Below are 72,089 nucleotides of genomic sequence, written 5' to 3'. Positions count from 1 at the left end.
AAAGGGATATTCAGGCAATGCAAAGATTGAAGAAATTATTGATGTCACCTCCAATATTGAGGAAGGTTGATTATAAGTGCAATAGACCAGTGATTCTTACTGTGGACGCTAGTCCAATTGCCATTGGATGGGCTGTGGGTCAAGATGATTCCAGTGGGAATAGATTTGCTATTTGATTTGGAGCTAAAGTTTTAAGTATTCGTGAGCGTGCATACTCGCAACTCAAAAGAGAACTTTGGAGAGTCGTTTCGGCTATGAAAGTTGAAAAGGACTATTTGATTGGGGCACTAATAGTAATTGAAACAGATTGCTGACCATTATTCGGAATGATTACTAACTGTTCAATGCCAGATATTGCAATGTTGAGATGGATTGCTTATATTAAGTCACTAAATCTAGAATTTAAGCATGTTATTGGGAAGGACAATTTAATAGCAGACATGCTATCTCGAGCAAGATACGAGAGGGAGGACGAAATGGTTGAAGACGTTGATGACGTCGGATTGAAATTTGATTCAATATCAAATCTCAACAGAGAAGATAAGCTATTTCTTGAAGAATCTTATGAAGGAGAATTATTGAATATTGGTCGTTACTTGAATACCTTGACTAAGTAGAGAAATTGGTCTACAGAAAAATTCAAAAAAATAAGAAAAAAAGCATATGGATTTTTGCTTCGAGATGGATTCTTATGGAAGAGACCGAAGAAAGGAATTGAGATGCCACAACGAGTGATAGGCATAAAGGAAGAAAAACTAAAATTATTAAAAGAGTTTCATGATAGTTTATGGGCAGGGCATAGAAGAATCTAGGCTACTTTTGCTAAACTCAAGGAATGATATTGGTGGAAAAATATGTATCGAGATGTGCTCTCATTTATAGAGTCATGTGAAATCTGTCAATCGTATTCTAATATGCGACATTGAGATGGTCTTCATCCTACGTATCCTCTGGCTTTTCATTTTAAATGGGTTGTTGATTTGGTTATTATGCCAGTTGGGTTATGGCAGATGAGATATTTGGTTTTAGCTCGTGAAGATTTATCAAATCAAGTAGAAGGAAGAGCATTGAGGACAAAATCTACAGAGGGGATTTGTAGGTTTTTGCTTGAAGATGTCATTTGCTGCTATGGATGCTTAGGAAAAATCACTGCAGATCATGGAGAATTAAATGCACAAGAAGCTCGTAAGTTCTTTGAAAGATGTAGAGTTAAACTATCACTGACTACTGCTTATAATCCAGAAGGGAATGAAAAAAGCAAATGTGGTCACCCATCGATTGTGAAAGCATTAGTTAAAGCTTGTAATGGAAAAGTTAAAGAGTAGCCACGACTTTTGTCATTTGCATTATGGGCCGATCAAACAACATATAGTTCAGTGACAAGATATATGCCAGTAGAACTTATGACAGGTCGAAAACCAATTATGTCGATTGAAGAAAAGGTACTTACTTGGAGTATGCTACCATGGGAAGATGGATTGACAAGAGAAGAACTTTTGGCTATTAGGATTCAACAATTGGAGCAAAGATCAGAAGATGTGCAGATAGCATTGGAAAGGTTAAAAAGCGCAAGGTTACAAAACAAAGCACGATTCGATAAGTAACATCGATTGAGACCTAAAGCAATCGAGGAAGGTGACTGGGTACTTATTTATGACAATAGTCTGGATAATCAACATAGTACTTTGTAGAAATTTTCAAAATGTTGGTTTGGACCATCTGTAGTAACAACTGTTCATGATAATGCGACTTACTCATTACGGGACTTAGATGGTACAAAATTGAAAATACCAATTGCAGGGAAGCGAGTAAAAATATTTAAACAAAGACATGCGAAGATGAATATGGAAGACCTTAATGAAGGTATAGAGATTCCGCAACAAGAAGATGAAAGTGATTTGGATAATGAAGGTGACGAAGACGAACTGGACAAAGAATTAGAGAATATATTCTAAATCAAACAGCAATTGGATAAATTGGTGCATACCGGAGGATGCATAGGTTCAAAGGGGGTGGATGTCGTATTATAACACGAGTATACCGTGAAAATATAAAGAAAGAGGACTTTTATTAATATTCAGTTACCTCAATTATTGGGAGCAACGACCAATTTCAGTGCAAATACTGAGAGGCCAGGGTCAGTCACCGCATTACAGTCAGCCGGGGCATACTGAAATGCTCCGTTCGATTCCAATAACGGGAGTCAACAGAAAGGAAAAAGACCAATTCAACGACGGGTGAACCTGGTTGGAAGAGCCAATTGGATCTAATTTCAAGACATCTAATCCAGGTCTTACTACGGGCCTCTTATCCAATATTAGACCTGAATTGGTCGGGCAATCCAATGCGGTCTAATTGCGGAAACATCCAGGTCTTAATACGGGCCTCTTAGCCAATATGAGACCTGAATTGGTCGGATGACTCAATGTGGTCCTGATTACGGGGTTTCGATTCTATTTCCGGCTATCCTGTTCTCTGTGCCGTTTTAGGGAACGTTGTTTTTGGTAAAAGGATCTCTTAAAGGTGAAAATGGAGGAGAGAACTCTGACGGAGGAGCCAATTCCGGATCCAAGATGGAAGATTGAAGAAATTCAGAGGCTAGGGTTTGAAAGAGGGGAGAATTAGGGTTAAAGTAGAGGATAGGTTAAGAAATGAGGGGGAGACAAGTTTTTTAAGAAGGATCGGAGAGCTAGCTTCATGCTTCGGGAAGGAGAAAAAAGACAGAGAATTGGGTTTTTTTTCTTCATTGGGTTTTGAAAAGACTGAGGCAATCGTTGCTGAAGTCAGTGTTGTACTAGTGAATCGGGATTTTTAATGAAGTGGGTTTGATTGCTCTTGACTGTTTTGTGAAATCGAAGTTACGTATTTGATTGAAGAATTAAAAAGGTATCTATAGGATTGAGTATGGAGAGTGAATGAAAATTTTTGGGTTAATCTAACAAGACAGTCAGTGGATACAAGGTCGTGAGTATAAAGCGGTATCGAAGATTAGTAGTTTGGATTGTTCGGGGTTCTCTATAACGTATAGAGACCTACCGGTTGGGCAAAAAGGACTTCGGCGAGCAGTGAAAGGGCATCCGTATAGATTTATAGTGTATTCTTACAGTCGTTTATATTCCAAAAGTCAAAAACCGATAGACTGCTTGAATATTGGCGAATCTCCATACAACCTTCTACAGCCAGATGCCCGACGCGTTCTCAAGCAGGAAAGTACGTAATATGACAACGTTTTGGGTGATTTCAAGAGTTTTGTACTAAATCTTTGGGTGAAATTTTGTGGATTTATGGTTATAGTTGTTTTTAATATGTGTCGTGAATTTGAGTTTGATCTAATGGTTGAATTCAGGGATATTGAGGTTTAAGAGGGTTAAGGTCTCAAAAAGTAGAATTTTAAGATTAGTAGGAATTTTTAAGATTTCTTGCAATCTATGGGTTGGATTGGAGTGAAACTTGTGTGAGAAGATATGAGACTTGTTTTTCTATGTGTTTGACAATTTTGAGATCAATCGAAAGGTAAAAAGAAGAGATATTGGCTCTGGAAGTTTGGCATTAAGATTGGAAAAGGAGGCGAGTCAATACCCGAGCACATTTTTGAGGATATCGTCAATTTGGTAACTCTGATCCTTATCAAATTTTTTGTGCTTGTTTTTTCTTATTTTTTTAGAAGTGTGTAAAATTTAAGTTAAGATCGATGATTTATTCATTAGTTATTGAGGTTTAAATCGAATGTAGCAATTATTAGGATTTGGTTTAGGATTTGGTTAGGATTTGGTTTGGGGTTTAGGATTTGGATTAGGGTTTGATTTAGGATTTAGGATTGAATTAGGGTTTGATTTAGGATTTAGGATTAGAATAGGATTTGGTTTAGGATTTAAGGTTTAGGATTTGGATTAGGATTTGATTTAAGATTTAAGATTTGGATTAGGATTTAGTTTAGGATTTAGGATTTGGATAGGATTTGATTTAGGATTTAGGATTTGAATTAGAGTTTGGTTTAGAATTTAGGGTTTGATTTAGGATTTGGTTAGGGATTAAGGTTTGGTTTAAGATTTAGGATTTATCTAGGATTTGATTAAGGTTGGATTAAGATTAAGATTTGGTTAGAATTTAAGGTTCTATTAGATTTTTGTTACGGTTTGACTAAGTTTTCTTTACTATTCTTTTATATTTTTTTAAGATTTCCTTGTATTTCTTTTATAACTTCAATAAAATTTAATTCAACTTGCTTAATGTTTGATTATGATTGTTAACGTTTAATTGTAAATTCTCTATAATCCTATTAGATTGTTAGGACCTTTTGTTGCAATTTTCTTTTACCTTCTAGAGCGAGGTGCTCGATGCATTGTCAAGCAAGACTTCACGTATCACGACACCACTACCTTTGATATCTGGGCTTCTTGATCAGTTGAATGAAGCTAAGATATACAAAAATAGATCTACGAAGAGCATACAATTTGGTATGCATCAAAGAAGGAGATGAATAGAAGATTGTGTTTCGAACAAGGTATAGACATTTTGAATACAACATCATGCCTTTTGGACTTACAAATGCACCAGCAACATTCCAACATCTAATGAATGATGTCCTTCCGGAGTTTTTAGATGATTTTGTTGTCTGTTACCTAAACGACATTTGAACCTATTCTAAGAATTCAGAAGAATATGAACTTCATATTCGTCAAGTATTACAAAAACTAAGTGATGCAGGACTCTATGCCAAGATAGAAAAGTGTGTATTTCACACTACTCAAGTCGACCTCTAAGGATACATCATTTCAAATGATGGACTTATGATGGATCCTAAGAAAGTTCAAACTATTATAGATTAGAAGATCTCAAAAATGGTAAGAGATGTCCAATGTTTTTTGGGGTTTGTCAACTACTATCGAATCTTCATCAAAGACTTCTCTTAAGTTGCAGCTTTATTTACACGTTTAACTTGTAAAGACAAACTTCAATAGAATCAAGAAGCATAAGTAGCATTTGAAACTTTGAAGACAACCTTTGTTTCTACACCAATCTTGTATCGCATGGATTTTTCTAAGCAATTTTTTATGGAAACAGACGCATGAGACTTTGCTTTGGGTGCTGTATTATCACAAATAAAAATAGATGATAAACTTCATCCAATAGCTTTTCATTCCAAAAAAGTTTTAGCAACCGAGATCAACTACGAGATCCATAACAAAAAATTCCTTGCAATCATGGATACGTTTCAAGAATGACGCCATTATCTAGAAGGTGCTTCTAGTCCAGTCACAGTGTATAAAGATCACAAGAACCTTAAATATTTTATGTCAGCACTTATTTTGAATTGTTGCCAAGCCCGTTGGAGTATATCTTTGTCAAATTTTGAATTCAAGATCACTTATCGACCAGGAAAATAATAAGGTTTGTCAGATGCACTTTTTAGACGATCTTATCTTATACCAAAAGAAGGAGATGCTACTTTTGATCAACAACGAACAATTCTCTTGAAGCCAGAGCATCTTCATCTTTGAACAATGAAATCAATACTAACTGTTCATTCAACTTTCATTAAGCAAGTTTAGTTAAGTATGTCTTCTGATTGTCTTATTTGTAATATGAAGAGAAATCCTTCAAAGTCTCATGATACTTCCAAGTTTGAATTCAAGAAGAATCTACTATATTTTGAAGGACGCCTATATGTTCCAGAAGGTGAAGCTTGATTACATGTTCTTCAAGCTCATCATGATTTTCCAATAGCAGGATATTTTGGATACAATAAAACTTAGGAACTAATATCCAAGGACTTTTGGTGGCCACAAATGTGGAAAACAGTCAAAGATTTTGTACAAACTTTTGATGTTTGCTCGAAATCAAAAACTCCTCGTCATCTACTTTATGGACTTCTTCAGCCATTACCCATTCCAAAACAACCATGGTCTTTTATTTCTATGGATTTCATCATGGATTTTCTAATCTCAGGTTCTTATGACTCTATATTCGTGATAATAGATCGTTTTACCAAGATGGCACATTTTGTACCATATTCAAAATCTATCACAAGTGAAGACACAACTAAGCTCTTTCTTAAAAATATCTATTACTATCATGGATTATCCAAGGATATTATATTAGATAGGGGATTTCAATTTGTATCAAGATTTTGGTAGATTCTTTTCAAGATTCTAAAAGTGGATATAAAACTATCCTTGGCATTCCATCCTCAAACTGATGGACAAATAGAGCGTGTTAATCAAGTTTTGGAGCAGTATTTAAGATGTACCATTAACTACCAACAAGATGATTGGACAACTCTTTTGCCATTGTTAGAGTTTGCTTACAATAACACGGTACATTCTTCTACAAAATAAATACCTTTCTTTATTAATTATGGTTATCATCCATGATTTGATACTTTTGACTTTCCAAAAGTTAATAATCCTATTGCAAAAGATTTGGCAATTCATTTATCAAAGCTACATACAACGATGAAGGCTTAGTTAAAAGAAGCTCAAGAACAACAAAAGGTCAATGCGGATGTCTATCGAAAGAAATTACCACCATTCCACATGGATGGTAACGTATGGTTACTTTATCGCAATATCAAGACCACTCGTCTTTGTGATAAGTTGGACTATCGAAGGCTCAGACCATTTTCTATTTCAGCACAAATCAATCCAGTTGCATATCGTTTACATCTATCGGAGTCAATGAAAATCCATCTAGTATTCCATGTATCTCTTCTTGAACCATACAAGATAGTAGACATATCAAGAAGAAGACAAGTTCCACCTCTTCATATAGAAGTAGACAATAATGAAGAGTTTGAAGTGGAAGAAGTCTTAGATTCAAGGTGACACCAAAATAAATTAGAATATCTTGTCCATTGGCATGGATATGATATTAGTACATATACATGGGAGCGAGTAAAGAATCTTGTAAATGCAAGAAAGACTGTGGAGGCTTTTTATCGACGATATCCATCAAAATCGAAATAAAAACCTTTCTTATAGAAGAAACAAGATCTAGATAAGATAACATTCTACTTTCAATCCTTGTTTGTAGCTTCTTTGTAGTTGTGATGCTCAAAAAATGGAGAACCAATAATCAGTGGATTTGACTCAAGAGCCTTTGTTTGTTGATCTATCGGACGAGATATTACGATTATCACAACCTTCAAGACGACGCAATTGAGATGAAGATCTTCAAGAACAACATGTTCTTCCTTGAATAGATGGTGAGATACAATGCATTTGGTATCACGACCTTGGAAGGGACTCTCGATGTTTGGTGATTTTACAAGAGTTAAGAACAACTCCTAATAGTGTTCCAATTATTTTATTCGAAGGAAGTTATGAAGGCCTCAACAATGATGAAATAACTAGGTGGTCTTCCTATCCTAGTATGGGACACTACCGATAGTTGAAAGGCCCTATCTATCATCTTTGAAGAGAACAAAGATCAGAGTATGTGACAAATATAATTCGCCGCATCATAGATTTCCTCAACATATGATTACCGCTCCTCATAGAACTTGTTCCTAGAAGAGGGGGTAGTGTCATGGACATATGCATAGAAGCAAATAATTACATGTATAAATAGATAGAAGTAAGTAAAAGTAAGTAAAAATAAGTTAATTCTATAGTATTTATTATGGAAGCTTCTTAGAAGCTTCATAGATACTGCTTTGACTTTATAGGTATCTTTAATTGACTTTTTGGGATTAGAAACATGGTCAACAAGTTTGCTATGTGCCACACATGTTATTAGCTTAAAGACCAAGCTAACTATGTAGCTCTTATGTAGAAAAACTTACCTTATAAGTCAAGGCATGTGTCCTATAAAGTCAATACGTATTGGAGGTTCTATAGAACGTTGCCACGTAGCCCCTAGTTAGATAATATATATAGAGATAAGAGTGAAGCCTTCTTCACTCTTGTCAACTCCTTTCTTGCTTCCAGTTTAGTTTCAAGGGTCTCTAGTTTTCTTGGCTTTTGGCAATAGCCATTCCAATTTCTTTCTTAATATATATATCAAATTATTTCTATTTTGTCATCTTTTTATGAGAGAAGTCTCACTTGTTTATTTATCTTTATCATATTTTTGTCCTTGACACCATATGCCTCACATATTGTTAGCTTGAAGACCAAGCTAACCATATGGCCTATACATAGGAAAATTTACCTTGAAAGTCAAAGAATATATCTTATAAAGTCAACAAATATTGGAGGTCTTATAGAACATTGCCACATAGCCCTTAGTTAGATAGTATATATAGAGAAAAGAGTGAAACCTTCTTCATTCTTGTCAACTTCTTCAACTCTTTTTTTGCTTCTAATATACTTTCAAGAGTTTCAAGTCTCCTTGTCTTTTGGCAATAATCCATTCTATTTTTTTTTAATATACGTACTTCTTTATTTCTATTTTGTTATGCTTTCTTTCACACAGATTTCATTAGTTTATATATCATCTTTTACTTCATGTCCTTGACAGATTGACAAGAATACACTTGTAATATCAAAGCTTTGTTTTGTCTTGATTAAGAGTAGATTATTCCCTTCTCATGATAAGACATAAGCATATTAGAAGCTGCGGATTATCCTCTTCTTAACTGATATTATTCTTAGTATTTTCTTTGTCTTTAAGTTCTTTCCTCTACTTGTCTTAAGTAGTATTAGATATTTTTTTGAATTTTATTATAATAGAGCTTCTTGAAATGAAGTATGCAATGGCACTAATGTAAGAGTAATTGAGAGAGTTGATGCTTGCCATACATCAACTTAGCTTACTACCACAAGGATCAACAAGAATGGGAGGAAGTGAGGATATAGAAATGATTAGAAATACTTCAACATCTGCACCAAATCATGTCCCTCTATCCATAGTGAAACATCCTTCAAGTGTTGGAGAACCAAGAGTTGCTTTGTCCAAGAAGTTTGATGACACAAGATCCAAATATCAAGGATTTATCAATTAAGTACAACTTTTGATTGAACTTCAATCTCGAAGCTAACCAACTCTAAGATCACAAGTTAGATTCATTGGTACACTTCTTTCAGGTTCATCACTATCGTAGTTTTTATCTTTTTTTAAATAACGAGATCCAATATTAGATAATTTAGAGGCATTTTTGGCAAAATTCTAGTCTATGTATAGAGAACATGATGCAACTGATGTAGCAACCAACAAGATCCATATTTTACAATAATGTAATCGATCTGTAACGTTATATACTTCACAATTTTGACAACTTATAACAGATATCAATAGGGATAATGTTGCACTTATTAGCCATATTTTTTATGGATTATAATATGAAGTAAAGAAATTGATGCTCAACTTACCTATTCCTCATACATTAAATCAAGCAATTGACTTTGCTATGAAATGCGACAATCAACTTTTTGAATTTCAATTTGAAAGTTGTACAAATAAACCTCAATGTTACTAAAATTTGATGGCAATACCAACATCTCTTCAATGCATACATTCAAAAGTAGATGATATACAAATTGATGTGGTACGTTTTAAACCTCTTACTCACCAAAGAAAGACTCATCGTCATTAAGAAGGATTGTGCTTATATTATGGAGAATCCAAATACATTGCTGAACATTATCCAAAGAAGCAATAAAAACTCAAAATGAAAAGCACATCTGTCAAAAAAGACAATAAGTCGAAAAATAAATTTGCCCAACTACAATAGGCACTATGCGGCTAGAATCTTGTATAATTTTTAATAAAGATCCTATCATCTCCTCAAAATCCTCTCTTTGTTTTATAATAGATGTGTATTTACGACTTAATAATTATAAAGCCTCATCTTTGATAGATTCAAGAGCCTCAACTTGTTTCTTAGATGTAAAATTTGTTAAAGTCATAAAATACTATTAGTACAAAAAACCAAAACTATTCTTGTAGAAGTCATAGATGGTCATCTATTGTCTTTTAGAGGTGTTACTCATGAAACACTTCCTATAGATGTAGCAATAAATGGTCATAGTAGTTGCATAAACTTTAATATAATTAGATTTCTCTCTAATCTAGTCATTTTATATTTATCATGGTTAAAAAAGTATACTCCTTGCATAGGTTGGTTTTCTCATATCCTTGGCTTTTCTAAAAGAATAATTAAGAGTAAAATTAATCAAATAAAAAGTCATAAGTCTAATGCAATTAAACCTATGTTTATAAATGTAAGAGCTTTCTTACATGCTGCAAAAAAAGGATCACCTTATGTCATTTACGCCACACTTGTTTTTAATGATGCAAAGACTTTAAGTGGCATTCTTAGCCAATATCAAGAATTTTAAGATATATTTGGTAAGGAGAATGCGGAAACTCTTCTATATCATCGTCCCTCTGACTACTCAATTGATTTTTAAGAAGGAACACAACTACCATTTGGACTAATCTATAGTTTATCACAAAATGAATTGGCTGAACTTAAGGAATATATTAAAGAAAATTTGGCCAAGAATTTTATACGCCAATCTAAATTACTAGCATGAGCTCCAAACTTATCTGTGAAGAAAAAAGATGGATCATTGTAGATGTATGTTGATTATTGAAGACTCAACATGATCACCATCAAGAATAGGTATCCTCTACTTTTAATATGTAATTTTTTTGATCAAGTGAATCAAGCTAAATTCTATATAAAAATAGATCTATAAAAAATATATAATCTAATATATATTAAAAAAAGAGATGAATAGAAGACTGCATTTGAAACTAAGTATAGGCATTTTGAATACAATGTCATGCCTTTTAGACTTATAAATACACCAATAGATTTTCAGCATTTAATGAATGATATTTTTTTGAGAGTTTTTAGATGATTTTGTTGTTTGTTATGTGGACGACATCTTGATCTATTCTAAGAACACAGATGAATATGAACTTCATCTTGGTTGTGTGTTATAAAAATTAAGAGATGCAGAACTCTATGCCAAGATAAAAAAGTGTGTATTCTACACTACTTAAGTCGACTTCTTAGGATACATCATTTCAAATGTTGGACTTGTGATGGATCCTAAGATAGTTCAAACTATTATGGATTAGAAGATTCCAAAAACGGTAAGAGATGTCCAGTGTTTTTTGGGCTTTGCCGACTATTATGAGATCTTCATCAAAGACTTCTCTCAAGTTGCAGCTCTACTTACATGTTTAACTTGCAAAGACAAAGTTGAGTGGAGAAGAGAAGCTAAAGTATCTTTTGAAACTCTGAAGTCAGCCTTTATTTCTACACCAATCTTATATTGCGTCAACTTTTCTAAGGCATTTTTTATGGAAATTGATGTATCAGACTTTGTTTTAGGTGTCGTATTATCACAAATGGAGATAGATGATAAATTTCATCTAATAGCTTTTCATTCTAGAAAATTTTCAGTAGCCGAGATTAACTATGAAATCCACAATAAAGAACTTCTTGTAATTATGGATTCATTTCAAGAATGGTTTCATCATAAAGAAGGTGCTTCTAATCTAATCATTGTATATATGGATCACAAGAATCTTCAGTACTTTATATCAATATATATTTTAAATCTTTACGAAGCCCGTTGGAGCATGTTTTTATCAAGATTTGATTTCAAGATCACATATCGACCCAAAAAACAACAAGGTTTATCAAACGCCCTTTCTAGATGTTTTTTATCTTGTACCAAAAGAAAGAGATGTATCTTTTTATTAATGAAAAATAATTCTCTTGAAGCTAGAGTATTTTCATCTTTGAGTAATGAAATCAATATTGAGTGTTGATTTGACCCTTGTAAAAAAATCCAATTAAGTATATCTTCTAATCTTCTTATTCAAAATATTAAGAATTCTTCTTCTAAGTCCCAAGATACTTCTAAGTTTGAGTTCAAAAACAACCTACTCTATTTTGAAGGTCGATTATATGTTCCAAAAAAAAAAGCATGATAACATGTTCTTCAAGTACGTCATGACTTTCCAACAACATGACATTTTGGATACAACAAGACTTTAGAGCTTATATCTAGAGATTTTTAGTGGCCACAAATGTGGATGGATTTGAAAGACTTTGTTCAATCATGCAATATTTGTTCAAGATCAAAAACTCCTCGTCATCGACCTTATGGACTTCTTCAACCATTACCTATTTTAGAACAACTATGGTCTTTTGTTTCTATGGATTTTATCACGGATCTTCCAATCTCAAGTTCTTATGACTCTATATTTGTGATAGTAGATTATTTTACTAAGATGGCATATTTTGTACCATGTATAAAATCTATCATAGATAAAGAAATAATTAAATTCTTTCTTGACAACATCTATCGCTATCATGGATTATCCAAGGATATTATATCCAAAAAAAGAACTTAGTTTGTATCAAGATTCTAGAAGTGGATATAAAACTATCTTCAGCATTCCATCGTCAAGTTGATGGACAAACAGAGCATGTTAATCAAGTTTTATAACAATATTTAAGATGTACCATCAACTATCAACAAGATGATTGGACAACACTTTTGCCATTGATAGAGTTTGTTTATAATAACACGATACATTCTTCTACTAAACATACACCTTTTTTTTCTAATTTTGATTATCATCCATGACTTTATACTTTTGACTTTTCAAAAGCTGATAATCTTGTGGTGGAAGATTTGGCAAATCATTTGTTTTAGCTACATGCAACAATGAAGGTGCAATTAAAAGAAGCTCAAGAACAACAAAAGATCAATACGGATATCTATCAAAAAAAACAATCATCATTCTACATGAGTGAGAAGGTATGGTTATTTCATGGCAATATTAAGACCACTCATCCTTAAGAAAAGTTGGACTATCATAGGCTTGGACCATTTCCTATTTTTGTACAAATCAATCAAGTTGTATATTATTTACACCTATTGGAGTCAATAAAAATTTATCTAATATTACACATGTCTCTTTTGAACCATACAAGATAGTAGACATATTAAGAAGAAGAAAAATTCTACCTCTTCTTATAGAAGTCGACAATAATGAAGAGTTCAAAGTGAAAGGAGTCATAATTTCATGGCGGCGCCAAAATAAATTGGAATATTTTGTCCATTGACATGGATATGATATTAATGAATACACATGGGAGCCTATAAAGAATCTTGTAAATGTAGCAAAGGTGGTGGAGGCTTTTCATCGACGACATCCATTAAAATCAAGATAAAAACCTTCCATATAAAAAAATCAAGATCTAAGCAAGATAACATTCTACTTTCAATCCTTGTTTGTAGCTTCTTTGTAGTTGTGACATTAAAGAGATGGAGAACCAAAAATCAATGGATTTGACTTAAGAACCTTTGTTTGTTGATCTGCTAGATGAGACATTGCAATTGTCACAATCTTTAAGAGGACGCAATCCAGATGAAGATCCTCAAGAACAACATATTTTTCCTTGAATTGATGGTAAGATACAATGCGTTTGGTATCACGACCATGGAAGAGAACAAAGATCTAAGTATGTGGCAAATACAATTCATTGCATCATAGATTTCTTCAATATATGATGATCACTTTTTATGGGACTTATTTCTAGAAGGGAGGATAATGTCATACACATACAAGCTAGTAATTATATGTATAAATAAATAAAAATAAGTAGAAGTAGGTAAAAATAAGTTAATTCTATAATATATTCTATAGAAGCTTTTTAGAAGCTTCATAGACGTTGCTTTGATTTTATAAAAATCTATAATTGATTTTTTGGGTTAGAAAAGTAATCAACATGTTGGCTATGTGCCACACATGTTGTTAGCTTGAAGATTAAGCTAACTATATGATCTACATGTAGAAAAATTTTCCTTGAAAGTCAAGGCATGTGTCCTATAAAGTCAATATATATTGGAGGTCTTATAGGACATTGCCACGCAGCCACTAGTTAAATAGTATATATAAAGACAAGAGTGAAGCTCTCTTCACTCTTCTCAACTCCTTTCTTTCCTTTAATTTAGTTTCAAGAGTCTCAAGTTTCCATGTCTATTGGCAATAAGCCATGTCAGTTTCTTTTTAATATACATACTTCTTTATTTCTATTTTTTTTACTCTTTCTTTGACACAAATTTTATTGATTTATACATCATCTTTTAGTTCATGTCCTTGATAAAAGATGACAATATATTGAGTGAAACAACTTATCAAAGAGATTGGATTTGAAGGACAAATTGAGAGACAAGGTAGAAGCTGCTACCATTAGTAGTGTCATTTCAAATCTAACTAAAGATTCAAAATGGAAGGAAGGTACATATCTGGATGCTTATTTTAAGATGGTTAGTAATCGATTGAAGGTAGGCAATATATAGTATCAAAATTATAGTCTTAGTGATGGCTTACTCTATTCAAAAAGTGGATTTATGTATCTAAAAATGCTATACTTCAAATGTACATACTCAAAAGAGACATAATATTCTAATATCTTGACATCTCAGATGAGAGAAGACTCTAGAATAGATCTCAAGGACATAATTTTTGGCAGATTTGGATCATAATGTTTGAGCTTTTTTACTCTCGTGCGAGTCATGTCAATATAATAAAATATGTAATGTAGCATTCCTTAGACTATTGCAGCCAATTTTACTATCTACGGCACATTAGGAGCAAGTGACTATAGATCTTATTAAGTGTTTGTTGCAAATGCTTCATAATTATATTATAGTTTTCATCGTTATAGATCAACTTTCAAAGAAACTTCACTTGGCTATGGTGCACTTAGATATTGATGCCTCAGTGCTTATATGAGTCTTCTTTGATATTGTTTATTATCACTATAGATTATCTCATGTCATCATTTCAAATCAGGATCTATACTTCACAAGAAGTTTTTGGCAAGCCTTATTCAAGCTATTAGGCATATGACTTGCGATGTCTATAGCCTTCAACTCTGAAATAGATGAGCAAATAGAAAGTATAAATCGGACCTTGGAGGATATGTTGAGGGTATTTGTGGTGATTCATTAGAATATTTGAGATGAATACTTCATTTTTTTAGAGTTTGCTTACAATGATAGTATTTAAGCAAGTATCAGTCATTCACCATTTTTTCTTTATATTGATCAATATTTGATTACACAAGCAGGTCTTTATTATTCTATTGACACCAACAACTTGAAAAAAGAGGAATTTATACAATAGCTTATAATGACCTTAGAAGAGGCATAACATTGACTCTTTATTATACAAAATTGATAAAAATAATATGTCAATAGCTATCAATAATACAAGATCTTCCAATAAGAAGATCAAGTATTACTCTCTAACATCAATTTGCCACTTGTTACATCAATCTAAATTTGTAAACTAGCACTTCGTTGGCTTGAATTTTTTTATATTTTTGCTATAATTTTTGATATTACACACCGCTTGGAGCTTTTGCCATATATTTAAGTCCATCTAGTCTTCCATATTTTATAACTAATGGAATTTTATACGAAGCCAAAGTACTTTTTGGATTGATATCAACTACCACGACTACCAGTTGTAGTTGATGACCAAGAAGAATATGAAGTGGATAATATTTTGGAGCATTACTACCTTTACTGTGGTAGTGGATGTCAACAACTTTAGTACAAGTTCTTTAGAAAAGTTATCCCATCCACGATGCAATATAAAAATTTACACAAAATCTCACCTATTTCCAATAAATAATTTGGAGATATCAATGAGAGAAAAATAAGGACATTTCATATTAGTAGAGGGAAATTAGTTATAACATGGTATAAATAAGATATTTGTATTATTGACATATAGAGATAGATAGTTAGAATCATATTTGAGAGGTTATGGAAGTTTTCTAAATTAGGATTAGGTTAGTGGACTAAGTAGGATCCATCTTGAAACATTCTTAAAAGAATTTAGGATGGTTATCTAAGTAGGATCTACTATAGAACCTTCTAAAAAAGGCTTAAGATGGGTATCAAAGTGGAGTCAATCATGGACCTTCGAGAAGGAGTTTAAGGTGGTTATCTAAGTGAGATGTATTATCTACAAATATTATAGATAGTCTACAATGGTAGAATAAAGTATAAATAGGATTGGCTAGGGCCTTTTGGAACATCTGGTCAGATATGGCTTTATATCCTTTCTCTTAATACAATTTGATTTTATATCTTTATATTTTATTTTGTTCTGTCTTAATTCTGGTTGCTCAATTTTGTCTTCCATGTTTCATTCTATTTAGTTTTGTTCAGTTTTATTCTAGTCCAGTTTGTCCTATCTTGTTATGAGGTTTTATGTTATTATGGATTAAAAGGATCTTGGATACTTGAAATACATTGGCACTATTTCAAAAGAGCCTACTAAAAAGATGTAGAAAAATAAAGATAAATGATAGGAAGGTAATTAAAGGTTGAGTCTTAATACTGCTTTTTAAAAAAGTCGCTTTTATTTACTTTGTAGGAATATAAATGCCTCAAATAAAAGTAAATAAGATAAATTATTAATATAAACATGATTAGAAAATAAATTATTAATAAATTTAAATAAAAATTACTTCAAATTACTAATTATTAATACCCAAAGCAGATCGGTTGTCAACCTTGATAGAAATAAGATCCCAAAAGACAAAACCATATACTTACAATGACTCCAAGGTTTTTTGATAGATCAAAGAGTGAAATTTGAGAACAAACTTATAAAGAGATTTTTGAGCATTGGTTTTATATCAATCAATTTAATATTCAATTTTTGGAAGATTTTCAAAGTTATTTATGTTCTTGATTGGATAAGATTTTGAAAAAACAAATTATGTTTACAAAATTGAGGGACTATTGAGTTTTGTGATATATATATGGATGAATTTTGAGCAATGAGTTGATTTTTTAGTTAGTATATTTGAAAATTTTAAGGTCAATCAAACAATTAGTTTGAAGTGTGAGAAGGTTTTTATAGGTTGAGGTCTTAGAAATTGGGATTCAAGAGTTAGTGAGTATTTTTAAGATCTTTATGAATTTGTTGATTGAATTGAAATGAATTTTTTTTGTACAAAGTCTAGACTTGACTTTCAATAATTTAGATGTATTTTAGAGGCAAATAAATAGTTCAAAAAGGAGATATTGATACTAGAAGTTTAACATTTAGATTGAAGTAGGAGGCTGACTAATATCAAAGTGGAATTTAGATTTGATTTTCTATTTAGTAAGTTTGATCTTTTTCAAATTTTATGTGCTTATTTCTAATTTAGTTGTTAAAAGGCATGTAAAATCCTAAGTAAGATCAATATTATAATTGATAGATATTGAGGTTCTAAACTATCCTAGGATTAGATTAATTTGATCAAGGTTTGATTTAGGATTTAGGAATTGGTTGGAATTTAGGTTTTATTTAGAGTTTAGAAATATTTAGGATTTAGTTAGGATTTGACTTAGCATTTAAATAAGGACTACTAGGATTTTAATCAAGACTAAATTAAGATTTGATTGGAATTTATTTAAGATATATTTAAGATTTTATTCTAATACTTCATTTGAATTTCTTTAAGATTTCTTTATGCTTTTTCCATAATTTCTTTGAGATTTCTTTGAGATTTCTTTAGTCAAAGATTTCTTTAGCTCAAAGAAATCTCAAAGTTATTTAGGATTCTTTTAGAAATAGAATCTTATTGTTATAATTTTCCTTCTACCTTCTACAACCAAGTACTTGGTACATTCTCAAACAAGGCTTCAAGTAATACAATACCATATAGCTAAAATCTTCTACAAAATCTAATAAAGGAATTATTATATTCTATTAAAATTTTATCTTATTAAATTAGAGATGTATTTTTGAAACTTCATATTTACAAAGTCTTTTTTTTATAAAATTCATGAATTTAAATTTTATTTTTAAATAAAGGCTTTTTTAAAAACATAAAATATCTTTCATAAAATAAAATAAAATTATGCATATAGAAGTCATAGATGGTTGTCATTTTTTTTTAAAGATGTTACCTATAAAACTATTCTTGTAGACGTAGCAATAAATGGTCTTAATAACTAAGTAATATTTAGTATTATTAGAGTTATTTTAACCTATCTATTTTAGGTTTATTATAGATAAAAAATATGTAATTCTTAAATATATAATTTTTCTTATAATATTAATTTTTTTATAGCTTAATTAAGAATTTTTCTAAGCAAGTGGAGAGTCATAAGTCTAATACGACCAAATCCTTATTTATAAGTATAAGAGCTTTTATACATGTTGCAAAAGAAGTCATCTTTTATATCACATTTATTTTTGTTAAAAAAAAGATTTTAAGTAGTATTTTAAGCTACTATAAAGATTATCAAGACTTTTTGAGAAGAAGAATGGTAACATTCTTCTAAAATAATCAAGATCAATCACAAGATCCACAATAAAGAGCTTCTTGCAATTATAGATTCATTTCAAGAATAGTGCTATTATTTGGAAGATGCTTCTAATCTAGTGATTTTTTATATACATAATAAGAACATAGATTATTTTATGTCAAAAAATGTTCTAAGTTATTATAAAGCTTATTTAAATATATTCTTATCTAAGTATATATTTAATTTTAATTATCAGTGAAAAAAAATAGAGCTTGTCAAATATATTTTTGAAATGTTGTTACCTTGCATCAAAGAAGGATGGACAAATTCAATAAAAAACAAAAAATCCTTTTAAAGCTAAAACAATTTCATCTTTAAGAAATTATAAATATTTAAAAAAAATTGATTATATGTAGATCAAAATATTGATTTAGATTTGTTATTTTAAACTTCTATTTATCTATGAGAGATATGTCTAGCATTTTAAAATTTTATTTTAATTTTATTAAAAGAATTATTGATTGCTATATCATTGAAAAGTATAATAAACAATGAATGTTTCTTAACTATAGGTCTTTTGTATTTTAAGACCTATAAAATACATGAGAAATTATAATTATAATTTTTTTATCATGTTTCAAGGTATAGAAATTAATTAACTTAAAATATGATGTATATTATTATTATACAAAGAAAAAAATTAAATCTTAATTTATTAGTTAAAATTATAAATAGATAATTTTTTTTTCATCTATTATTCTACTTCTAATCAAATAGAAGTTAAAATTAAAAATTGAGCTTTTAAATCTATAAAATTTTATTAATGATGGAATGTCATAAATATAATATAAAATATATTTATTTTAATATTTTTATGTTGTAATAATATTATTAATTAAAAAATTAAGTGAAAATAAAAATATATAATAGAATTTAAGAAATCAAAGATTAAGAATAATAAAAATATATAAATTACATATATATATATATATATATATATATATATATTTATATTTATATTTATATAATTAAAATGTATTATAAATTATCTTTTTTATTTATAATTTAAATTCTAATGTCATAGATATACTATACAAGAGACCAAATAAGACATTGAACAAAAGAATTTTAATAAGAAGCTAATAAGAACTTGATTAAATCACATGAATATAAGATCAACACCCAAAGAGGTGAATTAAAGCTCCAAGAAATGTTTTGTTGAGACTTAGGATTGTCTTAGCCTTGACTTTAATATATACTAAGTATTAGGTAGTTTTTTTAGAAGTATTTACATTACTTAAAGATGAAGAAACCTTAAGAAGTGTAGAATAGGTAAATAAATTTTGTGATAAGTTACTAGTTGGTTATTGACAACCTTGAGAATTAGACTTATGGTTAGGCAGTTTAGTTGGTAACAGTAGGATGTTAGTGGAACAAATGGTTAACAATTCAAAGGGTCATAACCTTTGAAATGTGCTGACCAACAGTCCATCTATTAGTAGGATAAAGAGGTTGAGAAAAGGGAGATCAGAGCCAGACTGTGAGAGTCGTAAGCCAGGTTAAGTTTGGTGCTACCTCTTTATTTTCTTTGCTTTTATTATTTACTTCTGAAGAATTGTGATTGAGAGAAGTATTGTTGAAATTGTGATTAGAATATTGTAGAATATGACTTTGGACTGACCTTTTTGGAAAAAATCTATGACCTTGAGAATTGAGATTATCAAATTGTGTTGTATTAAGTGAAGATATTGAATTCTATGTGATGAATTGAGAAACTGAATATAATAAGTAAGCTAGAGATTAATAATTGAATATATATAAACTGCAAAGAGAGTAAGTGAGAGATGAATGGATAAGAATATGGAAGTATTATTGAATTGATAGTCGTAGAATGGATTATGTCTTGAATTAAGACAGAAGTAATAAGCCTTGGTATTTTGTAGTTTGATAATTGATTTTAGATAACTAAAGTATAGTCAATTGTGACACTAACAGACCCAATTCATATAATCAGTCTTTCCCCATGTTCGAACCCACTCTATTAGTTCAATTGCTTTGGTATATTGAAGCTTGAATACAACAAGAACAACCAAAAGTTTCTTCATAAATTTTCATATTATTTGAAGATAAAGTATTCTAAAAAACTTCTTAAAAAATTTCTTTAATCGTCCTAAAACTTTTTAAAACCTTCTAAAAATTTTCTAGAATTTTTTTTAGATACTTTTGTAACCTTCTAAAATTTAATAGAATATTTCTAAAATATTTCTAAAATCTTCTAGTTAGATGTCTATAGGTATATCACCTTCTCATCTAACTCTAAGTTCTACGAGGAGCATCAATTTTATATCTAATTTCTTTATTATATACAACATTCTAGCAATAGCTTCTTAAAGAAGTCATTTTAAAATAGATTAAGATTTTCAAGGATAGTGTCAATAAAACCCATGTACCTTTTGTTACATATTAACTCGATCTTTTATTGATTTTTGCATACCTTCATTGATATTATAGGTATTGTTGTATTACTTGAAATCTTGCTTGAAAATGCATCAAGTACTTAGCTGTCGAAGGTAGAAAAAAATTGCAACAATAAGATCTTAAAAACTCTAAAAGAATCCTAAATAAATTCTAATTAAACCTTAATAATGGTAAACAAGTTTTAATCAAATCCAAAAGAAATCTTAAAGAAATTACAAAAAAAACATGAAAAAATCTAAAATAATTTCTAAAGAAATTATAAAGAAATTATAAAGAAATAATAAGTAGATCTTAAAGAAATATTAAAGAAATCCAAAAGAAATCTACAAAACATCCTAAAGAAATATAAGAAAAACCTTAAATAAATCTAAAATAAATCCTAACCAAATCCCACTTTAATTCTAATTGAAATCCTAATGGATCTTAACTAAATCCTATATCAAATCCTAACTAAATACTAAATCCTAAACCAAATCCTAATAAAAATCTAAAGTAGATTTTAACCCGAATATCTATTGATTAAATTGTTGATCTTGCTTAAAAATTTACACACCTCTCAATTTCTTAATTAAAATAAGTAAAATAAATTTGATGATAATTACACTTACTAAATAGAAGAAAAATCCTAAAATCCACTGAGGTATTGGTCGGCCTCCTATTTCAATCTAAATGTTGAATTTCTAGCACCAATGTCTCTTTCTTAAACTATTGAATTTCTTCCAAACTTCACTTAAATTGTTGGAAATCAAATCTAGTCTCTATACTAAAAAGATTCATTTCAATCCAAATAATAAATTACTAAAGATCTTAAAAATACTCATTGATCTTTAAACTCTAATTTCTAAGATCTCATCTTATAATAACCTTCACATATTTTGATCTAATTATTTAATTGACTTCAAAATTTGCACATACATTAACAACTAGCACACCAATATTCTACTCAAAATTTTCTTATACACATACTATAAAACTTAAGAAATCTCCAAATGTATTAACATAGTTTTATTTCTTCAAATCTAAACCAACTAAAAGTATTATTAACTTTGAAAATCCTTCCAAAACAAAATATTAACTCAATAGATAGAAAATTAATGTCTAAAAATCTCTTTAAATTTTTTCTCTCAATCCTTGTTGTTTGATCTATCAAAAAGCCTTAGAATCACTATAGGTGTACAATTTTGTACATCACATTCTAATTTTGACCAAGTTGACAATTGGTCTTTTTTAGGTATCAATTTTTGGCTTCTTAAAATAAATTTTACTAAAATCTATTCTTAACTTCATCTTAAAGATGTCTATATTATTTTATTTTTTAATCTACTTTATTTTGTCTTATTCATGGCCCTACAAAGTAAGTAGAAGTCTATTTTATAAAAAAATCAGCAATACTATTCTTTAGTTTTACTATTTTTTTAACAATTACCTATTTTCTCAAATAATTTGATATAATATTTTAAAATAAGATCTTCTATAATATAATATTTTTCTCTCTCTTTTTTTTATTAGCCATGTTACATCATAATACCATGCCAATAAATAACATATTTCAACTTGTCTCTTTTTAGTCTAGAGTCTTAGACTTTTTCTAACTCATATTCTATATGATTATTTATTTCAATGAAAGGCCATGTTGTAATATGTATTGTCTTGTTTGTGCATCAAGCACCTTGCTATAGAAGATGAAGTTGTGTTTTATAAATATCTAAGAAATCCTAATAGGTTTCATCCATATAAGAAGAATGTAATTTGAATTTCAATTCAAAAGTACTTAAAGTAAATAAAAAGTATTCAAAAACACTCTTTTTAGTAACTTTAATATTACATAAATTCTAAATATCTCATAACTTTCATAATAAGGTAATTTTGATTTTTCTTTGCAAGCCCTAATCTTAATCAATGAGCTTTGGTGAGTTGTAACTTCTAATCTAATTGTCAATTTGTAGAAGAGGTAGAAATTTATTTTTGTAAGATATTAGTAAAGTAGATTAATCATTCCAAGGATAGTCAATTCAATAGGATGGATGATTGAATTAATTGTGAAAAATGATTAAGTAGAGAATGATGGTTAGAAGCTGGAATTTCAGAAGTAAAGCATAAGTAAGTTGAAGAAGAGATTGTAAGGACCAAACTGTGATAGTTATGAGCTAGGATAAACTTAGTGCTACCTCTTTGTTTCTTTGTTGTTGAAGAATAATGGATAGTTTTTCAATACTGAAAAGTGAATCTGTGGAATAAATCAGAGATTGATTTATGAGTTATTGATTATGTAATTGGAGTACTGTATGATTGAATTATATGAGAAGTTATTGGAAGATTGATTATAGATGGAAGATTATGATTGTTGTTTATTGAAAGTTGTGTGTGTTTTGATAGAAGAAGTCTGTGATTATAGAAATTATTTGAATCCAGATTGGTTGGAGTGAAGTCTGTTATTTTTGATGTTGGATGGAATTTATGTATTTTGAGCAGTCTTTTGAGAATGCAAGGTTGCTCATTATTGTTATTAGTTGATAAAAGAGTATTATTACTAGAAGAAAGTATTGTAGTATTTCTTGGTGTTTTAGTAGTTTGGATTACGATTAATTGTGTGACCCTAACATATAAGCTCATGCAATAGTCTTTCCTTGTATTCGAATTCCCCTCTATGGATTTATTCAGAAAGAAATTTGTAGAATAAGTAAAACAATAATCACATTTTGGTACCATTGCCAAAGAATGACAATAGTATTGATTGTTAGGAATTAACCACCAAACGAGTAGTTTTGGATGTTACGCAAAGAGGTTATAAAATTAAAATTGGTTCGAAAGTGAAGAAAATTGTATAGTTAGATGAGAGATAGGAAGCAAATTCAGCAGTATATAATGAAAGATTATGATTATTAAGAATAAAAATATTGTAGTAAAAAAAACAAGCCACTTGAAAGAAAGACAAGAGAGAGAGCAAGCAAGAGAATTGTTGTAAAATGAGCAAGAATATAAGTTAAAAAGGAAGCATCGACAAAGTTGGATTAAGCCATGGTTGCATGCCTATCGACATATCCGAGCATACCCAAAAGCTAACTGACCTCTAATATTTCAGACATATATATAGTTAAGAAAATTACTAAGAGTGCTTGTGGAAACTTTTGTCAATAGCCTAGCATATCTCTTGAGCTTATTAATTGCAAGTGGAGGAAACACAGAAGAATTAGGTACTCCATTGGGTACCTTTTCAATAGCAGATACTGTCGATTCTATCAAAATTGGTCTTGTAGAATGGCATAAATTGCTTGCCAATAAGGGCCAATTTAGTGTATTTCAAAATCTATTGTTTTTACCTCTAATTCTATTAATAAACTTATTTAGGGATATTGATAGTAAATTAAAGAGGTTAAAAAGTTTAAAAAAAAATTAGAGAAGTTAGTGGTAATTTTAATATAAAATTAAGCGACAAATTGTCTTCTTCAATGAAAATGAGTAGTTCAGTAGTTCCAATAGTAGTCCAAATGGGTGACATGGGCAATCACACAACTAGCATGGTTCCATTACCTACTTTTAGGATCTTGCCAAGAGTAGATCCAGATCAACACTTTTTTCAATTCTTCACCACATGTATAGCCAATAATGATAAAACTGAAGATATTTGGTTGTGATGGCTTTCAACGATCTTAAAAGATACGGCATTTGAATGGTATAACTGCCAAATCATGGATCAATTTTCTAATTGAGAAGTATTGAAGAATGCATTTTTAATCCATTTTTGCTTAATTATTTTTGATGATCAACTTTGAGAAAGATTAATGAATAGCAAAATGAATCTTGGAGAGGCAATGGAATTGTACTATGGCCATGAGGCAAATATAATCCACAAATGGTCAAATCATCAAATGCCAGAGCCTTTTGTATTGTCTATATTAATCAACGAATTGTACCTACTCAAATTAAAAAAATGTTTATAAAAGAGGCTAAACCAAATCTGGTAACTACATCTCTTAATCGAGCCAAGATTTGAGAAGAATGCCATTATGATTAATTTTTAACTACATGAGCTACTATGATTCTAGTTCAAGGAGGTTATCAAATCCCAGCATGGAATAGTTCAGTAGTTAGTTATCCGAGAATGTTCGATACATGGGACAATTCAAGTACTAATACATAGGGAACAATAAACGTCACCCTATTCTAAGCTATACTACCAAGCATGGCAACATTACAGTCCCTATACTTCTCTTATCAATAGCAACCATTGACTACAGCAGAATTGCCAATAGAATCAGCTCCGAAGGATTCTAATAAAACCTTGTTGTTAAATTTGATTAAAAAAATGGAGGAAATGGTAGTCAATATGGCAAAGGATAAAGAAAAAAGGAAAAAATCTACCAATACTAGGCCTAATATATGGTGCAATAATTGTAAGGGCGAAGGTCATTTGGTGATAGCATGCCCCTCTCCTCCACAAATGATGGTGCAATGTACATTCTGTAGAAGAAAGCATTTGGCAGCTAATTGTTGGAATTGGAAAAAGTAACAATAGTTTTGATAATCAAACCATGATCCCATTTACTCAATGAGATGTCAATCAAGTTCAAACAAAAAATATGATTGGTTGGAACAAGACTTATTCAAATAGGCAAAATCGAGCCTTTAATAACTTAAAAGGTCCAAATTATAATCTGGATTTTACATCGAACTTCCATAATTATTTGAAGGAACAACCAAAATATCAGTAATATTCTCCATCACTACAATCAATTCTAGTTTCCTCCATACCAACAAGACAACCGGGATCATTTGTCTATTCAACTTGGAACAAGTCCAGCCGGTATATATTGGTAGGCACATCCAATATGCTTGACAAAGGTGGAAGAAGACCACTTTGTTCTTATCGTTGCAGACAGATTGGTTATTTTACTAATGAATGTCCTAATCCAAGAGTTAGTGATGATTATCCTATTTATAGAAATTATAAGCAGTCAGGGCATATATATCAGCAGTATAATATTCTATTCAATTTCAACAACTGTAATCAGCAGATCCAACTTCAAAGTAAAATTGAGGATAATAATTGAGGTCCTCAATTTTTTTCAGTTAATTAGGTGGAATGTGTCAAAGAAATACTTACCAAGAGCCAAAAAAAGACAAAGAATCAATTCAACACTTCGGTGAACCTATTGTGAAGGACAAATTCAACCCAATTATGGGGACGTCAAATCCAGTTCCTACAATGGACATCTTATCAATGATGAGACTTGGTCCGTCTATACAAACCAATGAGGTCCCAACCATCGAGGTCTCGACTCAGTCTAAACCAGTTCTATCCTCTGTGCAGTCCTAGGAGACATCTTAGCTACTAAAAGATCTTTTTGTGGACAAATATTCTATGAAAGTTCTTTGAGCTGTTTCAATTTCGAGTCCAAGAAAGAAAACTATGTTACCTCAAGGAATAAAGCTAAAACAAATGAAAAGAAAGTAGATATTAGAAATTTCTTTAAACATGGAGCCTTATGACATTCTAAAAGATTTTGATGCTATTCAGCCTTCTATTTCAATGAAGTAGCTTCTAGCAGCAATACTGGAGTGTCATTCTATATTGAATTCATCGTTAACACAGTGTAGGCAATACAATAAAGAAGTTCATGAGGTCAATTTGAACCTTGACCCAAGTGTGTCAACTATTGATGTATCGATAGACAACATTATGATTTCTAGAGTCCAAATAGATGGTCGCTCCAGCATCAATTTAATGAACGTAGATACAATAGATGCTTTGAACTTAGTACATTTAATTTCCTCGACATTGGTATTATAGATGGCAGATCATAGCTCGGTTAAATCCATGGACAACTTGCAAAATATTCAAACCATAATTATTGGTATTGAATACAAAATAGACTATATCATTTTTTGAATATAATGTTCAATTTTATCATATTTGATTTTATTGACACGATTTGGCTTTATCAAGCAAAAGCCAAAAATGATTGTGGTCATGGTACTTTGATGATCAAAAAAGGTAGTGACATGATGGTGTTACAAATGTACCTCATACACTATTATGGGGATTCTCAAATGCCAATATTTGAATTAACATCTCACGATGAGCTCAGTTTTGATGAAGATGTCATCGTACCAAAAGAAGGAGTGTCTTTTGAGATAGCTCAGTACAATAGGATGGTGTATTAATATAAAAGACCGAAAAAATATTTGATATACCTACCAGATATAGAAAATTTTGATCATGTTATTACAGATTGGATGACCAAACATGATATGTATTGGGTTAGTGCACTGGAATCAGAATTGAGTACTTCCACTATGTCGGACTCGGAAATGGATTAAAACCTATGAGGGAGTTGAAATAGGAAAAGGCATCTGAACCTTTATATCAAATTATTACTTTGGCAACAAATAAAATACCTTGGACAATTAAAATTTACAAAGATGTTCAAGATTAAGAATTGACATATTGGAAAGATTTTTTCATTCACCATAAATCTACTTTCACTTGGACTTATGCTGATTTGAAAGGTATCTCCACGATGTCATGATATAACACGACTAATAGGTCAAAGAGTGTGGAAATTATTATAATGTAGGAGATCTTAGTTCAAAGTATTAGAGCAAATTATCTTAGAAATATAGTTAATAGTCAAAAGGGTAGTAAAATTAAAAGGTACCAATACTATCTTTTTAGAAAGGTGACTTCTATTTACTTTGTAGGACCATAAATAAGGCAAAACAAAATAGATTGGAAAAATAAATGATATAAGCATCTTTAGAAGGAAGTTAAGAGTAAATTCTTTAAAAATTTTACTTAGAAAAACTAGAAATTGACACCTAAAGAGGGCCGGTTATGAACCAGGGTCGAAATCAGACCCTAAGGCACAAAATTGAGTCTCGACGATGACTTCGGAGATCTTTTATAGATTAGAGAGTAGGATTTGATAGCAAACTAAATATGGTTTCTATGAGCATTAGTTTTGTATAATTTAGAGTTGTTATGACTTTGTAAGAGCTTTACAAAGTTAAGATTGTTTTCGGATATCTTGGATTTTGTGAATAAAATAGGATTGATATTTCTAATGATTTCAAGAGTTTTGTAATAAATCTACAAATGAAATTTTGTAGATTAATGGTCATAGTTGTATTTAATATGTGTTGTGAATCTTAGCTCGATCTAATAGTTGAATTGAGGATTATTGAGGTTTAAGTGAGTCAAGGTCTCAGAAAGTAAAATTTTAGGTCTAGTGAGGGTTTTTAAGATTTCTTGCAATCTATTAGTTGGATTGAAGTGAAATTTTATGAGAAGATATTAGACTTGTTTTCCTATGTGTATGAGAATTTTGAAATCAATTAAATGGTGAAAAAGAGAGATATTGGCTATGAGAGATTGGCATCAAGGTCAGAGAAGGAGGCTGGCCAATATCCAAGCACGTTTTTGAGGCTATCGTCTATTTGGTATTTCAATCCTTTTCAATTTTTTTGTGCCCTTGTTTTCAACTAAATTTCTAAAAAGTTTACAAATTTTGAGTTAAGATCAATGGTTCATTCATTAGTATTTGAGGTATAAATCTGTTGTAGGAATTACTAGGATTTGATTTAGGGTTTAGGATTTCGTTTAGGATTTGGTTAAGGTCTAATTTAAGATTAGGATTTGATTAGGGTTTGATTTAGGATTAGAGTTTGGTTTAGGATTTAGGATTTGATTAGGATTTGATTTAGGATTCAGATTTGGTTAGGATTTGATTTAGGATTTATAGTTTAGAATTTGGTTAGGATTTGATTTAGGATTAGGATTTGATTTGGATTTGATTTAGGATTTAGGATTTGATTTGGATTTGGTTGAGATTTGATTTAAGATTAGGATTTGGTTTATGATTTAAAATTTGGTTAGGATTTGATTTAGGATTTGATTTAGGATTTAGAATTTGGTTAGGATTTGATTTAGGATTTAAGATTTAGTTAGAATTTGATTTAGGATTTAAGATTTGGTTAGAATTTGATTTAGGATTTAAGATTTGGTTAGGATTTGATTTAGGATTAGAATTGGTTAGAATTTGATTTAGGATTAAAATTTGATTAAGGTTTAATTTAGGGTTAAGATTTGGTTAGGATTTGATTTAGGATTAGGATTTGATTAGGATTTTATTTAGGATTAGGATTTGATTAGGGTTTGATTTAGGATTAGGATTTGATTAGGATTTGGTTAGGATTTTGTTAGGGTTTGATTTAGGATTAGGATTTGATTTAGAATTTAGGATTTAGTTAGAGTTTGATTTAAGGTTAGTATTTAATTAGGATTTGATTTAGGATTTAAGATTTAGTTAGGGTTTGATTTAGGGTTTAGAGTTTTATTTGAGTTTGTTGAGGATTTAAGATTTAGTTAGTTTTTAGCCAAAAGTTTGAATGAAGTCCAATAGGATTTTAATTAGGATTAAATTAAATTTGAATTGAGATCTATTTGAAATATATTTGTGATCATTCTAATATTTTTTTAAGATTTCTTATTGTTTCTTACTAATTCCTTTGAAGTTTCTTTAAATTTGATTAAAGATTGCTTAACATTATTATAGTCCAATTAGAATTTAGTTAGTATTCTATTAAGATTAGGATTTTTTTGTTGCAATTTTCATTCTACCTTCTATAGTGAGGTGCTTGGAGGATTCTCAAGCAAAAATTCATGTATTACAACAGTGGAAGTCTGCGAGCATCGAATCATTTTAGAAGAGAATGCTAAACATGTCCGTCAGAGATAATACCAACTTAATTCAAAATATTTCCTAATAATGAAGGAAGAATTAGGTAAGCTTATTGAGATTGGTTTTATTTATCCAGTACCAAACAGTGAGTGGATTTTTCCAATTGTCATGGTGCCACATAAGAATGGCAAAATCAGAATTTGTCAAGACATCTAGAAATTAAATGCGGCTACCAAGAAAGATTACTTTCCATTACCTTTTATAGATAGTATATTGGACGCCGTAGTAGAGCATGCATGTTATTCTTTCCTAGATGGATTTTCAGGTTATAATCAAATTAAAATTCCAAAAGAAGATCAATTAAAGACTACTTCCACTATGGATTGGGAAACATATGCTTATCGTATTATATTTTTTGGATTATGTAATGCTCCAGCCATGTTTCAATGAGTGATGATTCAAGCATTTCAAGATTATTTACGAATATTTATGGAGATATTTTTAGATGAATTTTATACTTTCAGTACAAAATAGGATCATTTGAAATGCCTAGGCAAATGTTTGAATTAATGTGCTATGTATGGAATATTGTTGAACTTTGATAAATGTCAATTTGGTGTTTTGTCTGGAAAACTCTTGGGATACATAGTCTCCAGAGGCAATATTGCCACTGATCCAGATAAAGTTCAACACATAATGAACTTGCCAAGATCAGAGACAATGTCTGATGTTTGCGATTTCATTGGCCATATCAATTATAATCGATGATTTATTCATTTGTTTGCAATTCTTTGGCAACCTCTGACTAATCTTTTAAAAAAATCTCTATCGGATGGAACCAATCCAATTTGAACTAAGTAGTGTACAGTGGTATTTGAAGAATTGAAGCAAAAATTGATATCTACACCAGTATTAGTAGTACCTTGTTGGACAAAGCCATTTCATGTATATGTTGATGCATCCAATGTTGCTATTAGATTTGTATTAAGTCAAAAGAATGAAAAGGGAATGGATCATTTAATGTATTATGCCAGTTGACAAATGGTGGCTGTCGAACGAAATTACACTACTACTTAATGGGAAGCTTTGGACATGATATATTTGGTTGAGAAATTTTGGCATTATTTACTAGGTTATCCATTCATGTTTTATGTCGATCATGATATCCTAAAATATATGATTAATAAGCCTCAATTGAGTGGAAATATTACCAAATGTATATTATTACAATGGAAATTTAATTTTACTATTATCGTAAGGTTTGTGAAGAAACATGCGAATGCTGACCATTTATCTTGGTTTTTTAATATCTTAGGCAATGAACCTGTTCCTAATGTACTTTCCGATAGTGATTTATTTGTTGTGGATGTAATTTCATTGAAGTATAGTGAAATAATTCAATTTTTGACATTCCAAATATTTCTACCTGTATTTAGTAAGAAGCTTAAGAAATGCTTAATTTTGAAAAGTGCATCATATAAACAAGGAAAGGATGGCATTTTACAACGTAGTATCTTTCAAAGTGAAGTACAATCAATATTGGACAATTGTCACTTGAATAGTTGTGGTGGGTATTTTACCGATGATAGTACTGCTTGAAAAGCTTTAATGGCCGGATATTGGTGGCCAATAATGTTTTGAGATGTAGACCAATATGTTTGCTACTATGATCCATGTCAAAGAATTGGTCGACCAACTGGCACTTCTACCATGCCATTAGTACCAATTTTGGCCTAAGCACCATTTGAAAAATGAAAAATTAATTTTGTTGGACCAATTACACTAGCGTTGCAAAATGGACAAAGGTGGTATATTTTAGTTGCCACGGACTATGTAACCAAATGAGTAGAGGCTTTACCACATGACATGATAATGCAAACACTATCATCACTTTTCTATACAAGAATATTATCACTCGATTAGGATGTCTTAAAGAATTGATTAGTGATCGAAGAACCCATTTCATTAATTCTACAATTACAGCTTTGATGGATATGTACAAGATCAAGCTTAAGAAAACAATTCCATATCATTCTAGAGCCAATGGGCAAATGAAGAGACTGACAATATTTTATGCAAGATATTAACTAAGACTATTTTGGAAGCAGGCACTGATTGAAATACCAAATTATTTACAGCCTTATGGATATATTGTATAGTATATAAAGTAACAACTAATTCCACCTTGTTCAAATTGATTTACGGGCAAGAAGTGCTCTTACCTATTGAAGTAGAAGTCCAAAGTTTATGGATTGCAGTGGATAAACAACTGAAAGATAAAGAGTCCGTGCACTACCAGTTGGCAAAATTAAAAGAATCGGATAAAATTTGGGCTACTACTCTTTTAACAATGGAAGCTATCCAAAAACGATAGAAGAGTTACTACGATAGTAAATTACAACCTAAAAGTTTTATGTCCAATGATTTGGTCTTACTTTATAATAGACATTTTAATACTTTTCCAAAAAAATTTCAAATCTAATGGCATGGTCTGTATCGAGTAGTTGAAGAACTTTCCAATGGATCAGTCTAATTAGAAGATTTTATGGGCTATCAATTCAGTACATGTATTAATGGGTACCAATTACGGTTGTATTATACTTAAAACCCGAGACAGATTTTAATTTTTTTTTTCTTAGGGCTATACTTATTGGTATATGTGGACTAAGGTGTAGAGGCAACTAAAAGGATAGTTAGAGATGTAATTAGTCATAGGTCAGATATGACAGTGGAAGAAATAAACAGTATGGATAATATGTTGTCGTTATTACCACTAGGTAAAAGAATAGGAGTGGAACATTCATTCAAGGTGATTCTATGGTGTTGCATTCTATTGTTGTTTTTTTGTATTACAATTTTTTGTGGTTTGGGAGTACTTGATAGTAGCATTGATGGTTAGAACTTAAAAGAGTATGCATCATGGCTATTAAGAGTTCAAAGAGAGCTATGGATAAAGAAAAAAGTCGCCAAAATGTAAAAGCTAAATACAATTTGGGACCACCATCCGTAGTAATTGTTACTAATATACAGCCTATGAAATTAGAGATCTGTTAGATGCCAAGAAGAATACGAGATTTTTGAAATGCACAAATGTTTCAATTTTTACAAAGGTCAGATAGCTTATCATCAATTAATGTGGCATTAATGGAAGAATACATTGCAAACTATGACCTAGAGGATAGATCAAGTATAGTACAAGGACACATTATTTGTATTGATGAGAAGATCCTAAAAAATGTGTTGTATCTTTCAATTGGAGAGCTTGCGGTGGGAGTGATGGACTCAAGTGATATTAGCCCACAAGCATTTTTCAAAGGAGGAATGTCATCATTTGAAAAGAACTAAGATTGGCAGATAGCTGAGGCAATTATACAAAAGCTCATGGAATGGTTGCGCTTCATACTGAGGTGTTTAAGATTGTGTCGACACAACACATATATGTCAAGATAGTTAATATTTGTAGTAGTAGAGATGCTTGACATGATGGTGTTTAATTGGATAGCTTATGTAGTAACCCGTATTCATGCAAAAATGGGAGCCAAGTGAAAAATAGGAAAATTTATAATGTTACATTGTTTCAACTATGTGTATGTTGTGATTGCATTTACATTGAATCAAGTAATGTAAGTAGCGATGAAAAATGTACCGTAGCTAGTGCCTCAACAAGGTGAACAAAATTTATTGGCACTGACTGCCAATTTAGGAGATGTAGTATATAAAATTGAAGGATCTAGTCGTACATTGGCACAAGAGGTAGTTCCAGAGTTGCACCAGAACCAGCTCCGATTAGTTTGGTGAAAGAAGATGAGAATGAAGTCTTGATTTCGTTAAATACCAATGAATTGGCGTTTCTAGAAGGCCAACTATCAGAAGGCATACATCTTAAGAATGTTTTATTGAAGTATATTTTACAAATATATTATATGATACAAGTATTGGATGTAGAAGGCAGTTTCAAACAAGAATTAGAGGCAAGCAAAAAGGTGATATCGGAGCAAAATTGAAGATTTGCAAAAAAAGAACAGATCATCTAAGTGAATACAGAGTCGAGGTTGACATTGGAATAGAATTTTTTATAGAAAAAAGAAGCTTGGACAAAAGAAAAAGAACACATCTTTAAGATCATGGAAGGTCAACAAGATGAATTGCTCTAGAATTGCCAGACATGGGATTTGGAACGGAAGAAAGTCAAGTACCAGTTGCAAGTAGAATAGAAAAAGGTAAAGTTCTTGGTGCAAAAAAAAGTGATATTGAGTGACTAATACAAATGTGAAACGGAGTAGTTGAGGGTTGAAATTGAAGCACTGAATGCTGAGGTGACAAAATTGGCAAATGATTTAGTTAATATTGGTCAGTCACAAGTATCAATGATGTCAATTTTTAAAGTTCTAGACTGGATGATTTAGCATCAGCACCAATTGGAATTGAAGGATGCCTAAATCCTGAAATTAGAGGCTCAAGTCCATGAATTGGGCGAATACAATGAAGACCTTTCAGCCCAATTGAAGAAGGAGCCAATTAAAGGAGTAGAGGAAGATGAAAGTTTATATTTGGAACTAGAATTGGTGGAACCAATAATATGTAATGCAGTAGTTGATCAACTAGGTTGACTAGAGGGATAACAATTTGGTAGAGTTTTTTTTTTTTAATTTTTTTTTAGATATGTATCAATTTTATCTTTGCGAGAACACTGCACAGTTAAGAATAGGGCTATGTAAAAGGGGTAGAAATTTATTTTTGTAAGATATTGATAAAGTAGATTAATTATTTCTAGGATAGTCAATTCAATAAAATAGGTGATTTAATTAGTTGTGAAAAATAGTTAAGTAGGAAATGACAGTTATAATTTGGAATTTCAGAAGTAAAGCATAAGTAAGTTGAAGAAGAGATTATAAGAGCCAAACTTCGATAGTCATGAGCAGAGCTAAGCTTGGTACTACCTCTTTGTTTTTTTGTTATTGAAGAGTAATAAATAGTGTTTAAATACTGCAAAGTGAATCTGTGGAATAAATCAAAGATTGATTTATAAGTTATTGATTATGTAATTGAAGTACTATATGATTAGATTATATGAAAATTTATTGGAAGATTGATTATGGATGGAAGATTATGATTATTGTTTATTGAGAGTTGTATGTGTTTTAATAGAGAAAGTCTATGATTATAGAAATTGTCTAAATCCAGATTAGTTGGAGTAAAGTCTATTATTTCTGGTGTTGGATAGAATTTATGTGTTTTGAGCGGTCTTCTGAGAGTGCAAGGTTCAACATTATTTTTACCAATTGATGAAGGAGTATTATTATTGGAAGAAGGCATTGTAGTGTTTCTTGGTATTTTAGTGGTTTAAATTATGGTTAATTGTGTGACCCTAATGTGTAAGCTCATGCAATAGTCTTTCCTTGTGTTTGAATCTCCCTCTACGGATTTATTCTGAAAGAAATTTGTAGGATAAGTAAAACAATAATCATACTATTTAATGTAAAATTTTTCATATAAATGTGAATATAAGGTTTTTATATGCAATAAAAATTTAATCTAATGTTACTTATAGATTGTAAAAAAAAAGTCCAAAAACCACACTTATGCCACTTAGTTGCCAATTTGAAAGTTGAGGCAGATATTCTAGTAGTGATTTCTCACTTTTCAACCATTAACTTCAATTCAAAATCAATATGTAGCTTGATCTTGAAGTCTTTTAATACTATGCCAAATTTCACTTTGATTCAATTAATAGGTCTTTAGATATTATAAAAATCCTATGCATCTCTACACTACTGTCACGGCCATAATCATGTAAGCTAATAATTACATATAGAAATAGGTAGAAGTAAGTAAAAGCAGATAAAAGTAAGTTAATTCTATAATATTTAATATAGAAGCTTCCTAGAAAATTCCTAGACACTGCTTTGACTTCATAGGTGTCTTTAATTGACTTTTTGGATTAGAAACGTGATCAACAAGTTGGCCATGTGCCACACATGTTGTTAGCTTGAAGATCAAGCTAACTATGTGGCCCACACGTAGAAGAACTTGCCTTGTAAGTCAAGGCATGTGTCCTACAAAGTCAACACATATTGGAGGTCTTATAGAACGTCGCTACATAGCCTCTAGTTAGATAGTATATATAGAGACAAGAGTGAAGGCTTCTTCACTCTTGTCAACTCCTTTCTTGCTTCTAGTCTAGTTTCAAGGGTCTTTAGTTTTCTTATCTTTTGGCAATAGCCATTCTAGTTTCTCTTTTCAATATACATACTTATTATTCATATTTTGTTACTTTTCTTTGAGTGAAGGCTTACTTGTCTGAACTATTTTTTCATCGAGTTCTTGTCCTTGACAGATTGACAAGAGTGTACTTACAATATCAGAGCTTTGTTTTTCTTGAGTAAGAGTGGATTACCCCTTTCTCTTGACAAGGCATAAGCGTATTAGAAGTTTGCGGATTACCCACTTCTAAACTGATATTGTTCTTAGTATCTTCTTTGTTATCAAGTCTTTCTTTTCTTTTGTCTTGAACAGTATCAAACAAATTTTTCTTCATAGTGTCATTATGGCAGAGCTTGTTGAAATGAAGAGTGCAATGGCACAAATGCAAGAGCAAATGAGGGAGTTAATGCTTGCGATGTACCAACTCAATTCACCAACACAGGAAAGAACAAGAATAGTAGAAAGTGGGGATATAGAGATGATCGGAGCTGCTTCAACATCTACAACAAATTACGTTCCTTCTCCAATTGTACAACACCCTATAAGCACTAGAGAACCAAGAATTGCCTTACTTGAGAAATTTGATGGTACGAGATCAAAGTTTCGAGGGTTCATCAATCAAGTACAATTGGCAATTGAACTTCAACCGCAAAGCTATCCAACTCTAGGATCACAAGTCAGGTTTATTGGCACTCTACTTTCTGGTTTTGTATTATCGTGGTTTTCGTCTTTTCTTGAACAACGAAATCCAATATTAGACAATTTGGAAGCATTTTTGGCGGAGTTTCGATCTATGTATGGTGAACACGATGCAACTCGTGTTGCAACAAATAAGATCCGAATTCTGCGACAAGGAAATCGCTCAGTAACAATGTATGCTTCACAATTTCGACAACTTGTAATTGACATCAAGAGGGATGATGCTGCACTCATCAGTCAATTTCTTTATGGATTGCAATACGAAGTAAAGAAATTGATGCTCAACTTACCTGATCCTCAAACTTTGAGTCAAGTAATCGATTTTGCAATAAAATGTGATAATCGACTTTTCGAATTTCGATCTGAGAATCATTCACGGGAACCTCAACGTTATTACTCAATGGCAACATCAACATCTTTGCCAAACGTACATTCGGAAGTAGAAGACATGCAAATTGACGCGGTACGTTTTAAACCCCTAACTAAGCAAGAAAAGATTCGTCGTCGTCAAGAAGGATTATGTTTATATTGTGGAGAACCTAAGCACACTGCTCAACATTATCCAAAGAAACGACGCAACTATAAAATGAGGGGTACGACGGTCAAAGAAGACAACATGTCAGAAAACGGATTTGTCCAGCTACAATAGGGACCGTGCAGCTGGAACCTTATACAATTCCTAATGAAGGTCCTATCCTCTCCTCAGAACCCTCTCCTTGTTTTATAATAGACTTATATTTAGGACCTAAGAATTACAAAGCCTCTGCTTTATTAGATTCGGGAGCCTCAGCATGTTTTTTAGATGAACAATTTGTTAAAAGTCGTAAAATACCTTTTGTACAGAAACCTAAACCAGTACATGTAGAAGTCATAGATGGTCGTCCCTTGTCTTCTGGAGATGTCACTCATGAAACTCATCCTATAAAAGTAACAATAGACGGTCATGATAGCTACATAGCTTTTAACATAATTAAATCCCTGTCCAATCTAGTTATTTTAGGTTTATCCTGGCTAGAAAAATATAACCCTCGAATAGATTGGAATTCGCGTAAACTTGACTTTTCCCAGAGCGTTAATAATAGTTCTACCAACCAAGTAAAAAATTATAAGTCTAATATAGTAAAACCCGTACTGATAGGTGCAAGAGCATTTATACACGCAGCAAAAGAAGGATCAACTTTTGCTATTTATGTTGCACCTATTTCTGAAAACGTAAAGACTTCAAGTGGTATTCCAAGTCAATATCAGGAGTATCAAGACGTTTTTGAGAAAAAGAATGCAGATATTCTTCCTGAGCATCGCCCATATGATTGTTCAATCGACCTCAAGGAAGGAACTCAGCGACCATTTGGACCAATTTACAGTTTATCGCAAGATGAGATGGCTGAACTTAAGACATATATTGACGAGAATTTAGCGAAGAATTTCATACGCCATTCAAAATCTCCAGTAGGAGCTCCAATTCTATTCGTAAAGAAAAAAGATGGATCTTTACGAATGTGTGTTGATTATCGAGGACTCAACAAGATCACAATCAAGAACAGGTATCCATTACCTTTGATATCAGGACTCCTTGACTAGTTGAATCAAGCTAAGATCTATACAAAAATAGATCTAAGAGGAGCATATAATCTAGTACGAATCAAAGAAGGAGATGAATGGAAGACTGCGTTTCGAACCAGGTATGGACATTTCGAATATAATGTCATGTCCTTTGGACTCACGAATGCACCAGCTGCTTTTCAACATCTCATGAATGATGTATTTCATGAATTCTTAGACAATTTTGTCGTCTGCTATCTAGACGATAACCTGATCTATTCTAAGAACGTCGAAGAACATGAAATACATGTTCGTCAAGTATTACAAAAACTTAGAGATGCAGGATTGTACGCCAAGATGGAAAAGTGTGTATTTCACACTACTCAAGTTGACTTTTTAGGATACATCATTTCAAATGATGGTCTCATGATGGATTCTAAGAAAGTCCAAACAATCATGGATTGGAAGATTCTAAGGACAGCAAGAGATGTCCAATGTTTGTTGTGATTTGCCAATTACTATTGGATCTTCATCAAAGATTTCTCACGAGTTGCAGCTCCACTTACACGCTTGACTAGTAAAGATAAATTCCAATGGAATCAAGAAGCGGAAGCAGCATTTGAAGCCTTAAAGACATCGTTTGTCTCTACACCAGTCTTATATCGTGTTGACTTTTCTAAGGCATTTTTTATGGAAACAGATGCATCAGATTTTGCCTTGGATGCAGTTTTATCACAAATGGGATCAGATGACAAACTTCATTCGATAGCTTTTCATTCAAGAAAATTCTCAGCAATCGAGATCAATTATGAGATCCACGATAAAGAACTTCTTGCGATCGTGGATTCCTTTCAAGAATGGCGTCATTATCTAGAAGGCGCTTCTAGTCCAGTCACTGTGTATACAGATCACAAGAACCTCGAGTATTTCATGTCAGCACGCGTATTGAATCGTCGTCAAGCTCATTGGAGTATGTCTTTGTCAAGATTCGAGTTCATTATCACTTATCGGCCAGGAAAACAACAAATTTTGTCCGATGCCCTATCTAGACGTTCTTATTTTGCACCAAAAGAAGGAGATGCAGCTTTTGAGCAACAAAGAACGGTCCTCTTGAAACCGGAGCAATTTCATCTCCGAGCAATGAAATCAACATTGACTGTTGATTCAACTTTTCTCAAGCAAATCCAGTCCAGTATGTCCTCAGACCTTCTTGTTTATGATATCGAGAATAATTCTTATAAGTCTCATGATCCTTCTAAGTTCGAGTTCAAGAATAATCTATTATATTTTGAAGGACGCCTATATGTTCCAGAAGGAGAAGTACGTTTACGTGTTCTTCAAGCACGTCATGACTTTCGAGCAGTAGGGCACTTTGGATATAATAAGACTTTGAAACTCATATCAAGAGATTTTTGGTGGCTACAAATGTGGAAGTCAGTCAAAGACTTTGTACAATCATGTGATATTTGTTCAAGATCAAAAATTCCTCATCATCGACCTTACGGACTTCTTCAGCCATTATCTATACCAGAACAACCATGGTCTTCTGTTTCTATGGATTTCATCACAGATCTTCCAAGCTCAAGATCTTATGATTCTATATTTGTCATAGTAGATCGTTTCACCAAGATGGCACATTTTGTGCCATGTACAAAATCTATCACAGGTGAAGAAACAGCTAAGCTTTTCATTGATAATATCTATTGCTATCATGGATTACCTAAAGATATCATATTAGATAGGGGAATTCAATTTGTGTCAAGATTTTGGAGGACCCTTTTCAAGATTTTAAAAGTAGACATAAAGCTATCTTCGGCTTTCCATCCTCAAACTGATGGACAAATAGAGCGCGTAAACCAAGTCTTGGAGCAATATTTAAGGTGTACTATCAACTACCAACAAGATGATTGGACAACCCTTCTGCCATTGGCAGAGTTTGCTTATAATAATACGGTACATTCTTCCATGCAACAAACACCTTTCTTTGCCAATTATGGCTATCATCCACGACTTGATACTTTTGATTTTTCAAAAGTTGATAATCCTGCAGCAGAAGATATGGCAAATCGGTTGTCAGAGTTACATGCAATAATGAAGAAGCAATTGAAGGAAGCTCAAGAACGACAAAAGATAAACGCAGATCTATATCGTAAGGAGCAACCACAAGTCAACGTGGGTGATAAGGTATGGCTACTTTGTCGCAATATCAAGACTACTCGATCTTGTGACAAGTTGGACTATCGTAGGCTTGGCCCCTTTTCTGTTTCTGAACAGATCAACCTAGTTGCATATCGGTTACATCTACCGGAGTCAATGAAGATCCATCCTGTATTCCACGTGTCTCTTGTTGAATCATATAAGACAGTGGATATACAAAAAAGAAGATAAATGCCACCGCCTCGTATAGAAGTAGATAATAATGAAGAATTTGAAGTGGAAGAGATATTAGACTCAAGGCGGCGCCGAAATAAGCTGGAATATCTTGTTCATTGGCGCGGATATGATATTAGTGAACGCACATGGGAGCCATCCAGGAATCTAGCAAATGCATCAGCTAAAGTCAAAGTTTTTCATGAACAACATCCATCGAAACTAAGATGAAAATCTCTCTTATAAAAGAGACAAGATTGAGGCAAGATAACATTCAATTTCCTATCCTTGTTTGTAACTTCTTTGTATTTGTGATGCTAATTAGATGGAGAGCCAACAACCAGCGGATTCAACTCAAGAACCTTCGTTTGCTGACCTGCTGGATGAGACATTACGATTGTTACAAACTTCAAGACGACGCAATCGAGATGAACATCTTCAAGAACGACATGTTCTTCCTCGAATAGATGGTGAGATACAACGCGTTTGGTATCACGATTTGGGAAAGGACTCCCGATGTTTGGTGATTTTGCTAGAGGTAGGAACAACTCCTAATGGTGTTCCAAATATTCTATTCGAAGGAAGTTACGAAGGCCTCAACAATGATCAAATAACTAGGTGGTCTTCCCGCCCTGGTATGGGACACTACCGATGGTTGAGAGGCCCTATCAATCATCTTCGAAGAGAACAGAGATCAGAATATGTGGCGAATATAATTCGTCGCATTATAGATTTTCTCAACATATGATGACCGCTCCTTGTGGAACTCGTCTCAAGAAGGGGAGGTAATGTCACGGCCATAATCATGTAAGCTAATAATTACATATAGAAATAGGTAGAAGTAAGTAAAAGTAGATAAAAGTAAGTTAATTCTATAATATTTAATATAGAAGCTTCCTAGAAACTTCCTAGACACTGCTTTGACTTCATAGGTGTCTTTAATTGACTTTTTGGATTAGAAACGTGGTCAACAAGTTGGCCATGTGCCACACATGTTGTTAGCTTGAAGATCAAGCTAACTATGTGGCCCACACGTAGAAGAACTTGCCTTGTAAGTCAAGGCATGTGTCCTACAAAGTCAACATATATTGGAGGTCCTATAGAACGTCGCCATGTAGCCCCTAGTTAGATAGTATATATAGAGACAAGAGTGAAGGCTTCTTCACTCTTGTCAACTCCTTTCTTGCTTCTAGTCTAGTTTCAAGGGTCTCTAGTTTTCTTGTCTTTTGGCAATAGCCATTCTAGTTTCTCTTTTCAATATACATACTTATTATTCATATTTTGTTACTTTTCTTTGAGTGAAGGCTTACTTGTCTGAACTGTTTTTTCATCGAGTCCTTGTCCTTGACAACTACCAATCTTTGATATCTTCTTGTATCAAAACCTAGATATCTTTCAATTACACTACTAGATTAATACAAAATTTTATACAAACTTAACATAGCCAATCAACCAAGTACTATTAAATTTTGAATTATAGATGTGACACCAATTGTATGAACTAGCTAAGAGTACTAGTCCTATTTATATTACATAAATTCCAAGTCACCAATAAACACCTCAATTTAAACAATAATAACATCCTAGTAGTAGCTTTAAAGAGAAGTCATCCTAAATTAGATTAAGATTTTTGAAGATAGCTTCAATAGAATCCATCTATCTTTTGTCACACATTAATTACATTTTTTTGTTAATTTTTACATACCTTCATTAATATTATAGCCATGCCAATTAATAACTACTCCAACTTGCTTCTTCGTTGATAAGAAGCAAAGTCCTTTTTCATCTCATGTTCCACATTATTATTTATTTCAATATAAGACAGTAATGGTTGTATTCTTTTTAAAATAGTTGATTGTAAATAATCATCTAAAAATAAAACATAAAAAATTAGATGTACCTTCATAGATGTGGGTAGTCCAACCAATAAGCCATTAGATTATTTTGTTTTTAAATACAAAATGACCTTATCTTTGGTAGTCCAACTTATTGCAAGGTCAATTGATCTTGATATTTTATTGAAGAAACCATACTTTATCTATTATTTAAAAAGTAAGGAATTCTTTTCTAAATTTTTTTGAAGATTCTTTATAAGAAACTTTAGTTACTTATAAATGGAGCTTCAAAATTGTCTAGAATTGTGACAATTGTTTGGCAAGAACTTTAGTTGCTAGATTTTTATCTTTTGATATACTTAATAAATCAAGCTTTGAATAGTAACCATGATTGGAAGAAAATGGTATTTTCTAAGTTGAAACATGAAGAATATCTACTAAAAGTAAATATAAGGTCTAATCATCTTATTACTAGTTGATGATACATCACAAATATTGCTCCAAAACTTGATTAATTTATTTTTTTTGACCATCTATTTGAAGGTAGAAGGCAAAAGAAAGTTTAATATCCACCTTCAATATTTCAAAAAAAGATTTCCAAAACTTTGATATAAATTGAGGTCTTCAATCAAAAATGATGTCATTGGATAGGCCATGATATCAATATATATTGTCAGAAAAGAGCCTTGCCTTTTCTCCTCAATTTTTTTTTTTTTTTTTTTTTTTCTTACACAAGACAAAATGTGCCATTTTTATAAGTCAATCCACAACAACGTAGATAGTATCAAATGTAGCTAATGGAAGTAAATCAATGATGAAATCTATTGATATTGAAGACCATGGTCACTTCAAAATTAATAGTGGCTGTAGAAGTCTATAAGAATGATGTCAAGAATTCTTAGATCTTGAACAAATGTCACATGAAAAGACAGAATCTTACATAGTCTTCCACATTTGAAGCCACCAAAACTATGAAGAGATAAGTTTTAATATTTTGCTAAATACAAAATGTCTTGCAACTAGAAAATCATGATAAGATTAAATAACAGAAAGTCAAGTTAGTCGAATTAGAATATATAAATGATGTTTACAATACAAAATATCTTTCACAAAATTGAACTTGTCATTGTCAAGGCATTGCTTGATATTATAAACCAATGAATCTTTACTTAATCTTCTACAAATTTGTTCAAGAAACTTGAATCAATAAGTATAATAATAGAAGTAGTAATAAAGATGAAATTATTTTGGCATAAAGAAATTGATATATTATTGATCAAATATTGCTTCTTTGGCCTTTGGAGTAAGATATCATCTCTTTGATAAAGCGTCTGATAATCCTTGCCAGTTTTTTACTTAATATATAATCATAAAATCAAAACAAGACAATAACATATTCCAACAAGCTTAGCAGCAATTCAAAATTTAAGTTGACATGAAATACTTCAAATTTTTATAATTTATATATACAATCATAAGATGTATAGTGCCTTCTAATAAATAACATCATTCTTGGAAAGAATCTATAATTATAAAAAGTTCTTTGTTATGAATCTTATAATTAATCTTTACAATTAAAAACTTTTTAGAATAGAATGCAAGTAGGTAGAACTTTCCATTTTTTTCCATCTATGATAGTACAACTCTTAATGCAAAATCAAAAGCATTGGTCTCCATATAGAAGGCCTTTGTAAATTCTAAATGCACTAAGATTGGAGCTATAATAATAGCTACCTTCAAATCTTGAAAAGTTCTTTGTATTTGAAGTTCCTATTCTAATTTATCTTTGGATGTCAACTAAGTAAAATGAGCAACAACTTAGGAATAATTCTTGATAAATATCCAATAGAAATTAACAAATTCAAAGAAATATTATACATCTTGTATTGTCTTTGGAATTTCTCACTTTGTTATAGCTTGGACTTTCTTCGGGTCCATTAACAAGCCTTCATTAGATATAATATATCTAAGAAACTCTACTTTTGGATGATAGAATACAAATCTTTCTAATTTGGCATATAATCTTATATCTCATAATTTTTGCAAGACTAATCTCACATGTTTTTTATGTTCTTTAAAAATCTTAGAATAAATTAAGATATCATTAAAATAACAAATAATAAACTTATCTAAGAATTTTTAAAAAACATCATTCATCAAATATTGGAATAAAATTAAAGCATTTGTCTATCTAAAAGGCATGATATTATATTCAAAATGTTTGTACATTATTTAAAATATTGCATCTATTCATCTCAAGATAAAAGAATTTTATGAAGTTTTAAAAAACTTTCATCTATAAAGCAAGTAGATGCTTTTGCATCTAATAAGGCATTTGTTTAAAGTTTTTGTGGACTAAGAATTAAAGACACAATAAAACAATAAACTAATTGAATAGAGAGAGAAGGACCTTGATGAATTTGAAGTATTATAATGTCCAACGACATGGTCCATATTGTGGCTATGTATCTTTATTTTTTTTAAACAATCACACTTCTAATTTTAGTTATATATTATTTTTTTAATAATATCTAAATTTATGATCTTCTTCTCTATGAAAACAAGCATAGACCTTATTCTAATTAATACTTCTTCTCCTCTGTTGTAAGAAGTTTGAATTGCACTACATCAATATGCATATCTTGATCTTTAGATTGTAAAATAATATTTATTGAAGCAATAGAGTACGAATTTCTAATGCATTACTTTCTCAAAGTTCTTGAGAGTTAATCATGATGGCATTGAAATAATTAATTATTGCACTTCACAGCTTGGTTGATAGCTTTATTGAGTGTTTGAAGATCAAGTAATGATAGTATTAAGTCTTTCACATCATTTCTTAGTCTCTTTTAGAATTGGTCCATAAGAGCTTGCTCATCCTAATTCATGTTATCAGCCAAATGCCTAAAAATAAATGCATTAATTGATACAAAGTATGACTTGACATGTTTTCCAAATACTTCTACAAATGCTTCTAAAAAAACTTCAAAGTTACTTAATTAAAATAAAGCATGTAATACATCAATATGCATATCTTGATCTTAAGATTGGAAATATTTTTTCAAATAAAAGAGCAAATTAAAATAAAGCATGTCTTGTGAAGAAGATTCCAAGTAAATTAACTCATAACTTTTTTATTAGATAGCCTAAGATCAAAATTCTAGTATTGATAAGAGGGTAGTATTGACAAACTATTATGGATATATTTTATAAGAAATCAAACAAGAAGTTGAATGGAAGAGTTTCAATAAGAAAGCTAATAAAAATTTGATTAAATGAGATGAGTATGAGATCAATACCCCACAAAATAAGTTAGAGTTTCATGAAATATATTGTCAAGATTGAGGATCTCCTTAGTCTTGACTCCAATACATACTAGATATTAAGAAATTTCTCAAGAATTTTTCATGTTGCTTAAAGGTGAAACAACCTTAAGAAGCATCTTAAAAATTTCTCATGTTGCTTGAAGATGAAGCAATTCTAAAAAGCTTCTCAAATAATTTTCTTAATTTTTTTAGAACTTTCTAGAATATTTTAAGAATCTTCTAAAACCTTCTAAGAATCTTTTTGAAATCTTTAAAAATCTTCTTGAATCTAATAAAGTATTTTTAGAATATTTTTAAAATCTTCTTGTTGGATGTTTGTAACACCTAATCATTTTGCAACTTTCAAAAGTACATTCATAAATTCTAAAAAAGTTTCTATTAAAGCTCAATCAAATATCAAAAGTAATTAATAATATATAAAAATTATTATAAATTAATCTAACATGTTATTAAAAAATTTAAAATATTTTTTTACATTAATATTGTTGTTGTTGTTGTTTTTTTTAAAAAAAAAAATTAAAACATTAAATTTAAGTGTATATATAATATAAATATTATTAATAATTACAATACATGTAAAAAATATAAAATTATTATTTTATTATTTATTTATTTTATTTTTTGTGATTCCTACTTATTTGATCATAAGATTTATTTAATAATTAAATTTGGCTTTATATATTTTTAATAAATAGATACCAAAATATAATATTAATTTTAATTCTTTTAAAACTTAGAATTTTAAATTCTTAGTAGAAAAATATCAATGTTTCATAAAATTTTTATTATTAATTATATTTTATATTTTAAATGATTGGTATTAAATTAAAATATTATTAGAATAGTCTATAAGATTATCTATCTATTAAGAAGGATCTTAATAATTAGTGTACAAAATTAACTTAGATTAAACAATATTATCATAATAAGATTATTTAGTACATATAATTATAATATAAAATTATTAATAAGCAATTTTTATTAAACAATAGATTGGATGATATGGATATGCTATTTATTTAAATCCAAACTTTTTACTTGTATAGTTTAATAATGCAACAAATATTAATACGACTAGGCTTTATTATATCTGTTATTCAAACTTTAGGCCATGAAAGATTTCTTTTGGTATATGATTAATAAGATTAGTAAAATTTAGATGGGATTATTTTTTTCTTTCTAAAATAAAATTAATGTATGTATATATATTTATTTTCACTAAGCAATACAAAAATGATTAAAGTAAAAATTGGTAAGAGAGACTCAAATGAGGATGAGTCTCCTGTATTTTTAGTAATCAAATATTATAAATCATCATAAATAAATAAAACCAACCATAGACTGTAGTTTTTGAAAATATAACCATGAATAACAGATTTTTTTTTGAAAGAAAAAAAAATAGTATATATGTATAAGATAAAAGTGAGAGTACTACATTGTGGAGTCACCACAGCCTACTAAGAGTATTTGCAAAGAAAAAAAAAATTCAACTCCAAAATTAACGCATAGAGTAATATCGAAATTAGAACAAAAGCAATGGAAAAACAAAATTCAACATGGATGTGTATATTTCACACCATCCATCGCTGAATGTTCCGAGTGGGGATTTACGAATGCAGGATGACGGTCATTTTTTACGTTCCCAGGAGGAGTTCCCGATTGTGCGTTGTCAGTTGTGAGCAGAATCTCTAAGATTTTGAACGCACGAGTCAGCAGCCGGATTCTCTGGAACCAACTGCTGAGAAACAAAAGGAGTTGAGGCCCGGAGCAGGAGAGGATATTCCGGGCATCAACCCAACGTTAAACGGAGTTCTTGGAAGGAAGGGAGGGAGCGAGGGCGGAGAAGGAAGGAAGACAAGCTCCTCGGCGAAGGCGGGGCCGAAGGGGCTGAGAGGGGCGGAGGAGCGCAACGAAGGAAAGGGCGGGGGGAGGGGGCTGGTGTCTGTAACCACCGTTATTGTTCCAGCATCGTCACTCGCATTTCCGTTTAGCAGCACTGTGTGTCGCCTGCACGAGCTTCAAGCTGCGCAGTTCCACCGGCGGACTCATTTCGTCGGGAGTTTTGCCCCGAACGCATTTAATTGTAGTGTGTTGACAGGAATTTTGTATCCGAGGGGTGGGAAACAGTGGTTATACGAGGAGGAGGAGGAGGAGGAGGTAGAGGTGCCAAGGCGTGAGAGAGGTTGGTGGAATTGGTTCTCTGTGTGTCTCTCGCTGTCTTGTGTTGTCGTGGGTGGGTGTATTGAAGGCAGATGGAGGAAGGAAGGGTAGTGCAGTGAGTGTAGTGGATGATGATGCTGTGTATGTCATGCTTCTTGGGAAGGAGATACGTGCTGTGGGTGGCAGGGAAGGGGAAGGCGAGGCCGGGAAGTGGTGGTGGTGGTGGTGGGTGTGGCGTAGGGGGTTTGGAGAGAGGGGCGGATTATGGTGCAGGAGGAGTTTGGGTGGTTGGGCGATGGAGTTAGGGTTCTTCGTTTGGTGATATTGCTTTTGTTGTGGTTGTGTTGATTGGTGGCGGGGCTTTTGCGGTGTGTAGTAACGAGGGTAGAGAGGAGGTGGAGGTTTTAGGGCGTAGAGATGGAGGATGGTAGTTGTGAGGGTTGACTGGTTGGAGGGTTGCTTGGTTGGATGGTCGGCTGGATGGCTGGATGGCTCATGGGTTCTTGCTTGTGGTGACTCATGCATTTGGCTTGCAGCTTATCAGAGGTTTTAGGGTTGGTGGCACAGCATGGCGGGCATAGGAGGGCTTGTGGGAGGAAGTGCTCTCGATGATGAATTGTGAGTGTTGTGGTCCGGGTGACTTCATTTTCATGGGCTCCTGTGGATGAGTGCCTCCCTTTTCTTCCTCTTGTTTGTCAGCGTCCTTTTTTCTCTGGTGTCATAACAAGAAAAAGAACACCCTCTTGGCGAGGCTTTGGAAAACTTTTGGTTTCCATGAACAATCTGTTAACATTGTAGTTCTGGGGTTGGAGTGTCTATCTTGTATCATGACGTAGTTGTGTGCACATGAGAGTGCTTTTGGCGATTGACTTTCGTTTTCTCGTGTTGCTTGGTGGTCTCTCAGGAAGCGAAGCAATGTCGTCCGCTTGCGGGGACTTCCCTTCAGCGCATCTGAGTCAGATATTGCAGATTTTTTTAAGGGGCTGGAGATGGGGCCAGATGGGGTAGTTATTTGTGTCAACTTCCAAGGTGCATCTTTCATGCAGTGCTCGCCTTGATCAATTAGCAGCCATTTTGACGCAACTTTTAGCTTTTATCATCACTGTTTTTATAACGATGGACGTCTCAACTTACTCATTCGCAGGAAGGTCTACTGGGCAAGCCTACGTTCAATTTGCCACCGCAGAGCTGGCTAATAAGGCTCTCGAACGAAATCGGTACTCATACTTCAGGAACCCACTTTCTTGCAAGAGCACTGTACATACATAGTCGTTTAACGAATCTCATATTTCGTTGCAGAATGCATTTTTATTAGTATTTCTTCTGCTTGTTGTATCACAGGCAACATATTGGCAGCCGCTATATTGAAGTCTTCAAGGGCCACCCAGCAGATATGCAGGTGCGTGCGTGTATTTATACACATGTATACGCACACACACACACACACGTGCGTGCGTGTATGTATAGATATGCCTTCTGTTCTCGCTGGCTTTGTTTTTTAAATTCAGTGATGGCATCCATTGGTGGATTGAGGTGGAAATTTGTGTACAGGGAGCATTGCGTATGGTGGGGCGAGGAAGTGGGACTGTGACTGGGAGTGGTGCTGTTGCTACCGGAGGCATCCTCAACACGGGTATTCCTGGTATGTCTGGAAATCCAGATATGCGCTACACTGGAGTGGTGCGCATGCGTGGCATGCCTTACAGGTCAGTAATGCGTAATATTTTATTATGAATGTTTAAGTAGTAACTTATGTGTTGGTTCTCATTTAGGGTTGCTGTTTTAAAATATGGGAGTTGACGGGTAATATGTGTCGCTTGTGTGAACAGTTGTACGTCTGCGGATATCACAGCATTTTTCAAAGGCATGCAGGTTGTAGCCGATGGCATCTTCCTTTGTACCCATGCTGATGGGCGCCCAACAGGGGAGGTGAGTACTCCCTGATATTAGTTTGATGATGCTTTGAGTTTAGAGGTTTAGCTTGTTTGGCTGACTGTCTTGCTTGACTTCGAGTAGAATTATCAGTTCATATGATATCTCTGGCATTTTTGGTATGATAGGCATTTGTTGAGTTTGCAAATGAAGAAATAGCCGCGCGAGCGATGCAGTTACACAGAGAGCCTATGGGATCGGTGAGTTCCTCGCTTCTTTTTCATGCATTGTAAGCTTTTTGCCTTTTTTTTTTTTTTTTTTTTTTAAATTTTTATAATCTATGCTAAACGGAAGTCATTGTATTTTGGCTTTATTCCTTGAGATGCGTTGGGTTGGGTTGGACAGCGTTATGTGGAACTTTTTCGCAGCACGAAAGGAGAAATGATGACGGCCGTGCAGCAGCGAATGTATGGCATGTTTTCTGGTGCCGGAGGGTTTTCCCAGTTTGGTGTCGGCCAGGTAAGAGAACTAAATTTTAACTGGAATAAATGTAGTTCATGTCCAGCGGATATACTAGAACCTGCCGGCCGTGATCGTATAGAGAAAATTCGTTTCTTTTACTTGAGGCAGTCGAAACTTTACTAAAGTGGTTGTGTGATGCCAGATCCCGGGAATGATGGGTGCCTTCGGAGTCCAAGGTTTGACGGGGATGAATCTAGCCGCTGTACAAGCCGCTGGCTTGGGAAGCATGACGGGCCTTCAAGGCCTATCTGATACATCTGAACATGTTTGTATTAAAATGCGAGGACTTCCTTACAATGCTGGTCAGAGGGAAATCATGGATTTTTTTGAGGGATATAATATTTTGCCAAATGGCATACATATTGTTATGGGAGCTACAGATCGTCCAACCGGTGAGGCTTTTGTGGAGTTCATTTCTTCTGATGAAGCCCAGCGTGCAATGGAGCGTCACCGGCAGAACATCGGCTCACGTTACATAGAGTTGTTTAGAGCAACTAAAAGGTATAGCCTGGAATGTTTTGTGTACTTCACAAACTGTAATTCTGCTATAATTGTTCCCGAAGAAAATCCATGTTCATTTCAAGATAATCTTATGAAAAATATATTCTTCTCCCCAAGTTCGTTATATCAGTTTTCAATGAAGTGAGACTGCTTCATGAGTGTCGAAACTGCTTATACTTCCTTAACGTAATCAAACCGGCGGCAGTTTCGATACCTTTACCACATTTAGAATGACGGTATGTTTTCCAGGTGTAGCCTATCATGTACATTACATGTGATTTTTTTGTTGTTGTGGTAATGTAGTGAAATGCTGCTCGCTACTGGAGGATTATCAAGTTTCGGTATGGGGCAGCCCATGGATCCAAGTGTTCAACTGCTGCTTTTACAGCAACAGGTATGCTGCCTTGAGGATTGAAACTATGGCCATGAACCACTTAGAAGACCTACTACCGCTCACTTACTGGTTTGCTGGTACCTGATCATATGATGACTTGGTCCTCAATTCTTGCAGGCAGCCGCAGGGGCTTTTGGGATGACGGGGTTGATGGGTGCTCAAGCCACAACAGGCAGCTGGGCGGATATGCAAAATGCTGCGGCAGCTGCAGCCAGCTTTTATCAACGTCAAGCTGCTGGCCTGACCGGTTCGCCTGCATCTGTTTCGGCATTCGAGCCATCCTCATCATCCAAGATTCGGGGACTTCCATACAGAACGTCGGTGCGTATCAGTCACGTTCAAATTTGATTTAAAATCATGATTTGCATGTCGTTTTGACTAATCCAGAGTTTCAGAATATTCATGAGAGTAGTCCTGATTTTTGTTTTTGTTTTTGTTTTTTATGGTCGATGCAGACGTAGTTTGCCCGGAGCAGATCGATGATGGACAACCCAGGATGCTCCAGACAGTGAGGCTAAATGATTGATTTTAATTTTCTTTTTCTTTTTCTTTTTATTATTTTTCAAAATACTTATAGTTCGTTGAGGGAATCGTCATTTCAGATTTTTCCTTATGAAACATCTGAATCACACGCATCATTTCTTAGCATCTGATGCAGGATGGCGTTATTCCCATTGCTTAATGAATGTTAGCACATTCCTTGGCGATTATATTTTAATTTCTCCAATTTCTTATCTTTTTTTCTTTTTTGGGTGTAGGACCTTTTCTGTAGGTTCAGGTTGAGGAAAAACACTTTTTGAACAATGCGATGGACCCCAGATGTTTATACAGGCTTTGAAATTAAGATATAATCATGTGGATTGGCTCAGTACTTGAATGCTACCATGGTCGGTATGTCATCAGTGTAGCTTTTCTAGCTGCTGTGTATGCAACGTTAGATCAGCACCCTCATTTGAGCCCCCGGACGACAATCATCTGCGAGTCTTAAGCTTTTTGCTGGTAAGACCCGACAATTCCTTGAACCTCTTGTGACTATTGAACTTCAAACAACCTTTACTCCTACAGAATCGTCCTCTTCACAAAACTTTAGTTACCCGCTATGGAAGGAATGGAGCTTATTAATCTTACGGGCTCGTCAATCATCATCCCACTTGACAAGACAACCCATGCCGGCAGCGTCTATTCCAGTGCCGCTTCCATTCTCCGTGCGAAGCAGCTCTCATCATCATCTTCTGACACTGGCTGAATCACAACTCTTTACAACTCCCCTGCATCAAATGCATTTAACACCTCATCTGTTCAAACCCTAGTCTCTTTCACCATAAATCTGTCATGGATGAGGGTTACCACAGAGGCTTGTTATTGTCTCTAGAATCAATCCTGAGAGAAGGAGATGAGCATGGCATTGAAGGTATCTCTTCCTCTGCATCCCCCAATAAATATAATTACTGTGGAATGATGACCCACAAAGGGGAATTCATGTGACCTTTGTGACTCTGGCCTTAGACTGGTAGTTGGCATTCATATGGATCATTCTACCACACTTCAAGGAAAAGGAATGGTGTTATTGAATGGCCCAGTGTAACGTTTGAGCTGATATTGTGTTGAATTTGTAAGGCATGGTTTTGTGTTGTGGATTCACAATTGAATTTAGACCTTGATTGTTGACAAGAAGAATGTGGGTTCACATTTATGATATGCCCTTAGACATTCACTTGTATTACAGACCATGAAATATTTTTGCTTTAAAAGATGTTAAGTAATCTGTGCCCAGTGATTGTTGTATTTTATTTTTAATGGTTTCTGTCACCTCCACAAACATTTATAATGTTCAACAAGAAAAATGAAAAATATTTGTTTATATGCACACAAACATAATGACAAATGTATATATATATACACAAAAGATGCTAAGAAATTAAAATTTTGGAAAAGAAATGTATATTTTTATTTGTATATGTGCTTTTTGTGTATTTTATGATTCATTTGTTATTATGTATTTAAGTTTATTTTATTTATATTAATTATGTTCAATAGTAATGGTTTTTCACTACTTTAATTCATGAAGTAAAATCAAAATAACAGTACAATATTTTGTTATTAATATTTAAGGCCATACCAACCATAATTTTTTATAATGTGCTATTAATATTCTAATTAATAATATTTGTAAAGATTTGTTAAATTATTCAAATTATTTATTAAATTGACCCACCCATCATTACTAATTGATACATAGATTCTTTAGCTCTTCTTTACCATCATAATTATCATCAAAAGTTGGATTGATACAATTATGGTTATTAAAGTATAGAAATTGTACAATCATAAAGATATGAATGGTAATAATACTTTACAATAAATTATAACAATATTGTGCTATGTCTTTATAATCATGATTTTGCCTTTTTTATTGTTGCTCTAAGCTTCTTCAACTCTTTGCCTACTTATCTTATTCTATCATAACTAAAATCTTGCAATTATTTGATGCTCTTCTTACAATCTAGAGAGAGGTGGCATTATCTAATTTTGGACACTTCCATTCTAAAATACAAAGGAAATCCTTTAAGTTAAGTAATTACTTGCATTATCTACAATAAGCACCAATATCTTTATGAAATTAATCTTAGTGGTTGTTTGCATATTTATACTCTTATTAAGACTCTTTGTGATATTGGATACCAATATGACTATAAGTGCAATAGAACAAATAAGATAAGTTTTTTTTTTTTTTTTTTTTTTTTTTAGCTCATCTCAGATGTATCAAACTTCCAAAGAGATATTTGCATAATATTATTATGGATTGTACGTTGTTGTATCACGTGAAGTTTGGCTTCAGAATGCATCGGGCACCTAGTTGTGGAAGATAAAAGGAAAATTGCAACAACAAGTTCTAACAACTCTAATAGATTCTTAAATAAATTATAATTAAATATTAACAAATATAATCAAATAACAATCAAATTCAATTAAAATTTCAAAAGAATTATACAAGAAACACAAAGAATTTTTAAAGATTCTTTAAAGAAATTATAAAGAAATAACATAGAAATAAAAAAATAAAAAAAAATAAAAATCTTAATAAAAAATTAAAATAAAAACCTTAATTGAACCCTAGTCAAAACCTAGTCAAACCTTAAATAAGTCCTAACCAAATCCTACACAAATCCTAGTCAAATCCTAATCAAATCCTAATCAAATCCTAAACAAGTCCTAACCAAATCCTAGACAAATCCTAAATAAATCCTAACCAAACCTTAAATCAAATCCAAAATCCTAATCCTAACCCTAATCAAACTCGTAAATTGAATCCTAATCAATTCCAAGTAATTCCTATAGCAGATTTAAACCTCAATAACTAATGAATGAACCATTGATTTTAACTAAAATTTTACATACTTCTTAACAATTAAGTTGAAAACAAGTACAAAAAAAATTGAAAAGGATTTGAATTACTAAATAGATGATAACCTCAAAAATGTGCTTGAGTGTCAGCCAGCCTCCTTCTCCGACTTTGATGCCAATCTTCTAGAGTCAATTACTCTTGATTGAACTATTACTTTGCTTCCAAAATTTATATACTTGTTAGAAATCAAGTTGACTACCTTTGTAAAAAAATTGCCTCAATCTAATTGGTGGATTGACAAATACCTAAGAAAATCTCACTAATCTTCAAAATCCTAAATTCTAAGACCATAATCCACAAAAACCTTCATGCTTTTTAATCTAACTATTCAATCAAACTCAAATTCACAACACACATCAAGCACAACTACACCCACAAACTTAAAAAATTTCACTTATAGATCTATTACCAAACTCTTGAAATTTCTCAAAACGTCAATCCTATTATATTTTCCAAAAATTAGAGTCACTGAAAACAACATCGACTTTGTAAAGCTTTTACAAAGTCATTATCTACCCAAATCCCTCAAAATCAATGCCTATAGAAATCCTATCAAGTCTCATCTCAAATCCTACTCTCCAAACAACCAAAGAACTTCCAAATTAATGTCGAGACTTGGCTTTGTGCCTTAGGATTTGTTTTCAACCCAGATTCATAACCGGCCTTCTCTAGATATCAATATATAGTTTTTCTAAGTAATGTTTTTTAAAACCAACTCCTAATTCTTTCCTACATATGTCTATATTTTTTATTTTTCTAATCTATTTTATTTTTTCTTATTTATGGCCCTACAAAGTAAATAGAAGTCACTTTTCTTAAAAGGTAGTATTACTACGAAAAGTTTTACTACCTTCTTATCTTTTATCCATAATTTTTTACTTTATCTTTTAATTTGGCTCTTCTATAATAAGATCCATATTATCATCTTTCACCATATAGTTGTATTACAATGCGACAATGTACAAAACTAACAAATTTAAGATATCTATATTACAAGTAGTGGGAATCATAAGTCTTAACACATCTTTTATTATTATAATTATATTTTTTTAAGAAAGAATTGAATTTTTCTTTTTCTAGACATTAATACAATTTCTTTAGTTGTACAAAATCCTTTTCCTTTATCAATGGTATTAGCAAAGATTTAGCATTAATAAATTCTATTAAATAATTAATTTTTATATTAATTATATTATTTTATATTTGGTATTAATAAATACTATTGAAGATTTAATTTCTATATTAATTGCATTTCTTTGTGTTTCGTACATTCAAAAGAATGTGATGGCCAACTACAAGTTTTTTGCATCTAAGAAAGAAATAGATTGTTCCAATTTTCTTACAATTTGGACCAATGTGATGAATTCGTCTTTAGGAGAAGCTTTTAATATAGAATGGATGAATATTTGCACTAAGTTTTTTTCATGCAAAGGCCCATAGGATTATTAAGTATCTACAAAAAACTTGGATATTATATAAGAAATAATTTATAAAAGCTTCAATAAATATTATTCTACACCTTAGATATATGACCGCATCACATATAGAAGGTCAATATTCTACATTGAAGTCATATATCAATGTCTTTACTAAAGATTTTTGAAATATATATATCATGCTCTCATATTTTCAATAATATAATTACAAAGATTAAAGCATAAGAAAGTTCAAAATACATTCATGTATACCACTATTACAACATTATTTTTTTCAAAAATATAGTAAAGAGAGTATTGATACATGCTCTTATCCTTGTACTTAAGCAATTTTAATTTACTATGGTTTTCTTAAATGCCAATAGTATGCCTTGCTTATCTGCATTTGCAATCAAAATAATCATTTTTCACAAATATACATAATTATCTAAATAAAAATATTAGGTAAAAAATAAATGTAAGTATATTTAATAACATCTTATAGAGAAGTTTTGTGAAATTTTCATAGACACACAATTGACTTTATACATATTTGCAGTTAGTTGGTAGGTTGGAAACTTAGCCAATAAGTTAGTCATATACCTTATATATTGGCGATGTTGGTTATGTAAAGCATATGTATGAAATACATAGCTTAAAAGTTAGACAAGTGATAGAGTTCTTACAGAACATTGCCATATAACTTTTAATTAGATAGTATATATAGAAATAAGAATGAAACCTTCTTGACTCTTGTCAACATCTTTTTTTTTTCTTAGTCTTGTTTCAAGAGTCTCTAGTCTTCATATCTTTGGTAATAGCCATTCTAGTTTTAATACTATACTACTTTTAAGTAAATATCTATTCTTTTTTAGTGACATAAGAGTATATTAAGATTTTTATTATTTATAATTTATGCTCTAGATAATTTGACAAGATTATTAATTCATAATTATTATTTTTTTAGAATTAAATAGATTAAATTACTTCAATTTTTGTGCTTTGAAATTATATATTATAAAGATGGAAGGAAAAATTAAAGATGATATAATAAATGAAAAAAAAAATTGTAAGTATTGCAGATCTTTACAAGCTTATCAACACTCTTAGAATTAGAATCTCACATATTACCAATACCAACTATAGAAATACTATTCCTATGCCAAGAAGTCAATAATGAAGTGCAATGTTTATGTTAAGAAGTTATGCAGTTGAAAGAAGTAAGTATATTAATCTTCACTCTTGAATCTAAGAAATCTTGCTACTATAAGAATAAAAGAAGCAAGGATCAATAAATTAGAGAATTTTGCTGGAATAAGATCAAAATTTTAAGGATTTCTACAACAAATCAAGTTCTATCTAAGATAGCATCCTTTCTACTACCTTAATGAATTTACACGAGCTAGATTCATATATACAATTTTATATGGAAGTGCTCTCTTTTAGTTTGAATCTTTGATAGAAGATGATTCATGACTCTTCTATAATCTAAAATAATTCTAAGAAGTGTTTATAGCCATATTTAAAAAAAATTATTGAAAAAAAATAGCAGAGACAAAACTTCTATTATTACAATAAGAATCATATTTAGCCACCATATATGCTACTAAATTCTAAAACCTTTATTACAACATAGATTGGAATAACAAAGTCTTTATCGATCAATTTTGATATGAATTAAAACCCTCAATCTAATTGTTTGATTGTCATTAAAATTTTTAAACATATTCAAGACAAGTACAATAAAAAATTTAAAAAATTTCTTTTATAAATATGCTATGAAATTCAAAAAATTTTCAAACTTGTAAACTTCTTTTTATTTCTTAAAATCCAAATCTATTGAGTACATCTCTCACTTTGAAAATCCCTCAAAACTTCAATATACCTTCAATTTATGTGAAACCAACTCTCAAAAATCTTCTCACAAATTTGCTTTCAAATCTTATTTTCTAATTAACCAAAGAATTCCAAAATTACCATTGGTGCATAGTTTTGTACCTTAGGATCTGATTTTGACCTTAATTCACAACTAATCTTCTCTAGGTATCAATTCTTAGTATTTTGAAGTAATTTTTGTTAAATCCTATTTCTAATTCTTTCATAAAGATGCTAATAATAATTAATTATCTCAAATACTTTTATTTGGCTCATTTATGCTCCTACAAAATAAATAAAAGTCTCTTCTATAAAAAAAATAATATTAAGACTAAAAATTTTTACTACCTTCTTATAATTTATTTTAGTTTTGCTACTATATGTTTGTATTAGGTTCTTCTATAATAAAACCCATACTTTTTTTACTACACAACATCCACCTCTTTTAAAATTGTACATCCTCTAATATGCATCAAATAATTTAAATATTATTTGATTCACATTGTGCTTTCTATATCTTCATCCAAATCTTCTTTATCATTTTTGTTATCCAAGTCAAAATCATCTTCTTATCTTGGAATATTTATGTTTTCTATAAGGTTTTATATATTTATTTTTATATGTCCTTATTTGAATATCTTTACTCATTTCTTTGCAATTGGTATTTTTAACCTTATTCCATCTAGCTCTTGTAACGAATAAATTGCATTATCATGAATGATTGTTACCAAATATGGTCCAAATAAATATTTAAAAAAATTTCTTAAAATATTATGTTGATTGTCTAAGCTACTATCATAGAAAAAAGACCAATAATCTTCTTCAACTACTTTTGGTCTTTATTGATGTTGTTTATCAAATCGTACCTTATTTTGAAACCTTGCCCTTTTTAATCTTTTTAATGCTATTTATACATCTTTTGGTCTATATTCAAGTTGTTAAATCCTAATAGCTAAAAGTTCTTTTCTTCTCAATTCATCTTTCTATAGTGATACACTCCAAGTAGATATTTTTTCTTCAATTGGCATAATAGGTTTTTAACTTATCATGAGCTCAATAGGCATATATTCTATTAATGAACTATGAATTATTCAATTAGCCACGAATGCAAATGATAAAAGTCAAGGCTATTTTTTAATCTTTCTATTATAAGCCTTAAATAATACTTTAATAATTGATAGATGATCATGTTTGTTTTTTGTATTTCGTTCAAGATTACAAGTAATAGTGAATAATAACTTAATTTGATATTTTTCAAAGAAATCACAATCTTCTTGTGTATTTAATTATCTATGATTTATAATGATTTTTTCTATATATCTATAGTAATAAATAATATTTTAAAGAAAACATCTATAAATTTCTTTTTTAGATTTTTTTTTAATATTCTAAATTTTATTTGATTTGATAAATTTTTATAAGCCAAGACCAAATATTTTATTTGCCATAATCCAATTGGCATAATAATCAAATCAACAACCTATTTAAAATAAATAGTCAAAGGATATATTGGATGTATACTATTTTAATATCATATATTAGAATATTTTTGACAAGTTGTACACAATTCTACAAATAAAAGCACATCTCAATAAATATTTTTCTACCAATATCATTTTTTATGTTTAATAAAAGTAGCATAGATTTTCTTATGTCTTGTCCATAAACTATCATAAAATCTCTTTGGTAATTTTTGTTGCTCTTCTATATTGCCTATCATTTGTTATGGCATCCTAATTTTTTTCTTTAGTCTCTCCATAAGAATAATATATATATATATATATATATATATTTATTTATTTATTTTTAAGATATTCAAATAATCATCAATATCTAATAATTTTCTTTTATAAAATTCTTCAAAAAACACAAACATATGATAAAATATACAAGCACCTAAAAACCTATATATTTTTATTAAAGAGTCTTATGTATCTTTCATCCTTTCAATTGCATAAAATTTTCTTAGATCTGATTTTCTTCCATAAAATCCATACAAATACCCAACAATAACAACTTCTTATATTCCAAATATAGATTTTGCTTTCAATAGTGTAAGATGAATTTCTATAAGTCAAGTTAAAATATTTTTATAATCTTGTATATGATCAACAATAATCTTGTGGCACCTCCTCTCATCTAAAGTCTCATCTAAAGTCTCATTTTTTTTTTCTTTTTTATATTCTTTGAAAGGAAAACCATCTAAAAAAAGTATAATTCTTTTAAAATTAAAGACTCTTAATATCTTGTTCATTCCATTCATCATATGCGTAATTAAGTTAGTAACATCTTTTAAAAGAATACATATTTTAAGTAGTCCAAGTGACATTTTTATTGTTATTAAATCTCTACTTCCATTTGTATGTTGAAATTAATCATAGCTCAAATATAAATCACCTATCAAATAAATTATCCTTTATATAAATGTTTCTGTAAACTCATCTATCAGAGATTTTATACCTATGTTTCTAATAATTATTGTACTCATTAGTTGCATATCTTAAATAAAATACAATGATCCATTTTTTTAAGCACCATAAACCAACAATTAGAATATGAAATAAGAAAAGATTCTAAAATCTTTATTTTTATTTTTTTTAATAACTCCATTAATTTAGACAAGTGTATCTTTAGTACATGAATTGACTTTAAGTTCAAAGATACATGTGGTATTGTGAAGACAACTATATGAGCAACAATACTAAGATCTATACATCTTATTTCATGAGGTCGGAAGGCAAATGATTTATCTCGTTTTACAAGTATTGCTTTAAAATATTCAATTTCTATTAGTTATAAGAAACCATTACATCTAATCTTTAATTCTTCAAAAGCCTCATTTATAAATTAATGTCAAATATTTTTTAAATCTCTTTTCTTTGTTACTACTATTTATTTTATAGAATCTTATAATAAAGATTAGGCAATAGATTTTATTCTCTTTTCAATTGTTTTATATTTTGTTTCTACAATAAATTTTGGTATTTGAAAAGATTCAAGTATAAAATAAATCTTCTTTAAATGAATTTCTACAACTTTATTATTATTTTTTAATTTAATAGATGCAATTAACTTCAAAAAATGTTTCAATCCATTTTCTTCATAAATACCAAAAATCCTTTCATTATCTTCTAATTTCTTTAATTTATATAATTTTTTTAATATTATATATATATATATATATATATTTTAAATCCTCAACTTTCTTATATATAATACTTTTATTTTCAAAAATACTAATAAAGTGTCAAAGACAAGAATTTGATGAAAGTAAATAAACAAATGATACTCTCTCAAAGAAATATGACAAAACAGAAATAAAGAAGTATATATATTAAAAATAGAAACTAAAATGGCTATTACCAAAAGATAAGAAAATTAGAGATTCTTGAATTTAAACTAGAAATAAGAAAGAAATTCACAAGAGTGAAGAAGGCTACTTTCTTACCTCTATATATACTATCTACTTAGAATCTATGTGGCAACATTCTATAGCACATCAAAAAATATGTTGACTTTGCATGACATGTATCTTGACTTGCAAGGTAAGTTTTCCGTATAGATGCCACATAGTTAGCTTGTTTCACAAGTTATAAATACATATGGCATATGTGTAGCTTGTTAATTAAGTTTTTAACCTACCAATCAACTACAAATATATGTAAAGTCAAAACAACATCTAAAAAGCTTTTAAGAAGCTTCTATTGAAGATATTATGAAATTAATCTATTTTTATTTACTTCTGTTTATTTATATTACATAAGTAATAATTACAGTAGATATATATATCCATGATATTATCTCCCCTTCTAAGGACGAGTTCCATAAGGAGCGGTGATCACATCTTAAGGAAGTTTAAGATACAACAAATTATATTTGACACATACTCTGATCTTTGTTCCCTTCAAAGATGATTGATAGGTCATCTTAGCCATCAATAATGTTCCATTTTAGAGCAAAAGGATGATCCTATGATTTGATCATTGTTAAAACCTTTGTAACTTCTTTCAAACAAAATATTTGTAACACCATCAAAAGTCGTACCTACCTCTAAAAAAATCACCAAACATTGAAAGTCTCTTCATAAGTTGTGATATCAAATGTATTATATCTTGCCATCTATTCAAGAAAGAATATGTCATTCTTGAAGGTCTTCATCTTTATTATATTACCTTAAAGGTGGTAATAATTACAATGTCTTGTCCAATAAGTCAACAAATGATGGTTCTTGAGTTGAATCTACTGGTTGTTGGTTCTTTATCTCTTATATATCAAAATTATAAAAAAATTACAAAAAAATATAGAAGATAAAATGTAATATTTTTTAAATTATATTTCTTTTAGAGCAAAGTTTTGCTATTCTTTATATTGATTTTGATGGATGTCATTGATGAAAGGCTTTGATCTTTTTTATTACATTTATAAGAATTTTTATTGGTTCCTATATACATTTGCTAATATTTTATTCATATCAATGAATAAGATATTCTAACCTATGTTGGCGTTGCCTTGAATCTAATACTTCTTCCACCTTGCATTCTTGATTATTATCCATTTCTATAAAAAGCAGTGGTATTTGTCTTTTTTTCAAGATATACATTGTCTTATATGGCTCTAAAAGAGATACGTGAAATATAAAATGAATTTTTATAGACTTTGGTAGATATAATCAATAAGCGATTGGATTGACTTCTTCACAAATAGGAAATGGTCCAAGTTTATGATAATCCAACTTGTTACAATGGCAAATAGTTTTAATATTATGATGAAGTAATCATACTTTATCACCAACATGGAAATCAGGTTGTTTTTGCAATAAACATCAATGTTGCTCTTTTGTTGTTCTTGAGCCACTTTTAGTTGCCCCTTTATTATTGTATGTAGCTCAAATAAATGATTTGCCAAATCTTTTGCAACAAGATTATCAACTTTTGAAAAGTAAAAAATATCAAATCATGGATGATATCTATAACTAACAAAGAAAGGTGTTTGTTGTATAGAAAAATATACTAAATTATTATAAGAAAATTTTGCTAATGGAAAAAGAATTTTCCAATCATCTTATTGGTAGTTAATGGTATATCTCAAATACTACTCCTAAATTTGATTTACGGACTCTATTTATCCATTAGTATGATATTGGAGAGCCAAAGATAATTTAATGTCCACTTGTAGAATCTTAATAAGTATTTTCTAAAATCTTGATAAAAATTGAGTTCATCTATCTTATATAATATCTTTAGGCAATCCATTATAGCCATAGAGATTGTTAAAGAAAAGCTTGGTTATTTCTTCACTTGTAATAGTTTTATACATGGTATAAAATATACCATCTTAGTGAAACGATCTACTATCACAAATATAGAACCATAAGAACTTGAGACTAGAAGATATATGATAAAATCTATATATTAAAAAAAAAAAAAAAAAAAAAACCATGGTTGTTTTGGAATGAATAATGGTTGGAAAACTCTATAGGATCAATGACAAGGAGTTTTTGACCTTGAAAAAATGTCACATGACTAAACAAAGTATTTTATTGCTTTCTATATTTGTATCTACTAAAAATCTTTGGATATAAGTTCTAAAGACTTGTTGTATCCAAAATATCTAATCATTGAAAAATCATGATATGCTTGAAGAATATGTAAATATGCTTCTCTTTTTAGAATGTATAGGTATCTTTTGAAATAGAATAGGTTATTTTTAAACTTAAATTTAGAAGTATATGAGACTTCAAAGAAAGATTCTTGATATCATGAATAAAAAGATTAGACGACATACTTGATTGAATTTGCTTGAAATGGGTTGAATCAAAAGTCAATGTTGATTTTATTCCTCAAAATTAAAAGTCTTCTAACTTTAAGAGAATCATTCTTTATTGATTAAAATATACATCTCCTTCTTTTGATATAAGATAAGAATGTCTAGAAATGACATCTTACAAATCTTATTATTTTTTGGATTAATAAGTCATTTTAAAATCAAATCTTGACAAAGACATGCTCCAACGAGCTTAAAGACAATTCAAAATATGTGCTAACATAAAATATTTAAGATTCTTGTTGTCAGTATAAATAATAACTAGATTAGAAGTACCTTCTAGATAATGGCATCACTCTTGAAACAAATCTATAATTGTAAGAATTTCATTGTTGTAAATCTTGTAGTTGATTTCAAGTACTAAAAATTTTCTTGAATGAAAAGCTATTGGGTGAAGTTTATCATTTGGTCTCATTTGTGATAATACGGTGTCGTGTGGTATGATTTGCTATTTGGAAATACACTGGATATCTAGATGTAGAGAGTGTAGCTTAAATCTTTGTATGAATCTTGTGTTAGCCTCCCAAAACTCCTTTATTTTGCATAAAACTCAAAATATAACAAAATCCCTTCAAAACATATTTTTCCCACGAAGGGTTTTCTTGTCCCAAACTTTAAAAAATCATAACTCTTGATCTAACCGTTCAGTTTGTTTCAAATTTACAAGATAAGTAGAATTCACCCTTAAATTTTATTAAAAAAAAAAACCAACTGCAAATTCACCCCCGATCTTCAAGCATCTAAGAAACCCTAGCAGATGCATTAAACACTAATTTACAAGCACCTGAATACTATTTTCTTAGTATCTCAAGAACCCAATATTCAAATTTCATAAAACTTATGCACAAATTTTTAAAAATAAAATTACACATTTCCTGAAATTTTGAGTCAAAATCTTGTCAAATTGCTCAAGATAAAGCTCAAGAGACAACCACTAGCAAATCGGGTTACTTACTACCCTTAGATTGCATGTACTGACTTCAAAATCCAATAACTCCTTTATTTCAACTTAGAATCCAGTAAGCAATATGTGAAAAGTATAGCCGCAAAAGTGCTCTCTCTAGTTGCAATTACCGATCCTCAATTTCTATCTGTATGCTTGCATTATGCCAAAAAGAGTGACAGTAGCTCCCAAATCAAAATCTTAACTTTGAGTGCTTGTATCTCTTTCATATAAACTCCAAACCATACAAAACTTGTACCAAAATCATAGCCAAAAACCTAAAACTTCTAAAATTAGCCTTTAAAGTTCGAATGGCCCTAAAAAACTAACCCTAATTTCCTAATATGGCCTCAGGCAGCCTCCTCAAAGTCCATTGGTCATGATTTTTGACCAATAGGAATGGAGATTTTCATCATTCATCTCCATTCATCTATATTGGTGCCCTAATTACTCCCTTTGCTACCAAAACCCTTCTTCAATTCTTTTTCCTATAAGATTTATATAATTTATGCTCTAAACATCAAATAAAAGAACCAAAATAAGTTTTCAAAGGTCAACAATGTCTAACAAAGGTGACTCTAAATACTTAGAAGTTACTATCAACCAAAACCAATCTTAAAAGCCACTATCAAAAAGAAATTAAAGTTATACAAATTCTATAGTAATCTTTTCAAACGACCTCTTCTTAAAGTAATAATCAAATTATATTCTACAACCAACTAAAATCTACTAACATGGCTCTCACCATGTTACTTAATAAATTATATATTAAGTACATAATTACATTACTTTTATATAGTAACCAAACCACAACATGACAACGATATCCAAAAAAAAGTTCAATTTATCTATTTCTATAAAAAAATGGCTTAAAAAAGTCAATAGAATATAAGATTGGTGTATAAATAAAGGTTGTCTTTAAAGCTTCAAATGCTGCTTCCGCTTCTTCATTCCATTGAAGTTTGTCTTTACAAGTCAAATATGTAAGTGGAGCTACAATTTGAGAGAAGTTGTTAATGAATATCTAGTAGTAGTTGGCAAATGCCAAAAAATATTGAACATCTATTACCATTTTTGGGATTTTTTAATCTATAATAGTTTGAGCTTTCCTTGGATCTATTATAAGTCCATCATTTGAAATGATGTATTCTAAGTAGTCAACCTCAATAGTATGGAATACACACTTTTCTATCTTGACATAGGGTCTCGTATTTCTTAGTTTTTGTAATATATGACAAACTTAAAATTCTTTTCTTTTATGTTCTTGAAATAGATTAAGATGTCTAGATAACAAACAATACAATCATCTAAAAAATCTCAAAAAATATCATTCATTAGATATTGGAAAGGTGCTGGTATATTTTTAAGTCCAAAAGGCATGACATTGTATTCAAAATATCCATACCTTGTTCAAAACGCAATCTTCCATTCGTCTCCTTCTTTGATGCATACTAGATTGTATGCTCCTTGTAGATCTATTTTCATATAGATCTTAGCTTGATTCAATTGATTAAGAAGTCTAGATATCAAACATAGTAAGTATCTATTCTTGATGGTGATTTTATTGAGTCCTCGATAATTAACACATATTTGCAATGATCCATTTTTTTTCTTTACAAATAAAATTGAAGCTCTTATTGGAGATTTGGAATGGCGTATGAAATTCTTGGCTAATTTTTTTTCAATATACTCCTTAAATTTAGCCAACTCAATTTGTTATAAACTATAAATTGGTTAAAACAGCCGTTGAGCTTTTTTTTGAAGATCAATTGAGCAGTCATAGAGATGATATTCTGGTAGAGTATCCACATTTTTCTTTTCAAATATACCTTAAAAATCTTGATATTGGCTTAGAATGGCACTTGAAGTCTTTTCACCATTAAAAAAATGTGCAGTATAAATAACATAAGATAATCTTTCTTTTATAATATATAAGAAAGTTCTTGCACCTATAAATATAGGTTTAATTATACTAAACTTATGACTTTCTACTTGATTAATTATACTCTTAGTTCTACTTTCAAAAAAATCAAGACTATAAGAAATCTAATCTATTTTTGAATTATATTATTTTAGCAATGATAGACTTAAAATGATTGGATTAGAAAGAAATCTAATAATATTAAAGATTAAAAAACTACAATGATCACCGGTTGTTACTTCTATAAGAAGAGTTTAATGGGTAACATTTCTTGAAGACAATGGACAACTATCTATAACTTCTATGTGAATAGATTTAGTTTTCTTCACTAAAAAGATGCTATGTCTTTTAACAAATTTTTCATCTAAAAAACACATTGAAGCTCTTGAATTTAATAAGATAAAGGCTTTGTAATATTTAGATCCTAAAATAATATATATTGTAAAACAAAGAGAGGGTTCTACGGAAAGAATAGAACTTTCATTAGAAGTTTTATAAGGTTCCAGCTACATAATTCCTATTGTAGCTGGATAAATTTATTTTTTAACATACTATCTTTTTTGATGGCCTTACTCCTTATTTTGTAGTTGTGTCGCTTCTTTAGCCAATTTTGAGCAATGTGCTTAGTGTGAGCTCTAATTTATGTTGTAAAATTTTATTTTTTAATTTTTTCTTATTTTATGATAATTGAGTATATTAAATTAGAACTTAAATAAGTATAATATGGTTTTATTAAATTTTTAGGATTTTAACCTTTGATGGTATAAATCTTAGCCTGATTCCTTGAGTTAGGTTAATTAAGTCCAAAATGATAAGGATTAGAAAATTAGAATAGTAATTTGATTAGTTTTAATAATTTAGAAGTTATTAGTCATTACTACAAAGATTGATTTAGAGCCTATGAATTCACCTACAATCATCTCATATGATTTAGAGTGAATTAGAATTAGAACTTTTTAAAAGATTTAGTGAAGTTTAGCAATGACAGTTTTGAAGTTTTTTCTTTAACTTCAATAAATCCAAGTAGTAAAATAGTTTTTTCCAATTAATAGAAGCTTTTAGATGCAATGGTGGCATTAGATTCACTCCATGGAGTGAAAAAAATAAGATCAACATCTTCTCCTCCAATATACAAGTGGAGCAATGAATATTTCATTTTTTAAGGATTTTACAATAATTGCTAAAATCTTTAGAGGTAAAAACTTTCATAAAAATTACAAATAAATATAGATAGAGGCATGTAAATAATCAATCTTAGCATAAAAAGGTGTTTTGAATACAATGGAAAAGTTAGATTTATTAAAAAAAAAAAGATTGACTACTTACAAAAGCCATCAGCCTTGGTAATGAAATTAGCTTTTAGGTGAATGAAGGCGATAGATCTAGATTAGAGATCTTAGAAATCAAGGATGGAGATGCAACCACCCTTCCACAAGCCTCTACGCATTTCTATAAGAGAGGCTTGTTTTTCCAAGCCCTCTCTCTCTCCTCTTTTGATGAAGGGTGAAGCAATGCCAAAATTTGGCCAAAAATCCTAATCTTAATTTTATTTAGATTTTTAAATCTCATTGTGAACTTTGTGAGTAGATGTGCATAGATTTTTAGTTTTTAATGATAGTAATTGGATTTTAAAACATGCTTCATTGTAGTAGATAGTTGCCTTGGCTTTCCATATACTCTAAGGGTTTTAAGAGCCTTCATTACCCTCAATTAGTCACTCATTTTTTTTAGTTTTAAAATAAAATTCTTTTTTTTTTGTATATTTTTTTGTAAGATTTTAAACAAGATAAGACTCGCTCAATTTGGAATTGTATTGAATTTTTGGTAAAATTTTGAGTGTAAGGAAGTCAACTGCCTTTGTAATTTGGATTAATTGAGTTGAGAAAGGCATTTCTCAGTGCCTTATAATTAAATTCAATTGAAATTTTAGAAGAATTGAGCTTTGTAAGGTTAGATTTGAAAAGCATGAGTTTTTTTTGATTTGAAGACAATTTGGATTTTTAGCGAATTTCTAAGTGAAGGAAGTTGGTCGCCATAGCAATTTGAATTATTCAATTTTAAAGGAGAAATTTTTACGATTGGATCACTAGATTGCAATAAGATTTATTGGAACAAAAGTGCCTTTAAGTTAACCTTCTATAAAACTAAGAATCATTTATTTTGAAGCTAGTTACAATTTTTTGCAAATTTTGGAGTAAAAAGAGGTTTCTACCTTCAATCCTTGGACATTGTCAAGGTACCTTTGCTTTTACCTCTCTTATTTTGTTTTTATTTTTATCTTCACAGTGACTCGTAATCTCCACATTTCAAATTTTGGCTAATAAATTTTAAGTTTTAAGTTTTAACCTTTAATATTTTCACTTTAACTTTTAACTTTAATTTTTAAAATTTAACTTTTAGTTAAAATTTTTAACTTTAATTTTTAAATTTAATTTAACTTTAACTTTTAAATTTAACTTTAAACTTTTAATTTTAACTTAAACTTAAGTTTTTATTCTCATTATGAATTAATAGTAATAACTTAATTAATTATTTTTATCATTTTTGTATAGTGAATTTCATTTAATATTTTAATACAATATTGGTAATCATTTCTTAAAAGGCATTAATTTGAATTAAACTACAAACACCCATATTTAAATTAACTTAAAAATTTTAAAATTTGGAGTTCTTCCATCTTACTTCTTGAGCTCATTGTGTAGTAATAATTCTATAAGATTGTGGATTTTAGATTTAGACTTAGGTTCTCCATAATACAAGTATAATCCTTCATGATGACTACAAGTCTTTTCTTATTCAATAAGAGGTTTGAAATGTATCATATCAATTTATATATTGTCTAATTCCAAATGTATGTATTGAAAAAATGTTGTCATTAACATTGAATTATAATAGCATTGAAGTACACTTGTATGACTCTTAGATTGAAATTCAAAAAGTTGTTTGTCACACCTCACAACAAAGTTGATTCCTTGATTCAATGTTTGAAGATCAAATAAGTTGAATATTAATATTTGTACTTCATATTATAATGTATAAAAAAATTGGCTAATAAATGGAGCATTATCTCATTTGATATGAGTTAGAAGTAGTCAAAATTGTGAAGCATATAATATTATCAATTGATTGTCTTGCCACAAGATATGGATCTTATTGCTTGTAACCTGAATTACATCATATTTTGCATGCATGGATTGAAACTCTATCAAAAAAGCCTTCAAATTATCCAATATTGGATCTCGTCATTCTAGAAAGATGAATACTATGATAACACTGAACTTGAAAGGAGTGTACCAATGAATCTAACTTGCGATCCTAGAGTTGAATAGCTTTAGAATTGAAGTTCAATCACAAGTTGTACTTGATTGATAAATCCTCAAAATTTAGATCTTGTGCCATCAAACTTCTCAAGAAGTACAACCTTTGGTTTTCTAACATTGAAAGGATATTCTACTATAGGAGAAGATACTTGATTTGGTACACATATTGAAGCCACTCCAATCATCTCTATATCTTTGCTCCCTGATATCCTTGTTGCTTTCTATGGTGGTAAATTGAATTGATATATTACAAGCATTAATTTCCTGAATTGTTCTTGTATTTGTGCCATTACATTCTTCATTTCAAAAAGCTTTGCCATAATAACACTTAAAGAAGGAAATATCACTTAAGACAAATAAAAAAAAGACTTAAAAATAGAAAAATAATACTAAAGAGAATATTAATTTAAAAGAAAATAATCAACAACTCCTAATGCACTTAAGTCTTATCAAGTAAAAAAACTAATTCACTCTTAATCAAAAAAAGACAAAGCTTTGATATTATAAGTATATTCTTATCAATCTATCAAGGACAAGAACTTCATGAAAGTAAATAAATAAATGAAACTCCCTCAAAGAAATATTATAAAATAAAAATAAAAAAAGTATATATATTAAAAATAAAAACTGAAATGGCTATTGCCAAAAGACAAAGAAACTAGAGATTCTTGAAACTAGGCTAGAAATAAGAAAGGAATTCATAAGAGTGAAGAAGGCTTCACTCTTATTTCTATATATACTATTTATCTAAGATCTATGTGGCAATGTTCTATAGGACCTCCAAAAATATATTAACTTTGTGTAATATGTATCTTGACTTGTAAGGTAAGTTTTTTATATGGACACCACATAATTATCTTATTCCACAAGCTACCAATACATATGGCACATAGATAGCTTGTTGACCAAGTTTCTAACCTATCAATCAACTACAAATATATGTAAATTTAAAATAATGCCTAAAAAGCTTCTAAGAAGCTTTTCTAGAAGATATTATGAAATTAATTTATTTTTACCTATTATACCTATTCATATTATATAAGTAACAATTATAATAAATATATATCTGCAACATAAAACTTGTATCAAAGGGACCTATATCTTATAAGAATATCTTCTCTTTTGAAACCTCTATAATCTCCTTTTACACTAGTATTTCTTTAAAATTCTAAAATTCTTTGATAATTCTAATCAATGGCTCTTTCTTCAACCTATCTTGATTTTATTTATGATTAAGAAGTACAATTAGTAATTGTACTACTTTCCTTCTATCTTCACTACATATTCATGCATAAGTTAAGTCATTGTTAAATACTTTTGTTTCTATCCATATTATTGTAATATATGGTTGTCCTAAAAATATTAGATAAGATATTGTATCTTGAATAAATATTTTTTTTCTCTATTATAATATCTTTAATTCAAATTTTAATATCTAGATAAGTTCCATAAAATTTATCTTGTATACTATTAGTTGCTCATATTGCTCATCTATATTACATATTAATGACCTACTTTTATTTCTTATAAAAATATTTAGAGATAAGTTTTATCTCAAAACTTTGATAAGCTAAAATAAAAATTGGTTCTTTTATATCTTCACCTTCACCAATATTTTTGTAGTTGATCTTGCTTAATGTTTTTAAATATAATGGCTCAAAGCTCATATTTCTTTATCGTTACAATCCTCAAAATATACTTATTAATTATAACTATTTTTTTTACATATTCATTGCTTGTAACAATTATCAACCTCTTCTTTATTCTTGTATATCCTTACATCAATAGCATGATTTATTCCAAATTTATTCATTAATTGTCTCTTTTATTTAATGTTATTAATAAAAACATCATGAAGCTATTTCTTTGCAATCTCTAAACTTTCTTTCAATGTGAATTCCATCTTAATATTTAATACATGTTCTTCCAAAATTTTCTTCAAATTTGTTGCTATTTCAATATTATTAAGTAATTTATAAGCTACTGATTTACTTTTATCTTTTATCTCATTTTTTTCTAATATTTTTAAAAAATATTCTGTGAGTAATTTTTTTGAAACCACCTTGCAAGCCTTGTTTCATTAAATTTGTATCTTTAAAAAATTTCTTATTTTTTTATAATCAATATTTTTTCTTTTTATTTCTTCTACCAAGACTTCATATTGACTCTTAGCAATATATGCATGAACTGAAAGAGTCTCTATAAGATCTTTTCAACTTATTACATCATTTATCATAGCAATAATTTTTAACAATACTTCTCAAAGTATCTTCTTTTTTTGCATTGTAAAAATGAAAAAAGTCCAAAATTCACTTGTCTCTATATTTCCATTGAAATTATTATCCATCCTAGCACAGTAACTTCTACTTTTACATATTATCCCTATATGTGCTATCAAATTATCTTGAATCAATACTTTCATACTTCCTTTGTCAAAATTGGTTTGAAGATCCCATGTATCTTTCAATGTCATTTTTTCAACTTTCTAAAAGATAACTTCTTGTTATAGTATTTTATTTAATTCATTATAATCCTTCTTAATATGAAAAGTATTATTATATTA

General features: G+C 30.5%; 1 protein-coding gene across 2 annotated transcripts; it reads left to right on the top strand.

The window, feature by feature from the left end:
• The first annotated feature begins 47,226 nt into the window (after positions 1-47,226).
• Positions 47,227-51,694, top strand: LOC112285225 (uncharacterized). 2 transcript variants are annotated; one of them, XM_024525907.3, is made up of 14 exons: positions 47,271-47,556; positions 48,071-48,152; positions 48,439-48,563; positions 48,679-48,751; positions 48,876-48,933; positions 49,086-49,240; positions 49,364-49,463; positions 49,595-49,666; positions 49,812-49,925; positions 50,071-50,429; positions 50,733-50,823; positions 50,941-51,144; positions 51,279-51,331; positions 51,582-51,694. In XM_024525907.3, exons 2-13 carry the CDS (start codon positions 48,103-48,105, stop codon positions 51,282-51,284), a joined length of 1,407 nt encoding a protein of 468 aa, XP_024381675.1. In that variant the 5' UTR covers positions 47,271-47,556; positions 48,071-48,102; the 3' UTR covers positions 51,285-51,331; positions 51,582-51,694. The 2 variants fall into 2 exon arrangements, with proteins under 2 accessions (XP_024381676.1, XP_024381675.1); XM_024525908.3 differs by lacking the exon at positions 48,071-48,152 and having other exon boundaries at positions 47,227-47,556; positions 51,279-51,694.
• Positions 51,695-72,089: the final 20,395 nt, after the last annotated feature.

The sequence above is a fragment of the Physcomitrium patens genome, chromosome 7 (assembly GCF_059467195.1).
Source record: "Physcomitrium patens ecotype Gransden chromosome 7, ASM5946719v1, whole genome shotgun sequence".
Lineage (NCBI taxonomy): Eukaryota > Viridiplantae > Streptophyta > Bryopsida > Funariales > Funariaceae > Physcomitrium > Physcomitrium patens.
Note: the sequence above shows the minus strand (reverse complement) of the source record. Positions and strands in the feature narration are given on the sequence as shown.

Coding starts and splice junctions, on each gene's coding strand:
- LOC112285225 (XM_024525907.3), top strand. CDS start 48,103: ATGGCGGGCATAGGAGGGCTTGTGGGAGGAAGTGCTCTCGATGATGAA. Junction 48,934..49,085: donor GCCACCCAGCAGATATGCAG/GTGCGTGCGTGT, acceptor ATTTGTGTACAG/GGAGCATTGCGTATGGTGGG. Junction 50,430..50,732: donor TTGTTTAGAGCAACTAAAAG/GTATAGCCTGGA, acceptor GTGGTAATGTAG/TGAAATGCTGCTCGCTACTG.